Source organism: Ruditapes philippinarum, unplaced genomic scaffold (assembly GCF_026571515.1).
Source record: "Ruditapes philippinarum isolate M1 unplaced genomic scaffold, ASM2657151v2 ctg6176_1_1_1_1, whole genome shotgun sequence".
Lineage (NCBI taxonomy): Eukaryota > Metazoa > Mollusca > Bivalvia > Venerida > Veneridae > Ruditapes > Ruditapes philippinarum.
In genome coordinates this window covers 1-58138 of record NW_026860395.1, presented here as the reverse complement: position 1 = coordinate 58138, position 58138 = coordinate 1, and the positions used below count along the sequence as shown (strand labels likewise).

The 58138-nt window shown below is 32.4% G+C and overlaps 5 protein-coding genes and 1 long non-coding RNA gene across 11 annotated transcripts; 2 read left to right on the top strand and 4 right to left on the bottom strand.

Annotated features, from left to right (window-relative positions):
• Positions 1 to 11828: 11828 nt before the first annotated feature.
• On the bottom strand, positions 11829 to 28210 carry LOC132759917 (thrombospondin-2-like). Of its 5 annotated transcripts, none has more exons than XM_060751796.1 (9): positions 28128 to 28210; positions 19536 to 19626; positions 18751 to 18842; positions 18482 to 18550; positions 18076 to 18202; positions 16910 to 17059; positions 14428 to 14464; positions 12418 to 12594; positions 11829 to 12014 (listed from the first exon to the last, which is right to left on the bottom strand). In XM_060751796.1, exons 2-8 carry the CDS (start codon positions 19615 to 19617, stop codon positions 12480 to 12482), a joined length of 672 nt encoding a protein of 223 aa, XP_060607779.1. In that variant the 5' UTR covers positions 19618 to 19626; positions 28128 to 28210; the 3' UTR covers positions 11829 to 12014; positions 12418 to 12479. The 5 variants fall into 5 exon arrangements, with proteins under 5 accessions (XP_060607779.1, XP_060607777.1, XP_060607778.1 ...); XM_060751798.1 differs by lacking the exon at positions 11829 to 12014 and adding an exon at positions 12729 to 12756 and having other exon boundaries at positions 12454 to 12594; XM_060751794.1 differs by lacking the exon at positions 14428 to 14464.
• LOC132759923 (uncharacterized) lies at positions 21750 to 24071 on the top strand. The gene is made up of 2 exons (XM_060751801.1): positions 21750 to 22047; positions 22326 to 24071. The coding sequence occupies exon 2, from the start codon at positions 22602 to 22604 to the stop codon at positions 23340 to 23342; it is 741 nt and encodes a 246-aa protein (XP_060607784.1). The 5' UTR covers positions 21750 to 22047; positions 22326 to 22601; the 3' UTR covers positions 23343 to 24071.
• On the top strand, positions 24495 to 26916 carry LOC132759922 (uncharacterized). The gene is made up of 2 exons (XM_060751800.1): positions 24495 to 26536; positions 26815 to 26916. Exon 1 carries the CDS (start codon positions 24652 to 24654, stop codon positions 26164 to 26166), a length of 1515 nt encoding a protein of 504 aa, XP_060607783.1. The 5' UTR covers positions 24495 to 24651; the 3' UTR covers positions 26167 to 26536; positions 26815 to 26916.
• Positions 28211 to 28466: 256 nt separating the features above from the next.
• LOC132759921 (uncharacterized) lies at positions 28467 to 29698 on the bottom strand. The gene is made up of 3 exons (XR_009629787.1): positions 29503 to 29698; positions 29029 to 29070; positions 28467 to 28556 (listed from the first exon to the last, which is right to left on the bottom strand). It is a non-coding gene; the product is annotated as an uncharacterized LOC132759921 (long non-coding RNA).
• A 2568-nt stretch (positions 29699 to 32266) lies between these two features.
• LOC132759916 (sodium-dependent glucose transporter 1A-like) lies at positions 32267 to 39099 on the bottom strand. Of its 2 annotated transcripts, none has more exons than XM_060751792.1 (6): positions 38942 to 39099; positions 37819 to 37943; positions 36260 to 36389; positions 34244 to 34399; positions 33681 to 33833; positions 32267 to 33426 (listed from the first exon to the last, which is right to left on the bottom strand). In XM_060751792.1, the coding sequence occupies exons 1-6, from the start codon at positions 38994 to 38996 to the stop codon at positions 32501 to 32503; spliced, it is 1545 nt and encodes a 514-aa protein (XP_060607775.1). In that variant the 5' UTR covers positions 38997 to 39099; the 3' UTR covers positions 32267 to 32500. The 2 variants fall into 2 exon arrangements, with proteins under 2 accessions (XP_060607775.1, XP_060607776.1); XM_060751793.1 differs by having other exon boundaries at positions 37819 to 37940.
• Positions 39100 to 54249: 15150 nt separating this feature from the next.
• On the bottom strand, positions 54250 to 57637 carry LOC132759918 (uncharacterized). Its single transcript, XM_060751799.1, has 4 exons — positions 57511 to 57637; positions 56757 to 56922; positions 55037 to 55255; positions 54250 to 54504 (listed from the first exon to the last, which is right to left on the bottom strand). Exons 1-4 carry the CDS (start codon positions 57580 to 57582, stop codon positions 54278 to 54280), a joined length of 684 nt encoding a protein of 227 aa, XP_060607782.1. The 5' UTR covers positions 57583 to 57637; the 3' UTR covers positions 54250 to 54277.
• Positions 57638 to 58138: the final 501 nt, after the last annotated feature.

Genomic DNA, 58138 nt, shown 5'->3' with positions numbered 1-58138 from the left:
CGATTTTAAAATGTATTACACCAATAGCAAACGTTGGATCTTAGCTTTGTCACAGTATATTCTTCAACACATCTTTTGACTCCACAAAGTATTCAAATGAACAGTTAAACCTACCACATGTCAGACCATTTTACATACGATTTATACAGTGAGAAAACAACCAGTTATCTTTATTCCTAAAACTACTGATAAGAAAAGCCTCTCGTCTGCTAGTTCTGAAAGTGTTTATCGGTGTATTAAATATTTACAACACATTGAAAAGCTTACTTAACCTGTAGGTATATCAACATATAATATAGCTATATGCTTTCTATTGGCCGCCACAATCATAAGTTCATTAAATGAAGTTATTATAAAATACATCATAATCATAAATAAATTCTAAACTCACCAGTTCGTGGAATTGAATGTACCAATAATAGCATTATCTTCTTCAAACACGCATACTGTCAAACTCTCTCTCTCTGCTGTAACTTCTGCAAAATATAATAAACACAATGTGCAAAGTGATATGAATAAAATGTGAGATTAAGTAAACAGAGAGCTAGATTAACGGATTTTTCTGAAAACAATTCTCAAAGGTTCCAAATCACGAAAACTGATGACATTTCAAATCAGACCACACTCATTACTTAATTAAAAAATCATCTATGACATACACTCTCTAAAACACTAATTTAAACCAAATGCAACTCAAAATAATACTGACCAACTATCAATAATCCATATTTCCAATAAATTAGGAACACTTTGAACTTTTTACAAACAAACTTCCGGTTCCGGTTATGGTGGCAACACATGGTTTTCAAAGTCGATTAAAAAAATTGTCATTTCTACCCAAACCCCCTCTTCCCACATTATTGTACCCAGTCCCTCAACTCAACTAGAAATGGTGGTATACTAAGAAAACATTCTGAATTGAAATTCTGCAAATTTTAAAGACTTTTTTGAGAACTGAAATCTGACCAAGATGCCCTTCAATAAACCTGCACAGAACACAAGAAATAAACAGAGAGATACTGACAATATGTCTGTATTAAGTGAATCAGAGCATACTTATAGTCATAGGGCAAGCTGTGCATCATGTCATGAAATGCTTCAAAATGATGATGATGGAGTTCAGTGTGACTTGTGTGATTAATGGTTTTGTATTGATGAAAGGTGTTCTGGAATGACCGAATCATTTAATGACCAATTGCATGATTTAGGACTTGTTGAAAATTTCCTTTGGTATTGTACAGGCTATATATAGAGAAGCTATTCCAAGCGTGAAGAAAGTACTCAGTGCTATCACAAAGTTAACTGTCAAAAATGAAAAATTGGAGTCACGAGTAAATGTATTAGAGGAGAAAATGGAAACTGTAAGTAACTTACATTTAGATTACCGCATGGGTGAAGCAGTGAGAGATTACCATGAACGCGATAAAAGGAAAGGTAATTTGATTGTATATAATCTATCTGAACCATCTGGTGAAAATACTCGGGAGAAACGTGATGATGATAAATTGAAAGTTCAAGAAATGTGTGTTACATTAAATATTGAAAATGCTAATGTTGAAAATGTTGAGCGTTTAGGCAGGGAGCGTGAGAACCTAGAGGAATATCCTCGGCCATTGAAGGTATCATTTACAAATGATGGGGCTAAGTTGAATATTTTAAAAAACAGTGCAAAACTCAAGGAAAAAACTAACTTTGCAAAGGTGACTGTAACACCAGATTATACTTTCAGACAAAGACAGATGAATAAAGAACTGAAACAAGAAGTAGCGAGAAGAAGAGTTATGGACAGGTCGTTCAAATACAAGAAAATGAAAGCTGAATTAGCAAGTAAAGTAGCTTATAATTCTGGTCCTAGATTTCAGGAACCTGATGATGTTGAAATTTGTCACCGTCTCAGCGGGAAAGTAGAATTCCAAGATTTAGCCAAAGATTTGCAAACAATTAGAATAATAACTGCAAGTCCTAAGAAAAATGAACAGCTAGGTAGCTCGCATATTCAAACTAGGGGTAAAACAAATTCAAAAGGTGCACAAGGATACAGTGCTTCTAAAAAATGGCCCCCCCTTTAGGAAAGAGCTTGGGTGGGAAGCCGCCCAGGCTGTAGACTGTGAAATAAATGACACTATAGTTAAAAGTTACAGTTCTGTTAATGTTTCCAGTTCATTAAGTTTAGAAGTTCCGTGTTTTGAAACCTCCTCAAGGAATGAGGATGTACATAGCACTCCTGTTGAAGTTGATTGTATGAAACAGTAAGTCAAATGTAGATTTTGTTAATGTTGATTCTATTTGAAATATTTCGTGAAAGTGACTCTGAATCTACTGAATCGATTTTTGAAAGTAGTAGCACTGAAATTTATAGTGATAGTGACACTGAAGAATCTAGTTCTAGTCAATCTGCTAATACTAGTAGTACTGATATTTATAATGAAAGTGACGGAGACTATGTCGGTAGTGATGTAAATTCCGTATCTAGTCAATCAAGTGCAAGTAGTGATCAGTCTAGTTCAAAACACTAGTATAAACTCTGTCGAAAATTCAATTTCAATTGAAAATCAGAATGGCTTGAAATGTCTTTACACAAATGCAGACTCTATATCAAATAAATGGTCAGAACTTGAAGCATTAGTTTATTTACATCAACCGGATATTGTAGGATTGACAGAAGCTTTTAAAAAGGATCTAGAGAATCCAAACCTTTCAAGTTATGTTTCACAAGGATATCATGTATTCTGTAATCCAAAATTTCAAAATGTTGCAAGTAGAGGAACTTTGTTGTTTGTGAGAGACTATTTAGAAGTAACTGAATATAAAAAAAACTAAAGGAGAATTCTGCTAAAGAGGCTATTTGGTGTGAAATTAAAATAACAATTTTAGAGAAGCTTCTCGTAGGATTAGTGTATAGATCTCCTAACTCGAGTGCGGAAAAATAATGTAGCTATAAATGAAATGATTAGTGCATTGAATAATGAAACACAGTCGAGAGTAGTTGTTATGGGTGATTTCAACTATCGTGATATAGACTGGAAGGATTGGATTTCAAGTGCGCCAGAAAAATCATGTAAGTCATGACTTTATAGAAGCTGTACGTGATAGTTATCTTCATCAAAACATAGAATTTTATACAAGATAACAGAAACGGCCAAAGACCAAGTACTTTAGATCTTGTTTTCTCATCAGAAGAACTTTTAGTGAACAATATTGAACACTTCAGTCCCCTGGGTAAAAGTGACCATATAGTGATTACCTTTGGTATTGACTGTAATTCCAGCAATGAGGCATACATGAAAGAGTCATTTACTTATGATCGAGGAAACTATGATGAAATGAAAACTGACTTGAGTAATGTTGATTGGATAAGTGAATTTCAAGGTAAAGAAGTGAATGAAAATTGCATATTTTTCAAAGATAAAATAACAGAATCAATGAAAAAACACATTCCTGTTAAGAAAATCAGATCATCAAATAGGGGTTATAAACCAATTCGGATGACTAGAGAAACTCTTAAAGCGGTGAAAAAGAAACATAGGGCATGGAACAAATATAGACAAACAAATGAACATGTTCACTTTCAATATTTTTGTCGTCAACGTAATATAGCTACCCGTGAATGTCGTAAAGCCAGAAATAAGTTTGAAACAAAAATTGCAGAGGATATAAATCCGAAAGCATTTTACAAATATGTGAATTCTCGCAAAAAAGTCCAAACTGGAAAAGCAGACTTAAAGAGAGATGATGGTTCGATTACGGAAAATGACTTGGAAAAAACTGAAGAACTAAACAGGTTTTTTAAGACTGTATTTACTATTGAAGATTTGAACAATATTCCATATATAAATGATAGAAGTTCTGGTAAAAGTATCTTGGAAGTACAGTTCAATGAGCAAATTACCATGAAATTACTTGAAAATCTTAACGTAACTAAATCATGTGGACCTGATTTCTTACACCCTAGAGTCCTGAAAGAAGTTAAGAATGCCATTGACTCTTTTATTTCATCAATCTTTTGAAGAAGAAGAAACACCGATTGACTGGAAAACGGCAAATGTGAAAGCGTTGTTTAAGAAAGGGGAGAGAAACCAGGCAGGAACTATCGACCAGTAAGTTTGACTTGTGTCCCCTGTAAGCTTATGGAAAAGGTGGTAAGGGATCAATTAGTGAAACATATGACTGAAAACAATCTATTTTCAAATTCACAATATGGATTCAGAACACTGCGATCTTGTGCTATACAATTACTGGAAGTTATGGAAAAATGGACGTAATGGATAGACGATAGTCAAAATTTTGATTGTATTTATTATGATTTTCAAAAGGCGTTTGACACTGTTCCCATATGTTAGATTATTGAAGAAACTTGAAAGTTATGGAATTAATGGTAAATTTATTAAAATGGATTGATGCTTTTCTCAGGGATAGAAGACAAAGGGTTGTAATTGGTAGTGAAAAATCTCAAGGGAATTTAAGCCCACCATTTGGTTTTCCAAGGGAAGTGTCTTGGGACCTACACTTTTTTTGATTTACTTTAAATTTGAAATAGAAAATGCCATTAAAGGGAACTTTGCTTTTTATTTCGATGATACAAAATTTTAAAACAATTTACCCGAATGATGACCCAGAAAATAGAAAAAATTCTCTGCCCAATTTGACAAATTAATTTTGGAAAAAAAAGGGGTGGTTATTTAATTTAATGCAAACAAGTCCACTAAAATTACACTAGGAAATAAATAATGTCAATAATACCCCCATCTTAAAGTAAACAACCCCCAAAAAATAATTTTCAAACATAACCCGTAAAAGCCCTTTTTTACTTTTGAGTAAAAAAAAAATTTTAGACAGAAAATTAAGATTGCATAAAAAAAGGAAAAAAAATTAAACAGGACTAAGAGAAACTTTTCGCATTTCAAAAGTGAAATTTTTGGGGGAAATTATTTAAAACCCAAAGTTAGGCCTCATTAGAATAGGGAAAACTTTATTTAAAAACCTCTTATAAAGAAAGACATAAAATCCCCTTTAAAAAATCAGTACAAAGACTTTCAACAAACTATTGGTCAACTAAGAAATCTGCCCAAAATGAAACGACTTAAAAAAACTAAAAATTGAAAAGCATTCGCAGGGAACATTTTTGGGTTGTGCTTGTGGTATTTTAGTTTAAATTTTTTTGGCACTTTCAATTGGGGGGTTTCCCAATTTTCCCATTTGGAAAAGTTAATCCCCCTTGGGATTTTCCTGTTTTTAAATTTTCCTTTGACGTCCTATTTAAACCCCGGGTTTCAAAACCTCAGACCCCTTTTAAAAAATTCCTTTTTTTTATTTTCCCCCAATTTTTTTTCCGTTTGGGGCACACCATCTTTTATTTGGGGGACCATACCCCCTTTTCATGGAATGGAAACAAACCGTGCCCACATTGAAGGTTCCATGATAACCCGCCATATGAACACATCTGCGGATGTTTCAAAATTCTAAATTTTTACCAGTTCATGTTAAATGTTGAATTCTGCTTAAGCCGGTGCTAGGGGGCGTGGACGGTAACTTGCATTTTCCAGTACCGTCCATGAACAGGCTCAATCAAAACCGAGCCTGCAACATTTTCAATATTGTCGTGTTGGGCATTCTTTAGGGATTCTGTATTTATCTATTTTAGAGGTGACATGATTGAAGTTTTTTAAATTGTTACATCATAAGGAGGATATTAACTATGAAGTGTTTTTTTAATTAAATAACAATGCAAATACAAGAGGTCATGGGTATAAACTGAAAGTGAAATCATGTAGAACTGAGATTAGAAAGCATTTCTTTTCTCTACGGGTTATCTCGGACTGGAACAATTTACCAGAAGTGGTTGTGAATGCTCCTTCACTTAATAGCTTTAAAAACAGGTTGGACAAATTCATGGGAGAAACACAGTATACCACCATACCGGATCAGAACTGGGTACAAAACCATGGGGGGGTTATAGAAGACGATGATGACGTCTTGCGACCTCAACTCCAGTAAAGTAAAGTAAAGCCGCTTAAACATAGACAAAACTACTGATATTGCGGGAAACCAAGGGAAACAACTCAAACAACAAAAAATATATCAAGACACCTGAATTATCAACACTGTTACACATCATGAAATCCAAAGAATTCCAAAAAATATGAAAAACAAGATCAACAAGGAAAGGCGGCGTTCAATGAACGCAACCCCCATATGACCCAGCAACAAGAACCAACGGCAAGGAGCCCAGGCGGACCCCAAACATAAAAAGGACAGGGCAACGACACGTTAATCATTAAATTATAAATAATTTGTAACTGATTAGGAATTCAAAGAAAATAATAATAGGCCTACAAAGGGGAAGGGGACAGAAGACCGGGGAAGGGGGGGGTGAATCAAAGAAATAAAAACTAGAGGCAATGGGGAAGATACTTACCGTAGACGAGAAAACAACAAGGGACACAAGCAAGTGTCACCAAAACAGTATGAAACAACATAGACAAACATCTGAGGAACACAGTGGGGCGCCGCCTTGGAACGGTCAGCAGCATAATAATGACTGCTGGGGAGTTTAAAACCGGTTAATGGTGCACCAAACCTCGCTCTTACCCCACCATGTTCCTATAAACGAGACAGTGTAAATAAAATGAATCCCCGCCAAGTGAAATTCTAACAGCTGTCATGGTTACAAAAGGCTAAATAAGTAAAACACATAAAATGATCATGTAGAAACATATAAAAGTAAACCCAATGACCATAACAAAAGTACTCAATGTCCTAAAGGAAGACAGAGCAACAAGAAAATCACCTACAAGGGCCCGACGAAGCAAGGCAGAAGACGAACATTAAGACAATTCAGTCCCAAAGGGCTTTACGAACTATCCATCATAGAGTCTCCCACTTGGTCCGTCAGATGCAATCAAAAGAGGAAAGCGTAGTGTCCAACTGTAAACGGGTTGAACACTAAACATGCAGTATGTCTTAAAATAGTAGGGTCATAACCTCTTTTAATAAAACGTTTAATGATTTTAGTAAAAACAGCAGAAAAAATTACCATGACCCAAAATCTTACGAAGTTTGTAAACCACATCGCCATAAAAACCAGGCTGGCTAATCCCTTGTCGCAGAAGAGTTTTTAAATCACTATTGAATTTAGAAATTAAATCAAAGTTACGATTGTAAAATTTAATAAAATATTTCCGTAATTTATGATAACGGTAGCCCTGTTTTAGAAGCTTGCTGGTAATAAAAATATTCCGCTCGTTGAAATCCTTTACGTTGTTACAAGCTCTAGCGAATCTAATTAACTGAGAAACATAAACCCCGTAGGATGTTGCATGGGGTACGTCTCCATCCAAATGTGGATAATTAACTATACAAAAGTTAAAGTCATCTCTTTTATCATAAATTTTCGTGTGAATAGAATTGTTGTTGATAGTAATATGAAGATCCAAAAATGATGATTCCAAAACAGATTACATTAAGTTCAAATAATATTGGTAAGTTTTCTGTACCTACTTTAAGAAAATGATGAGATCAGCTTTCACATACAAAAATAGCGTCGAAAACTTTGTTTTGGTACGAACTACTTCCTTACTCAAAGTTAACGCGAATGAATACTAATGATATTTTTTACTGATTATATCCTGAAAACATGCAAATAATATACGATAGAAATAACACAATCAAAAATGAACTACTGACAATTCAAAATCTTATCACTTGTGTGTGACAAGAAAATCTGTGTAGAACTACTTTGCGTTGTTAGGTACCCGTTCTTATATTGAAATCCCGCAAATTGTGTTAGAACTGTATTCACTGCTAACGCAGCGAATACAAAAACTCTACCAATTGACTTCCAGAATTCCTTGTGGTTAATTGTGGCATTATTTAGCATCACATTTTGATTAGATATCAAATGACTTCTTTTACTACTCTGAACTATTCGGTCAAATAATTTACGTTTGTTAACAAATTCATTTAAAGGCATGTTTTGGAGAATTTTTGACGCTTATGCCATATCTTTTCTGATGTTCACATATCATTCCATAATTCTTTTAATTCCAAATTCAGTTATGGGTTTCTTGTGTTTATTTAAATGTTTGTTCACCTCGATGGTTAGTTTGTAAGGTTACTACTCAAATTACATGTGTATATACATCTAGGGCAAAAATGTTCTGAGTTTAAGGAAAGCACACATATTTATTTAGGTAAACTTGCGGGGATTTTTACTAGTAATTTTAACACTATAATTGTTTATATGATCATTTACAATTTTTATAAATGTGACGTCATTTTCTTTTGTGTATTGGGTGTTCAGATATGTTTCTACTGATTTGATTAGCCCTTAGTCTTTAAGTTCTACTAAAGAAGAAAAAGAATAATTTATACAATACCTTTTAGTTGGGATGCAGTCTCAATTAATTTATTTACAAACCCAAAATTTTCAATCATACAGGGTATAGCCCACTGCAGTTACGTTTCATCATCACTATATATTTCAAATTGTTATTGTGGTAGAATTATTAACGAAATACATAAATATACACACACAAATTTTCTAAAAATATACAATTCAAACGTTTATTGCAATTAAGTAAGTTCATGATTACAGCAAAACATAAATGATAGAAAAATACAAAAAATATGTACGAAAAAATATAAAGAAATATGTTTAATATGTTTCATTTCAATAAGCATAATCAAAGTATAATGAGCATAGAATTCTTAACATCAAGAAAATCAGGAAAATATAAAATGAGCATCAGTTCGAGTTAGACGTAACAATATTGGAATTTGATAATTTCAATAACTATATTCTAATGTTTATCATTTCTTGAAATTTATCATTGTGTACATAGTGGAGTAAGAATAAAACAGTAATTGAAAAGCTTATCTTTGGCTTATCCTTAGAGTTATAGCCATTACGTCTATGCAAAATGACTAACAATGTAACTTTATTTTCAAATGATATTGTGTAAGTTTCAATTTATTCCACACAGACATTGCTGCATCAAATAAATGAGATAGATGACAACAAAAATCTCTACAACAATTGTGCTCAAATTTCAGATTTACATTTTAGCAATGTTATTACTTTCAAAGTCAATATAGACTGACTTTTCCCTTGAAAGTGAAATTTTCTCGATTATCTGAAATATATGTAGGTCATAATTCTAAAGTAAGATATACAGTCGGGAAAATCTTAATTAACAGCAACAGTCACAAAAGAATATATTGTAACGGAACGGTACCTTATACTACATATGATTACCTCCCTTTGTGTTCACCATTTGCATCAGAAAAAGACTGCAATATTTAAAAATTTAAATTTAGTTCAAATTTACATGTAAGTTTTTAAATATCAAATAGATAATGGTGATGAAAATCATCCAAATTGTTCATATTTTAAATTGTTTATTTATTACTCACAATAGTTTGTTAAAATAACGACGGTTGTATCAAGAAACGTTTCCTTGTTATTGGACAATCAAAACCATTGTTTTATTCACTGCAGAGTGATGTAATAAAAGTATACATGGAGCGTGTGCAGTTTGGTCCTGTAAGTTGTTCCGTTTGGACAATAGTGATTTATTTATTTTGTCTGTACCCGCGATGCACGATGGTACCATGGTGAAATCGCGATGGCGCGATACATCGAACAGTGGTATAAATGTGGTGTTTGAAAAGACAAATATGCTGACATTTGCGGCCTTCAGATGAATTAATTATATCCAAGATATTTTAAGTGTTTACTTTATTTAACAAAAACGTATTCTTATAATGATTGAAATTTAATACAACTAAATCGACGGATTTATTTGCTTCCTAACCTAAGAATTATTACCGGTACGGTAAACCATGGGAAACGAAAACTACAACCTTTTTTATTCTTACTTTTTATTTGGGTTTTTTAACATTTTTTATTTAATTATTTTTTTAATGAAACATATCTTATGCCTTGTGCTTGGAGATGCGTCACGATTTTTCAATTTGCTTCTACAATGAAATCAAACAACAGTTCAATTGTCATAGCTTTGAGTTCTTAGCACACTTACGGTGAGTTTTTTAACAAAAGGATTCCTTGTGGTATCTTATGGTATAAAAATATAATTATTCACCCATGGGTTATAGGCATCAAACTTATATTGTGTACAGCGGCAAATACTTTGAAAGTATTTTAGTATCTCGTTTACATCACCGCTTATGATATTGTGATACCATTTAGGCTGCGCATAACTATGTTTGCTTAGTTATGCATGTGGCGTTCATAAGATGTTTAATTGTTATAATTCTTGTTTCCTTGTAAATTCGATATATTACACGCTAAAATATATATTCTTATATATTCATGTATATACACCAGCTAATCATATATATATAATCACGAGCAGAAAATTATACTTAGACAAATCACACGAAAAATCGACAAGCCACAGTCGGGCCTCAAACCACGGTCTCTGAGTTGCCGCTCCAGTATGCTTACCACTACACCGCGCCGTTATCTTTGTTGAAAAAAATTAAAACGGTTTTTGACAATTTAGTCTAGGTATACCCAAATGTCGTCCGGTTTCTTTACATGTTTGTAATTTATGATACGAACATCTAAATCTGCATCTACATTTCTTTACATAAAATTGCTAATTAGAGAAATGGATTTTACATGGATTTGAAAATTTAACAGGAATGAAATTTTGAATTTCTCTCTTATCAATTAACCTTTGTTTAAATTTATTAATAAATAGGTTGATATCCCAAATATTTGACTAAGCCAAACAAAACTGAACCCGTAATTATGCAATATTTTTACCGAGGTCGCCATTTTTTTTCTAAATATAATCTTGTCTAGTAAACATTAAATAACAATTTCTAGGATGTCAATGTTTTGGCATGACAAAGTAATTTACACCAATATCTATTGATTTTTATCCTTCTGCACTCTTCCAGTGCAAATTTTTAAAATGATTTGTGCCTAGAAATTTTTAAAGCTGATAAAAATTTCGGAGACTATACTTCAATAAATCTCAGCTCGATAGGCAAGTATAGGTTTTACCGAAGAGGCAAATTATTTGAAATAATCAGTGTAAGAGTGTAAGGACTTTCCATAATTTCATTGATATAATATACATGTTGCTACCGTCAAAGATATTTTAGGTGTAAAAATAAGACTTAATTTATGCATTTACCAAACTGCCGTTGAATAACTTGTTTTTCATATGGACTGAGCGGTCCGCATTATCTAAATATAATTATTGAATTTTTCCCCTTAAAAGACATACTGCAATATAAACAAATTCAAAAAAAAATGAATTTAACTGAGACTGAAATTCGGTCGCAGTATCATCTCAGTTTGCTACATCGTCAGCGAAAGGATTGCATAATATATCTGGAATTTGGTCCGCGATGTACCTTTTTACGCATGAATGGACTTAATTCATTTATATACAAATTAAACATGATCGTTACCTTTACTTTTGGTATTACTTATTTGTACACATACATGGAGTTTAAATACATTGATAAAAGCTTACGGAATAAATTTCCTCTAACGTTATTTCTTTTTATAGTATTGAATAATGTTTTATGCTTAAGTCCATCAAATGTTTTTTATTCTATGTAAAGAACATTTATCATACCAGCTATCAATAACAGCTGGTACTGGACTTCACAATTCGGAGATCAAGATAACATCAATATTAACAATATAATAATTATCAATGTACATGCCTGAAAAGAAAAAAAATAAAGGAAGAAGAATAGGGCCGTTATAAAAATGAGGACCGCTTTATATTATCAAAGTTTATTCGAATTCAATCATTTGAGGAATCAGGCAAGACAAAATAATGAAAGAGTGTGATAAAATATATTTAATGTCAATTTTTATCTTTTACATCATCGACAAGGTAAACCGCCGTATTGTGGTGGAGGACAAGCGCAATTTGACCTGACTAAATATGGGCTTAAACAAGCACCAGCCACTGCAGCATTGTAGTTACAGTATGGAGTCATTTCACGATAGCACCAGCCTCCATTCACTGGCATAAAAAGATCCCTCGATTAATTTCAATGATATTGATCTAAGATTGAGTAATCAAGCATGTTATTTAGTACAAAGAAATTTACTTCAATCTGAAAAATAGTTGAAATAGATAGTGTAGAAACAACAAAGCTCAACTGAAGATCTTGAAGACTTTGTTTGATTGTTCATGTTCATGGATATAAGTTAATGGTAACAACTTTCAATACCCCTAGCATGTGTATAAAATAATGTTAGTCTTAACTGGGATTATTTGTCAATAAAAGATTTCAACAATTACGTAACCATAATTGTCAACTATATTACTCACAAAACATAATCTTTTGAGAATATGTGAAAATTACACTTAAACGTTTTATCAAAATTACAAATTTTTGATTCGGTAAATATTTTGATAATACCTGGAGGACAGTCCATTATTATATAGCATTGTTCTTGCTCGGTTGCATTTCCAACACACGTCTTATTCATGCTTATGTCGAGGCGATGATAACATTCCCTTTTCCGTGTCTTTGTGCCAAAACTGCATGTCTGAGAACAATAAGAATAAGACCCCCATTCTGTCCAACCAAAATGATCTGTAAAAATTAAAAACGAATATTACTATAAAGTTTTTTTTATTAATATGGGAACAACTCATATTTAGTATTGCTTTATTATAAATTATAAAATAAAATAAGTAAAATTGATAGACGAAATGTTGCGAACTTACAGTTAGTCTTGTTATATTGCTTCATATGCTGGAATATAAAGTAATTTCATCAACCGCATATCCCTTTTGGGGCTTCATATATATATAGAGAGAGAGAGGAGGAAGCTGGATTATCATAAATACTGGTCAGTGCAGATTTTTCAGTAATACATTTCATCTATTTCAGAGTGATAAAGTATAAAATATCATCCTAATAATTTAAAAGAACATCAAAATGGAAAATCGGGTACGAATAAAAACTTATTATTACCACAATCATATGTAATTTTTTATTTCATATTTGCTAAGCTTTTTCATCTGTATACTACAATGTATACTGGCTGACCTAACTTTTAGGCGCAATTGTTGGAAAATATCAGAAGAAATACAAAGAAACGGACATTACTATGTTAGCGCTTTCCTATGAGTGGAAGTTCCGTTGCCTGTAATGGCGATCACAGGTCAATTGTTGTTTCATAATATTGCAAGATAATGGTACGAAACATACTAGATTTTGACAAAGTGTAAATAAAAGGTCCGTATTTTGCGAACAACAACATTGTAATGTCCACAGGCAAATCTTACTATGTGCGAGGGAGGTTTCATTTTTGTGTCGCCTCTACGGAGTAGTGGTGACATATAGGGATCACTTCTCCGTCGTCTGTCTGTCCGTCTGTCCGTCTGTCTGTCCGTCTGTCCGTCACAAAACTTGTCCGGACTACTCCTCATAAACTACTGGTGCAATTGCATCCAAACTTTACAGGAATGATCAATACCAAGTTTAGTTGTGCATATTGTCAGCATTTTTCGGTTCAATGATTTTTGGCAGAGTTATGGCCCTTTAATAATTTTTAATTTTAAAGTTTGTCCGGACTACTTCTCTTATACCACTAAAGCAATTTCAATGAAACTTTACAGGATTGATCTGTAGCTCAAGTCCTTGCGCATATTGCAAGGGTTTTTCGGTTGAATGATTTTTGGCTGAGTTATGGCCCTTTGATAAAAAAGGTGTATTTTTCTGTGTGTTGCCAGATACACAAAAGCTTGTCCGGACTACTCCTCATAAACTACTATTGCAATTTCATCTAAACTTTACAGGAATGATCAGTACCAAGGGTAGTTGTGCATATTATCAGCATTTTCCGGTTGAATGATTTTTGTCAGAGTTATGGCCCTTTAATAATTTTTTATTTTTAAAGTTTGTCCGGACTACTTCTCTTATACCACTAAAGCAATTTCATTGAAACTTTACAGGATTGATCTGTAGCTCAAGTCCTTGCGCATATTGCACGGGTTTTCCGGTTGAATGATTTTTGGCCGAGTTATGGCCCTTTGATAAAAAGGTGTTTTTTCTGTGTGTTGCCAGATACGCAAAAGCTTGTTTGGACTACTCCTCATAAACTACTGGTGCAATTTTATCCAAACTTTACAGGAATTATCAGTACTAAGTCTAGTTGTGCACTGTCCTTCTGTCTGTCCGTCTGTCACAAACTTTGTCCCAACATGAAATTGGCCATCATGAGGCGACACATGTGATTACTGATCGCTCTTGTTTTAAATTATAAATAATTATTGCCGTTCCTATATACGGAGGTATATACAATTAACAAGATTTGTCCACCGTCTGCCTTTAGTCAATCAAAGCGAAAAAAATTAAATATCACATAATAACAAAATGGACGTCAAAAAACTTCAAAATACGATGTGGAAATGAACTCACCCTTCGGCCATGTTTATCAGGTTACCTATTGGTACAACTGAAAAATACCAATGTCAATCTACAAACTGAGTATCAGTCTTTAGGCTTTTGCAGGATAAACACAGTTGTAATAATTTTTGATGCATGCCATTTCTAAGTAGAGAATGTTGTCTCAATAAGAGTTAATTTTGTTTTCTTTCTAAAACTTGCATTAAATGAAACAAAACTCAATAAATGCTTTTTCCGGTTGAGTTTAATTCTATGAGAGTTTAATTGCATTATTCCTATAATATATTAGGTCATTTAAAGTCCGTTTCAAAAGAAACTTTGTAAAGCAGTTAACGTAGTAAAGAACGTAAAGAATAAGAACATTGACAGATGTACTGTTTTCAATTACGCAAGTAGCTACTTATTTTTGCCGATTGATGCACTAATTAAGCGCATTTAGTCCAAATAATTGTACTACACATTTAGTTATTGTGATATATTTCGTATGGCCCAATCTGGGCAATATCTCCCAGATTTTGAATCAGAACGAAAAATATCTTAGAATCTAGCTTCGAACGTCAAAATATTTTGACAAGAACGGAATGGTACGTATTTTTGTTGGCTCTCTATGTGTTGACTACATACAATAAATACATTAGGCAAGAAAATGAAATATCATTTCTTTATTCATGCTGTAGATCTTTCAGAACCATGTAACTAATTCCAATTTAATTCCAAGTTTTTTAGATTGATTCACGAAAACCAAAATTTTCAATTCACATGTTTTGTTATGGGGCTTACCACTTCGCCAAGAATCTTAAACGGAAGTTATAGAACAAGTATTTGCCTCTATATAAGCAATGTCTATTAAACTAACCCCCGAAAGACAAGCAGAGCTGATCCAACTTTGTCTTCTTTTCTTTGCTAAGTAGTTTGTTACAATACGTAAATTTGTCAAAGCTGAGAGGAAAGATAATAGAGTCCAGTGCAGAGGCCTTTTTACTTTAAACCTTTAGAAAAGATGAATATACATAAAAGGACGAAAAATATGCAGCAACTTAGATTTCAGTAACAACAATGTAATAAAAGATCCATGACCGGCATTTTCCAGAAAGACCTTGTCCGCCAAAATGCAACTCAATATAGGAAATGGACATTGTCTTCATATACATTGAAAATTTACAGAACTCTTTCAATTATCATGTAAATAACCTGTCATTAATTTACTTTTTTTCAGCACACAGATGTCAAACCATAGATCTAAATGAAAATGAATTTCAAGGGGACTGTGTCAATATTCACTATATTGAAACAAACAAAACCTGTCAATCACCATTAAAACATTATACTTCAAAGGTATAAAGCCAATCCTTCGATTTGTATTGTAAGAATTTTAGAAGAATACATTGGCAAGACAAAACTTTTACGACACACTGAGGCAAAATTACCGATCGGCACTCAAGAACCACACAAAGCAGTATCACATCGAACAGGAAACATATTTTAATCAAAGCCGGAATAAATAGTTAATATGGACCACATAAATCAGAGCGGCTTCAACATCAACAGCAAGAATACGAGGCGTGCCTCTACCAACAATTGCAAAAACTGCTAGATGGAAAGGGACAAAGACATTTGCAAAATTCAACAATGAAACAATAATTCAAGGAAAAACTGTACAAGAGGCAATACACACAAGTAGAAAATATTATGTATTTAACGGCATTATAAAACGTTACTTACTGTGCAAAGAACATTGACAACTCCGGCATCAAGTGAATCTAAAATGCTTTTAACAACACTGGTTTCTTTGCTTTACATAGAATAGGAATAATTTAATGTTTATTTAGATTAGAAAATATCAATTGTTTTCTTAGATTAAAGATATTAACAACAACATATATAATTCTTTGAATTTTACCTTTCATTAAAAAGAAAAATTGCGTACTTTTAAATGCACTAAGGAATCAACTTGATATGTGGTTTATAAAATAGAAAGATTAAACGAGAATTGCCAAAGGAAGTTCAAGTTAGATCGAAATTTTATCAACCGCAATCACTTTTGGAATAACATATCCACCCAATTACCCAGCCTGTCAAATCAAAATGTTTGATTCTTTATGCATTATCATGACTAGGTCATGTATTAAAACTTGACATGATCTGATGATGACTCTCAAGACTGAACAGTGTTGCTAATAAGCCAGCTTCCTCTCTCTGTCTCTCTGTGATCCCAAAAGTTAGTAAATTATTGTAATTAACAAATTTGCATAAAAGACAAAATGCATGAACGACTTCACATTCTGTGACTTATGACACATTTAATTCTGTTTGTTTGTTGTTTGTGTTTGTTTTTACTTGTTTTCTTTTCCACACGATATAAATCTTAGATTTTCCTTATCAAATATTTCATCATTATAAAATATAAGTTTACTTTCCTATGAAAGAGAAATATTTGTATTTTCACAAACAAATCATTTATAATATTTCTTTTTGAAATTGAATTAAATCATACCGCATGCCACGCATGACTTCGGACATTTTTCAACAACATAGGGATCGCTGCATGCGTCTGCATTAAACCTGCCTAGTGTTGCACATAGTTTTGGATCGTCATCTTCACATACTGCATTAGGTGATACTGGATTAAGTTGAAGAATCTGAGCTGAAAATGTATCAAAATCTTTTTTAGTTTCCTGACATATTAAAACATGTCAAATACACAGCTATACACTCTAAATATTTTTTTATATCAATTGTGACGACTATAAGCTATGAAGATTACAGGTAAGCTTACCTCAATAGTGACAATTTGAAAAAAAAGGTCTGGTTGGATTTTACGTACTTTAAAGACCTTACACTCTATTTCATAATAGATAGTGTCATTGTTGTCAATAATGAAATAAACAACAATGAAAACAATCCTTTAGTATTTCAAAATGATTCCAAACAAAGTAACAATCCTTGACAACAGACTTTATCATGTGACAGGCATTCTTTTGTATTTTAAAAGAGTTCACCATCATTAAGCTATGTTCTCAACGCCGATCAGATCAACTCGATCCTCCCGATCACATTAATTCCCCGATTAAGCCCAACCAAGCTGGATTAAATGCACATTTACGACCCCTACACGACCTCAAGTCGACCCTACACGATGTTTTACGGCTTCTTCTCGACGACAACCCGACCAACATCTCGACTTCTTCTCGATCACCCAAACATATACGCGAGTCATTCACGATTTCAACTAGACTGATCGCTTCTCGACCGCTTATCTACTCGATCGCTACTCGAATTTTTTTAAAAGTCAAAAAAATTCGGGTAGGAAGCCCGAGCCATGCCGACCAAGGTAGACCGCTCCGACCACTCCCGATCACGCATGCAGACCGAGCTAGACCGGTACCCGATCGCTGATCGTGCTTGATCGAGTTGATCTGATCGGTGGTGAGAACACAGCATTTAACTGCTCAGGTCGATCCAATCTCAATCTTTTTTTTTTTCAATATTTATTTCTTGTTTCCCTTAAGTATGTTTATACAATACAGTTGTTCTAAATTTAGACTATAAAGACTATAGCAATTAAAGTTTAAATTTTATTGATCTAGTTAAAACATTATAACTATAACAATGGAGGTTATTTGTTAACATAAGATATGTAGTATAAATTTTATATCTTACTACCTGACATATTTGCACTACATGCGTCTAAATTACAATAATCAGTCTTGCAACAAACCGAACAATTTTGCACTGCAGTTCTCTTGCCTATTATTTGTGAAGTGCTTATCCTTCTTAAACTGCAATCCTAGCAAAAAACTAATTATTTCAAATATGATATATATTGAAGATGTTGAACATTAAAAATGGGTTAACAAAACATGGAATGATGCTTATTGGTTTATTTTTCAATACAAAACATTTCTTTATTAGTCAATTGTAATTCCTGTTGCTTTATAAAAACCAATGACGAAAACTTCGACCCAATTCGGAACAAATTTTAGTTTCATAACGCAAATTAGAAATATAATAAGCAGTTAATATGATTATAATAATTGACAATATAGGACCAATACTCCCTGAATACCTGATGTCTCACACAGCCAAGACGGTATTTTGATTTTCCAAACGTTTCTATCTTTTCAGCTAGGCATATCTATAGAAAAAACATACACTCCTTAAATAGTTATGATGATAAAACACTTCAGTAAATATCAAAAATCACATTTGATCTTCAGAAGGTTTTAATTAAGAATTGTATTACATTTTTGTCCTGTGAAGTAGTAAAGGCGATAAAATTATTGTATTGTAACTGGTGAGATACTTTAAAACAAATAAAGTTGAAACAAATCTGACCTCTCCTTCAAGACATTCCTTGACAACTTTGCAATCATTTGGATTATCAACCAAACCACACGATAAACATCTCAACGTATTATTGATGTTACCTGTTATAAAATTAAAGGTTATCTAGATTTTCTTCAATTGTCAATTATATTTTTATATCATGTTTTTGTTTTGCTTCAAACTTGATTATGACTGCTGCTAACAACAATCGCTTATTAAATGCTTCCATTCAGTTGGATACAAATCGAACATTAAAACATAGTTCTAAAATCTTGAATACAATAAAATGAGGGGTTAGAAATTGTAGAGCGAAAGTACAAGTATTTTATATTTCTATAAAAAAATGTGTCATGAAAAACAATCCTTACCCAACATCTTTAAAACTGATTTAAGAAATAAATTATTGTTCTGAGGTATGTGCCCTTTATTTTTACATAGTATTCATAATATATATATTATTCACGATATACAGTATTCATGATATAGATCTAAATTATTCATGATATATATTATTCATGATATATAGTATTCACGATATATAGTAATTAATGATATATATTATATGTAATATATAGTATTCATGAGATATAGTATTCATGAGATATAGTATTCATGATATATAGTATTCATGATATATAGTATTCATGATAAATAGTATTCATGATATATAGTATTCATGAGATATAATATTAATGATATATAAAATTCATGAGATATAGTATTCATGAGATGTAGTATTCATGAGATGTAGTATTCATGATATCTGTGTTTAATATTGATAGTTCTATATGTACCTGAACGGCATTCATTCAAATTACAAAAGTTTTCACGGCAGAGGGAGCTGCAAAATGAGAGTCTTGTGTTTCCAACTGGCATTGGCACAGCCTACACAATCAGATCAAGAAAAATTGTCTCATTATGAAACAGATAACATGATATATTTTTATATTTAGTTTTATTGCAAAACAAGTGGAAAAAACACCAATTCACAGAGCTACGTCTTATTTAATGAAATTGTGGCTTTGAAGCTGGCTGTAAGAACGTCAGTAAAATTCATTTCTAATTGGGAAATAATATAAAGACTACCATGTTAAAATGCTGTTCCGTTAAGGAACTACGGACAACTACAAGTAGGTTTATCGCACAACATAACGGACAGCACTTTGAAGATGAAGGTAAAACGATCGATTAATAGTTTAATACCAAAAACATGTTATTTGCCAAAGATCAATATCGTTGAGAATCTGTAAATACAAATAAAAAAAATCAACAGAGAAGAATAGGGAGAATAAAACGTAGAAATGGCTAATTAAAGTAACTTAACTAATTACAATAGCATATAGTTATACATGTATATAGAATAACTTAACTTTTATAGTAAACACTTAAAGGTAGCTTTCGTCAGGTTTTAAGAGCGTCATTAGCTTTCGTCAGGTCTTAAGAGCGTCATTAGCTTTCGTTAGGTCTTAAGAGCGTCATTAGCTTTCGTTAGATCTTAAGAGCGTCATTAGCTTTCGTTAGGTCTTAAGAGCGTCATTAGCTTTCGTCAGGTCTTAAGAGCGTCATTAGCTTTCGTCAGGTCTTAAGAGCGTCATTAGCTTTCGTTAGATCTTAAGAGCGTCATTAGCTTTCGTCAGGTCTTAACAGCGTCATTAGCTTTCGTTAGATCTTAAGAGCGTCATTAGCTTTCGTTAGGTCTTAAGAGCGTCATTAGCTTTCGTTAGGTCTTAAGAGAGTCATTAGCTTTCGTTAGGTCTTAAGAGCGTCATTAGCTTTCGTCAGGTCTTAACAGCGTCATTAGCTTTCGTTAGGTCTTAAGAGCGTCATTAGCTTTCGTTAGGTCTTAACAGCGTCATTAGCTTTCGTTAGGTCTTAAGAGCGTCATTAGCTTTCGTTAGGTCTTAAGAGCGTCATTAGCTTTCGTTAGGTCTTAAGAGAGTCATTAGCTTTCGTTAGGTCTTAAGAGCGTCATTAGCTTTCGTCAGGTCTTAACAGCGTCATTAGCTTTCGTTAGGTCTTAAGAGCGTCATTAGCTTTCGTTAGGTCTTAACAGCGTCATTAGCTTTCGTTAGGTCTTAAGAGCGTCATTAGCTTTCGTTAGGTCTTAAGAGCGTCATTAGCTTTCGTCAGGTCTTAAGAGCGTCATTAGCTTTCGTTAGATCTTAAGAGCGTCATTAGCTTTCGTCAGGTCTTAAGAGCGTCATTAGCTTTCGTTAGGTCTTAAGAGCGTCATTAGCTTTCGTCAGGTCTTAAGAGCGTCATTAGCTTTCGTTATGTCTTAAGAGCGTCATTAGCTTTCGTTAGGTCTTAAGAGCGTCATTAGCTTTCGTTAGGTCTTAAAAGCGCCATCATTTTGGCCGACTTAATTTTGCACTATACTAAAGATCCCTTGTCGGTAAATTTATATAATAAAAATAATAAAGAAGTTATAGAACAAATGATTTAGTTGACAAACATTGTAACGAAGCGTATACGACGTGAAGGCCATGTGGGAAAGACATATCTTCATAAACTTCGGAAATTTAAAGATCACCATCAAGACTTAAATGGTATATGATAAAATATTACATAGTCTAAAAGGTTTCTTTAAATAGGCTTGTTATAGGTCGCGTAAGAGCACTGAGATAAACAAAAATGTCTTGTTATAAAACCACCCACGAAGTGCCTGAGAAGTAGCAGATGTGTTATCATAAACATTTATATGAGAGACTTAAGGTACTAGATGCCTACGGCAGGACTTTCTTTCTGAGGATTTTCATTTTCAATGAGGATACCCCGTTTAAGAAGGACAAAAATTTTGAATTAAGAATTTTTTTAAATAAATATATACCTACCTACCCACCCACCCACCTACCTATCTATCTACCTATCCAATTCTTACTTTTAGCACAAATATTAAGAATTTTATTTAGATAATTATTATGTGAATATATTAAAATGTCCAACAGATACCGGTTTTTACTGACTGAAACATATTTGTCGTTTTCGTTCTATATAATATAACTGTAAGAATTATAGTTCTTAATTGTAAATTTATTTATTATAATCACATAATTTTCATAGTTTGATTTTTTCGATAGTTTTACTATTAAAAACATTGTTTGACTCTTTCAATTTAACATAGCTTCACTATTTCCGCCAAACGTAACGTCTTATTTTGTTTCCCGTAAAGAGACGTCATTAAATTGTTTACGGTGACGTCATTAACCGTTACTTTGATATGTTGTTTTGCCTTGGGCGGAAGTGCTTAAATTGTTGATGTGTTTTGTTTATTGATGTTTTCCAATGGAAAGTAGATCATAATCGGTAAGCTAGTTATTTATTATGTATGAATTTTAATAGTAAATTCAATATTGTTTAAATGATGATGAACTTTACAATATTTGCCGTGAATTAAATTATAAACGGAATTATTTGCGGAAATATAAAATAACATTATTATTTGCATAGATTTAAGTCTATTATTGTAAAGGTAATATCGTATATTTATGATTTGTATTAACATTATTATTTTTGACAATTTATTTTATTTTATTTAAATGCGTTGTAATCAGTATTTAGTTTGTTTATTTTATTAATTTCAGAGAATCGCATTGTTGTATCACATTGATATATTATTCCATGAATGAGAATAAAGAAAAGTGTTGAAATCTGCGCATTCTTGACTATTTTTAACGGAAAACATTTACAATTCTCGATTTACAATTCTCGATTTTTACAATTCTCGATTTTACTGTGACGAAAATGCCGTCAACAAATAGTGCGGAAACTTGTATAATCAGGAGTTTGTCAGTTTGAAGAGATCAAGAAGTGCAAATGGCGCTCAACTGACGAAACTTTACAATGAACTTGAAAAGAGCATGATGTCCTACAATAATATAGAAGAGGTAAAACTACTGAACAGTAAGTTATGTGAACGCTTTGAACATTTCAAATCAGTGCATTTACAATGTTTAGATTTGTGCGCGCAACCGGAAGTTGTTGCAGACTTGGAAGCGAACTTTGAGAGCTGTTTAAAGAACTTTGAAGAATTCAGGGAAAGATTTTCTCAGTGGATCGCGGGAGCTATTGGACCGCAAGATGGAGAAAATATTCCTATAGAAAATGACGCAGAGTCAAATGTCAGCCATGGAAGTTCACGTACTTCAGTCTCGTCGCGCCGGAAATTACAAAGTGCTAAAGCAAAGCGTTTAATAGCAGAACACAAATTAAAACAACTTAAAAAGAAACAAGAACTTGAACGAGCTCGCCGGGATCTTGAAATGAAACAACAATTGTTAGATCAGCAGTCGGAATTAGAAGAAGCAGAAATAGAAGAAATGGTGTGGTTAGAAACAACACAGGAAGAAACCGGGGTCATATCTAACAATCAAAATGCTCAGCCTGACGTACAAAATAATATGACTAATCATATTCAGGTGAACAACCGTACAGATTCTGTGAGAAATATAACTTTGACACAGCCCAGACCGGAAATAAACAGATCGTGTATACCGGAAGTTGACAGTGAGAGATCAAACATTGACAGATCATTTCAAAGATTGGCGTCAGCACTTCATGAAGGATTCAACTTACCGAAGCCAGAAACTATTGACATTTGATGGGAAGCCTGAAGGATACTGCAAATTTATCAAAAACTTTGAAACAAACATTGAAAGCAGAATAAGTGACAATAATTTAAAGCTAAGTTATCTCATTCAGTATTGTACAGGTAAGGCAAAATCTAGTATAGAAGATTGTGTTTTGTTAGAACCGGAAGAAGGTTATAAACGTGCTAGTCAATATTATTGTCTAGATTTGGCAGACCACATTTAATTGCAAGGTCTTACATTGATAACTTGGTAAATGGTGCTCAGATTAAAGCGTCCGATGTTGAAGGGCTATCTAAATTATCTTTAGAGATGCAGAAATGTGAAATTACACTTTCTCAGTTAGGATTTTCCTCAGATATTGATAATACAGAAAATTTAAGATGCATTGTTAGGCGGCTCCCAACACATATAAGGGTAAAATGGGTAGAAGTAGCACATTATATAAATGAGTCAGGTAGAGTGCCGCGCTTTTCAGATTTGTCTAAATTTGTAGACGAAAAATCACGTATCGCTAACTCCATGTATAGCTATGATATTTGTAAAAACAATGATTTTATCAAGAAAGAAACCAGAAACAGTTCTGGCAAATATTACAGTAATGATAGACCAAAGGTTACTACTCTAAATACACATACTGAAGAAAACGGTCATGAAAGTAGTAAATGCATTTGTTGTTCAGGTAACTGTGCAGAGTTATCACTGTGTAACAAGTTCAAGTCAATGAGTCTCAATGATCGTTATAAAACTGGTAAGATCACTTAAATTGTGTTACAATTGTTTAAAAGGTAAACATTTTACAAACAAGTGTAGAAAACCAAAAATATGTAATGTTACTAATTGTAATGTCAAACACCACATTTTGTTACATAGTTGGGTAAAACCCGATAATGGCCACACAGCAGTGCAGTCGTCGTGTAACTGTGCAGCAACAGAAGGTTCTACTGTAAAAAATTGTCTGGGTATTATTCCTGTAATAGTTAGGGGTGGGGACGGTAGTTCTTGCCAGACATATGCCCTGCTAGATGATGGGGCTGATAAAACCTTATGTGATGAAAGATTGTTACGGAGCCTGAATATAACCGGTAAGCCCGTCACATTCCGGATGTCTACGGCAAACTCACGTGAAGGTTATTATACATGGTCAGGAGGCCGACTTAGATATTCAACCTATCGATGGAAATGAAAGTATTACCCTAAGAAAAGTCTGGTCAGTAAAGTCATTACCGATATCAACTCGATCTGCAGCTAATATGCAGATATCCGAAACTTACCGTACTTATCCGGTATAAATATTCCAGATATAGACACTATTGACGTTATGATGTTAATAGGGACGGATTCACCTATTGCACATATACCGCTAGAAGTGAAATTCGGAAATAGCGATGAACCGTACGCGATACGCACTCGTCTTGGATGGGCTATACGCGGTCCAGTCCCAACTATGAAAGAATCCAACGATATTAATATAAATTTCTTTGAGTCACGTGACATGTTGTTACAGCAACAAATTGATCGTTTGTGGACAGCTGACTTTAATGATAAATCACAACAAGTGAAGAGTTGCATGTCTGTAGAAGATAAAAATGCTATGAAATCCATGGAATCAACTTTAACTCGTGAGGATGGTCATTACAAGATTGGCCTCCCTTGGCGTGATGGAAATTCGTCATTCGTAAATAATATACCGCTTGCTCAAGCCAGATTACAGCAGTTGAAGCGCAAGTTGTCAAGTGACAATAATTTGCATGATATGTACAGAACTACTGTAAATGGTTACATTGCAAATGGCTATTCATCGGATGTAGATTACATGGTACCAGAGAAAACGCGTGTTTGGTATACGCCGCATCATCCAGTAACAAATGTGCATAACGCTTCTGAAACAGACAAATTAAATGTTTGGTTACATGGACCAACATTTCTTAGTAAAGGTAGGGAACACTGGCCTAAGTATTCAAGTAATTTTATCCCGGAAGTGAGTGAAGATGATGTTGAAGTAAAGAGATATGGATGTATTTTTTCTTGTTTAACATCAAGGGCCGTCCATTTAGAAGTTACTCATAGTTTGAGTACAGATTCGTTTATCGCCGCATCACAACGATTTATTAGCCGGAGAGGTCTACCAAAAAAAATATATAGTGACAACGGAACCAATCTAGTAAGTGGAGATTGTGAATTGCGAAAGTCCATACGAGAGTGGAATCAATCCGAAATTGGACAATTTATGTTGCAGCGGGAAATCGAATGGAACTTTAACCCTCCGTCAGCTAGTCACATGGGCGGTATATGGGAACGGATGATACGATCGACACGTGCAATTTTGAGATCGTTAGTCAAAGAGCAGCTTCTGACAGATGAACACATTCTTACTGTTGTAACAGAGGTTGAAAAAATACTTAATGATAGACCCATTACCCGAGTAAGCGATGACCCAAAAGACCCCCCAGTTTTAACTCCAAGCATGATTTTATTACTAAAGTCCAATACATGTATTCCACGTGGCATTTTTAGAAAAGAAGATACATATGCAAAGAGAAGGTGGAGACAGGCTCAGTATCTTGCTGATATATTCTGGAAACGATGGATTCGGGAATATATACCTACTCTACAATCTCGACAAAAATGGCTGAGACCACAAAGAGATATCCGTGAGGGCGATATTGTACTCGTGGCTCAGGAAAACATACCAAGGGGGCAGTGGCCGTTGGGCAGGGTTGAATCTATAAATGTGGGTCGGGACGGGCATACACGAAGCTGTGTGGTCAAAACTAGTATGTCACAATTCTTAAGACCAATAACTAAACTTTGCCTACTAGAATGTTCTATTTAAGTAAAGGTATACATTACAATAAGCTATTGTTTGTATAAGATGAAATCGTAACGTTTCATGGTGGGGAGTGTAAGAATTATAGTTCTTAATTGTAAATTTATTTATTATAATCACATAATTTTCATAGTTTGATTTTTTCGATAGTTTTACTATTAAAAACATTGTTTGACTCTTTCAATTTAACATAGCTTCACTATTTCCGCCAAACGTAACGTCTTATTTTGTTTCCCGTAAAGAGACGTCATTAAATTGTTTACGGTGACGTCATTAACCGTTACTTTGATATGTTGTTTTGCCTTGGGCGGAAGTGCTTAAATTGTTGATGTGTTTTGTTTATTGATGTTTTCCAATGGAAAGTAGATCATAATCGGTAAGCTAGTTATTTATTATGTATGAATTTTAATAGTAAATTCAATATTGTTTAAATGATGATGAACTTTACAATATTTGCCGTGAATTAAATTATAAACGGAATTATTTGCGGAAATATAAAATAACATTATTATTTGCATAGATTTAAGTCTATTATTGTAAAGGTAATATCGTATATTTATGATTTGTATTAACATTATTATTTTTGACAATTTATTTTATTTTATTCAAATGCGTTGTAATCAGTATTTAGTTTGTTTATTTTATTAATTTCAGAGAATCGCATTGTTGTATCACATTGATATATTATTCCATGAATGAGAATAAAGAAAAGTGTTGAAATCTGCGCATTCTTGACTATTTTTAACGGAAAACATTGGTAAATATATACCTACCTACCCACCCACCCACCTACCTATCTATCTACCTATCCAATTCTTACTTTTAGCACAAATATTAAGAATTTTATTTAGATAATTATTATGTGAATATATTAAAATGTCCAACAGATACCGGTTTTTACTGACTGAAACATATTTGTCGTTTTCGTTCTATATAATATAACTGATATCAATTTTGACATAATTGTCGATATTTTTCAAACAAGATTATTATGTTAATTTTATGTCAATTGTCATTTAAACATATATTAACTTAAATGCTGAAAACATATCAGTCATTTTATTCCACAGACCTGCTTGCCATAAACGCCCATCATTGGGAAAGCATTCAGTAAAGAGTAATTCATTTTAGAGAGATTGTTTGGCATCAACCACTCAAAAGGTCACATGCATATGGTCAGATCTTTTTACTTTAGGAAAGATTATTACAAGAAGTATGTCAGTTATTATTCTATTGATATATTCAATTGTTTCTAAATATTTATGAATAATTGTAATTAATTATTAATTGAAATTAATAATAAAAAAAACATTCTACCGTTTTTATAAGGCGGGGGATCGTCAAATCAGAGGATCAAAATGTTTAATCATAATTGTCTTTTATCTGTTGACTTTATGAAGACAACCGCCAGCATATGTAATTGCAAACAGTTTAGTCCATAAAACTATGGTGAATTACTCGTCAAATTCACCATGCTTAGAGCGACCATAAATGCAATATTGACATTTACTAGAAATGCTAACGCGTTGTCCAAGCATTTTGTACGCCAGTTTATGCTATTACTCGAGAGAAAAAATAATTATTTTATTGTCATCTATTGGTATTTAGAATACATGCAATGAAAAGCAAATATATACATGTATAAATTACTTTTAATTTAATTTATTAGAGCAAAATGTCCTCCGAAACATCTCTTTCGGAGGTTTTTTGTAACTGGAGTATCATAAACACGTCGGTATTTTTTTTAAAACAGAAGTCTTAAATAATTCCATACAGCCAAATGCAACTGACATATACTAAAATAAAAAACTTTTTTTGGTAGATTCTATTTTGGCTAAATGAACGTACATTCTAAAATAGAAACTATGACAGAGCTAATATAGATGCAAAGTGTTTATATTTGTTAAGCATATTTGCGATCAAATACCATTTGATATAATTATGCAAAGCAATACATTATAGTTTACCAAGCCCCTTGTAGAGCCAAACGTGTGTTTTACTTCACCAGTATGAAATACATCGGCTCTTCCATATCATGCCTGTGTACAAATGAGCAGAACTTGTATAGACGACATGACAACAAAATCAGGCTAAAATACATAACATATACGTGTCGTGCCTTTAACAAAGATACCTTTGGAATACCATACCAGGACCGTTCAAGTATCATAAAGCACATAAACATTAATCCTGTATGTATTTCCCATTGGATAAGTCATCTTATCAAATGTTTGGGTTGTATTTTCTTTTAATTTTAAACTTTTATTTTAAGCTATTTTTATTTCAGGTAATATACGACAAAGTAAATACCTCTGCAGTGGGACATTGTGTCACATTTAGACATGTTTCATTTTTCGACACATCTTTACATGAGTAACATAGGAGTCCGTTGTTACCTGTGTAAAAATGTCGTTAAATTGTAGAATAATATATTATATGACTGAAAATGACTAACAATAACGAGGCTTATACTGCCAATTATAGTGATTATAAAATATTTATAGAACTAAAGCAACGCGCTATGGAGGTTAAGCTTACAATCATCCGTTTTATATGTACAATTTTTTTTTCATTGTGTTTTAGCACAAATTACATGCAAAGATGAAAATAAAATTAAAGACCTATTAAAATTTCGCCTTTGATCCATTTTCTTACTGAATTTCCTTTTTTATCAAAAACTTAATTATGATTAACAATTGGAGAAAATAATTAAATATCATTGCAAATTAATCGGATAACTAAACGTACTTTTCCTTTATTACACTAAGACGTTTATGGTTTGTAAATTTATTTCGACTTTCAGGCGAGCACAAAATATTGACAGGTGATATATTGATAATTGATTACAGATTAGAGTTTCAAACTTACCTTTGATTAAAAAGATGACCATGCAACACAGTGTATTTATCCCTATAGAAAATGCTAATTAATATAACGATACAAATAAATGGTTAACATAAATATGACCTAGATTGAGATAAATTCCGTAGGATTTAAGTACGGTATTAATATAGCAGCAAAGCTGTTTGCACTGTCAAGAACTATGTTAAAAATATTATACACAATTGCCTTGAAAAGTGGTTAAACCTCTCAGACAATGTAAAACCATATTATTAATGTTCAACATTAAACAACATTTATTTCTGCAAATCATTTATGCAAACGTCAAAAGTTTTGAATACAAGGATGCCAATTATTCGTTTATTTGTTTCGTTTTCTGCATTATTATTTATTATTATTATTATTATTATTATTATTATTATTATTATTATTATTATTATTATTATTATTATTATTATTATTTTGCACTTTTGCAATTAAAAATAAGGTAAAACAACTTACATCCCATTTCCAAAACAGCATAAAACAATGAAAATTAAGTCATATCACTGATAAGAAAGTAGCTTATCGAGGCTTTCTTCAAAGTGGGGTTCGTATTACATGAAAAAGAACTCCTTAAATAGTTGATAATACGAGCATAGATGAGCATTTGACATCCGTACATGTTGAACTGCACATAAGGGGTCAAGAATGAAGTACAAAACCAGCAGAGTACATGTAGGTGTATAATTACATTCGAAACATTCACGGCAAGGTCCACAAAACTGTTAGATAACGTGTCATTCAACGTATAGACATTAAGTATATTTTTCTTTTAAAGTTCATTTTCTGCACCCCAGCTCTCATGATATCAAGTCCATTTTGTAATACTGATCAGTCCTATTCCACTAGAGTATACCTTAAGACCTCGTAACCTTTATAAGTCTTAATGACAAAATGCGTGTGTTTAAGTTCAATTGACATTAACATTTGAACGGAAGCGTCCGATTAGCTTAAAATTTAGAGCTTGAACAGTTTATTGGGCGACCCGATTTCGATTCCCGGACGGTGCAGGTCACTTTCGTTGTGATCGATCATAAACCTTTTTCTACGGTCATTCAAACTGTATCAGCTCTGTGTGGTGGCTGATTTCTGCCATTCCGTGCATTCGACTGTTCGCGCCTCACAAGTCGACGGCAAAGACCCGAAGATAATTAGATAATTTGTTCACTTATCGTGTCTGTTTTTGACTTTTGAGGGCGTCGACACGAAGACACGGTACATTCTAGGCGAAATTACGTATGTAAACTGGTAAGAACACGAGACATTATTCTGTAGAATTACCGTGTCGGCGGGTAGAAATCTTCGTATCGGCGCCCTATATTTGTCTTGTCATGTGTCTTCGCATTTTGCCATTTTCGCCTTTTATTTTACAAATTGTCCTATATAATTAGATATCTTGTTTACATCTTACAAGTAGGTATACAAACATAGGCATACAATAAAATCGCTGAAATAAGATTTGCTAAAATTATATAACTGCAAAAAAACGCGAAATTTTCCGTACGAGAAAATAGCCGGATATACGCTTCATTTATTTCATATTGATTCAGCTTATGTTCATCACCAACAACACTAAATTTTACATAACCAGTCATGATGTACAAAAATAGAATCCCGGACAATTGCCCTCTCGGACGTTTGCACATTTTTGCACTGATGTGACAATGCCTTAAGTGGCTACAAATAGGCTAAAAACAGCAGTATTTTGGTTAGAGATTTTGGTTAGAGAAACATGCACTTCATTCACAAAACCTGAACTACCTATTCATTCATTAAATCGTCATCATTGTAGGAAATGTTTAATAATTCGCACCCCGCCATTTTAACTTAATATTCTTGAATTTTCGCTTGACGGGGTCGCGAGGCGGAAACACAAATGGCACAAATTGGCCACCATAAAAATAGTCTGAAAGTCTTTAATTGTACCTAAATATGCCTTTAATTAACTGCTTGAATCTTAAATTCAACAGGACTGTAAATTTTCTTCCAATGGAAACTCCAAAGGAGTTATTCCTTATTAATCATTTATTAATTTGTGTACAAATACCAATTATGGAAGCACAAAGACATACACAGAATCAGACATTGCATAAGTGTCTAAGATGCAATGTTATATTGCTTATAATCCTCTTCAAAATCCAAATAATGTAAGAAAATGCCCAATATATTACAATTATCATACATGTAAGACAGAAAAACAAAATCGGTAAAAAGTTTTTACTAAAAACTAAACATTTATTTTGTTACATTTATATCCAAAATTAAATCTTCTCTGCATTTGGCGTTTGTAGCATAATGGAAGGAAGGGATTCATAGCCATATGGAACGAATTTTCTTTTTTAATTAATGTAAGTAAATGTACTGTAAAAGAATATCCACATAATATATTACTTTACAAAGTTATTTCTTCTGTTTTATTTTCTACTGTCTTATTTTATTGAGTATAGAAATAAACTGCATAATTCTGCATATAATGACATATATTATCTAATATAAGTAGTCTACACATATAAAACATTCATAATTATACAACGAGAACAGTGTATAGCCGTGTAAGCACGTCATGTCTCAATCTATTTATTTTCACCGACATTAGAAAGTTTTATGTTGTATCTGCGTTACGCATCTAACAATGTAATGAGGTAACTTGAATGTTTCAAATGAAAATTGAGAAACTGTTTAAAACAATAATTAATATTTTGTTACAGTGACGTATAGTTCTAAATATTTTAAGGAACCTAAACTTATTGTTACGCTGTTATGTTTGCATTTTTGTTATACAGATCATTTTAAACGTTATTTTCCTTGATTATATCGCATGCAAAGGTTAGAAGAACCCAAAGAAAAATAACAAAAAAAAATAGATTTATTAAAAAGACAAATAAAACACATCATAATTACAATAGGGACCCCTGGTTAGTTATGTTTTACTAATTTTAAATAGCTTTGAAACTATTTAAACAGTGTACACCTTAGCCTAAATCCAATCATACTGATGCTCCTTACAAAACTATGAATAATGTCAATATAATTACAATTAATGACATTTCATTGATTAGATATCCCATAGAAATAACAAGTAATAGCGACCTTTTCGCCAAAGACCTGAACCGGGCGTTTACTTGAAACAAGCCGTGGCACGTCCCTGACAAATATTTATTCCAATATTCATATTTTTTTATTAATATAAAAGAGAATGACATTATAAAGAAAGGATTTCAAATAAGTCACTTTTGTGATTTTATTTGAAATATATACATGCATATGCAAGTAGTTTATACGTCTAACTAACAACTCTAATAAACATTTGAAACAGGGTGATCCCTCGGAAGCATTAAAAATAACATTGTTACATGAATATTGCAGACGTGGTTTGATTGAGTCTGTAGTAAAACATAGAAACTGTTTTATTCAATAATCATATAGTCCTATTCTTTGATAAGTCATTTTTAATCCACTACTGTTGCATTTTTTGAAGGGGTACCATTTCCGTCCCATCGTCCGCATCTACCGTTTTAGAATCTTCCTTTTGTTTAAAGAAGTTCACCAGTGTCAATACAGCAAAGAGCAATATTAAAGAGAAACAGCTTTTCCCTAGCAGGAGATAAACAAACCAAAGGGGTGTCATTTTCTCCATGAGGTATCCTAACACTACTGGATTAATAATCAGTCCGATAGAGCCAGCTATAACAAAGAATGATGAGATTTTCCCTGTTACCTGAAGTATGCTTTCCTCTGTCCATGAGTACACACTTGGAAAAATGAGGGACATAGAAAAACCAGCAATGCATATAGACACCCATAGTATGATTGTAATTGATGTCAAACATGCTATTAGTACGCCTACGAAAGCAAGTATCAGAAAAGAGCTGTATGACAATAGAAGATTGACGGGCTTAAACATTTTCACGATGAATATTGCCAGGAATCTACCAACTGCAAAAGCCATCCAGAAGACACTTGTCGCATAGCTACTTGTGGCTTTTGTCCAGCCGAAGTAACGGATACAGAAAGTGGCAAGGAAACTTGAAAACGTGTCTTCCACGGCACAATAAACCATCATAAAGAGGCATATCAAAAATAATATAAGAATTCGCGCTCTTTTCGACATGATGATTTGTATCCGTTGTTCAGCCACTTCTTTTTCGTCAGGTTGCTCTGATGTTACTTCTTGGGTTGGAGTTTGGAAAGTTTTTAATATTTCACGAACGTATATGACGAAAAATGGAATGGAGCTTGTAATTATTACGACAGATGAAATAATGTAGGCGAGGTAAATATAAGTCTCTGCAAACTCCGTAGTTTGACATTTATTTCCAGTAGCATTATTTGACACGTATTCCGTTAAAGTCAAGTTTGCATCTGATTGGTTGACCTTAGACTCTGAAATAAATAATAAATATGTATAGAAAATAGACAATGTTAATTAACAAGGTTTTAAACTGTTTTATATTAACTTCTTGATATTGTTTCGTTTCAACTTGAACACATCAACAACAGTGACTACAAGTCCGATGCATAATTTGCGTTACCTTTAAAGATTTCACAGAAATAAAATTTAAATACTTATGAAAGAGTCTGATATAAAAATCAATTAAAAATATGCATGTAATGACGATAAACAAAATAAGGAATACCTGTCAAGTTAAGATAATGGCAAGATCGTTCAGCTAAAAATGGTTCGGTTGCCAATGGCGAAACTATTCCACCCATGGAGAAACAAAAATGAAGTCCTTGCATGTAAGGACCAGCCTTTTCACCCCAAAAAGACATCACGTAGGCATTTGCACCTTTAAAGATACAATACATGCATACATATTCTTGATAAAAAAATGTCAGGCACAGGAACATATAATTTACTATGTTTTGCTACGAAGCGCTAAATGAAAAGAAACCTACCTGTTAAATAAGTTCATATTTTCGGTAGAATGTAAATCAATGGTAGGTACTAGAATGTATCTCAATTCAGCAGAATTAACAAACGCGATGAGCGAAGTAAGAAAAGCTTGAAACACTTGAGAATTTATAGTTTTCAACCTTGTGTACTCAAAGTGGTCAACTCGAAACAATTCGGTGCTTTTTCTAAATCTTTATATAAGTTATGTTTAAAGCCTTTGTTCAATGTAAATAAGGAAACAGAAAATCTTAACATACTAAGTGTACTGTAATAACAGATAATGAAATAACTTCAATAACTTACCTGTGTCGAGTGCACCTGCACCAAGTCCCGAGACGAATCTTACTACAAGCATCAATGTGAACCATCTACACCAAGGTAGAGATACTGTAGTAACAGCCAGAATCAAAGTAGCTAGTGCAATCACGAGTGGTTTGCTAAAGTGGTCGAACAATAACCCTGCAATATAAATTAACTGCACTCGGTTAGATAAGTCGATGGGTTCAATAAATTTAATTTAATCTATGTTTCATTTCACCCCGCAAATGTAAATAAATTATATCACAAATAATCTTTAAAAAGCAGGTAGATTGTTATTTATGTTATTCTTTATTATTCTGTCATTCATATAGGTTCATTTGTTTGCATTTGTACAATATGTTTCTCTTGTTTTTCCATTTGTTGTTGTTGTTGATGACTTTTGTTGTTGTTGTTGTCGTTGATGATGATGATGACGACGATGATGATGATGATGCAGCTGGAAACACATTATTAGACAATCTTCAAGACGAGTATATGATATATTACATAATACCTCAAGCTATGTACTTGTTCAAATATATATCGTGATATTTTACGAAAGACCCGTGGTGACATTTAATCTTTCGCATTCACAGCTTCACAAAAGATCGTGCTTTCAGCTACGCGAACTTTCGATTTTAATATCTTTAAAATCAGGTATCGTAATACTGTGTCATATCTTTACAAAGAGATCAGACCAAATCACGATAAAATATATCTACGGTATATTACGAAATGCGGATTGACTTATCAACGTATGTTTACATAGATTTTATAGTGCTGAATGTGAATCGTAGCGTGTGTCATGGAGTGCTCTGTTTTTTTTTTTTTTTTTGTTTTTTTTTTTTTTTTTTTGTTGTTGTTGTTGTTGTTGTTTTTGTTGTTTTTTTTTCTTTCTGTGATATCTTTTCTCTGTATGTTTTACTATAACGTTGCTGAAAATTGTAGACCAAAACTGAATACATGTAAATATCTAGTGCAAAGGAATGTTCAAATTGTTGACCACTGTCGGTAGGCCGCGGAAAATACTTGATGTCAGGGACAAGTGTTGAGTCATTCAGAAATGGATTGATAAGAGGAAAATAGTGAACAATAAGATAAACAGATACATTTGATCACGCAAGCGACTTGCTTATGTTATCTGTAGTTAGAAACTTATCGCCCTGTGTGTTATATAACTTCCTTTTCCAGGAATGTCTTTATTGTCCTCATACGGAGAAATCGTTTAATTTTAAATAACTTAAAGTACTAATAATTTTGGTCTATCAAATGATCATTTACTATCATTTTGTTTTGTGGTGTATTATCAATATTTATCTTAATTTAGATATCAATAAGTGGGAAAAATAAATAAGATCATTAATAAATGGATTAAAACGATTAAGATAATTGGTGTGCGCATTTGCACAATTTTTGTCATTATCAAACATATATTATCTAGATACTTAGTGGACGTATAATGTAAACAATATATCAGATAACGCATATTTATATCTGATTCATTAATAGCGATTTAAAAGATATTTAGGTCAATTTTGTGGCGATTCGGCACTTTTCGTCACTTTCCGTCACTTTCCGTGCCTCATGAATATTAAATGACCATCTATTTGACAAGGGTCTTATTTATGCTTTCCGTATAAAAAAAATGTTGAATATTGCATGGTAGCCAGTTTTATGGACATTATAATTAAAGAGTCTAGGAAAGCTTAAAAGCATCCTCAAAGAGTCATGTTCTTTATAACAACAAATGAAACTATACATCTAATACGTAAAATAAGTATGAAAAATTAATAAATGAAGAATAAACACCGTCAAAATACAAATGTAGCATAATTCATTTACTAAATATAGGGAATGACCGAGTGTGTAAAGACATTTCAAATTTAGAATTCAGCTTAAGAAAATACGTGTTTATGTAATATAGAAAAAGAAGTACATCACGAGATACTATTGTTTACGGAAAACACAAAATTGGCCGAGTTAATACGAGTTGTTAAAATTTTAGCACTCCTTTTTTACCTCCACCTAGAGAGCCAGTCATGTATCCGAAAGAATAGATGGTGAACAACCATGACGCTGTATCCAACGTTTCTTGGACAACCAGCTGTAAATCCGGAAACGACGGTCCTATTTGACCGGTCATCCATCCCTGAAATAAAAATGATTATGATAATATATCATTTAATTTATTCTAGTTTATACAAAATTCATTTAAGTTTGATTGTGTAGGAAGCATTTAGTTTAATATGTGCTAATGGTGTATTGATCAATGCCGCTCACGGGATGGGACCGATGCTATCGTTCCTTAGATTATCAGTCAGGTGCGTTAACCACTTGGTATTGCCAATACGCATTAATTCAATTATTTTCATTAAATCGGGGTGAGTAAATTAAGATTATGCTATTTATTTCCAGTGTTTGTTTCTTTTTTTATTTTATTTTCATCAACTGAAAGGATTTTTATTCATTATCAGTGACGTACGTACAAAAATGAGGATCTCAAGTGATTGCGACTTCGAATTTTGCAAGGTCTAAACTAAAATATAATTTTGGCCCAGTATGTTGTATTATTATTATTATTATTATTATTATTATTATTATTATTGGCATGGTTCAACAAGTATTCTCAGTTTGTGACAATGATGAAAAACCACAGGGTTTTTGTGTATTGTTTTTTTTATTTATCACCTGGCTGTTTTTTCATATCTATTTATCAAACACTTCTATGTCATATTTTATGTAACTACAAATATGCATATCTATATAGTAACTTTGACCTATATAGTATATGTAAAACAAATAAATACTTGTATTCTTGCCAAGTAAATAGAAACTCAGAAACTTTCGAAACCGAAACATGTTACGTGTTTAAAATTGAGACGTCAACAGATATAAATAGCTGTATTTTGAAAGAAGAAAAAACAAAAGACATTCCTAAGCATTATCAATGATCAGTGACGCAATAAGATAGTCCGATAGATTTCATGAGTTAATTAACATCGGGTCTCAATATCAATCAAGCACAAATCAAATGTTTATATGAGACAAAATGATACCCCCTTTAATGTTTGTGTGTTTTGGTTTGTTGTTGTTGTTGTTGTTGTTTGTTGTTGTTGTTTTTTTGTGGTTTTGTTGCTGTTGTTGCTGCTGCTGTTGTTGTTTTTTTGTTTTTTATTGTCGTTTAGGGTTTTTAGGGAAAAGAGTGGTGCAGCTGCTGTTGTTGTTGCCGTTCAGGTTTTTCAGGAGGTTGGAGGGAGAGAATGGTTGTTGTTGTTGTTGGTGGTGGTGTTGGTGTTTTATTTTTTATTGTTCATTTTAGGGGCGTCATAATTCTTTGTGGTTGTTAGACTCGATTGTCCTATTCAAGGGTGATATTGATTCTCGCAAGATACAAATTGAAGTGCTAGCTAAACGAATGTCGATACAAATTAAAACTAGTATAATAATGTAACATTCATTTCGGTTGTTGTTGTTTTATGTATTTTCATTGCTTTTAAACATACTCAAATCTTTGACTTTGACAAAAAGGTAGTGAAAATAATATAAAGAGAAAAAAACAATCAGGAAAAATTGCTTACCAGTCCAAAAAAGGTCCAAAAAAGCAACAAAGTTCTTATGATTTTTATCCTGAAATCTTTGTCGGTTTTGAATTTTGTTAAAGACCTCAACATACGAGTTCCACTTTCAACGACATTCGCATCTGCTGGGTAATAAATGAAATAAAAATAGTACATATCTTCACACGACTTATGAGTAGACTAATATTCGATTATTAAAGCTATATGACTGCAGAAAAGCCAAAATATTTCTCAATGTACCAAGATTTTAAGCAAGATAAAACGATTCAAGAATCATGTAATAATTTCCATGTTGTAAGCAATTTTGCAGTATTTATCATCATATTTCTACTGCATGACTAACACTTTAAGAGCTTTTTATGCATATTTTACCTCTTTTTGTTTTGTTTTTTATGGATTGCAAGTGCCATTTTCAATGTGCAAATTACTTTCTTTATTCACTTCACAATATTTTACTTTTAAAAAACATTTTAGAATATTTTCATGAAAATTAGCATGAATTTGGAGGCATGTTGTTTAAATGTTCATACACGAATTCAATATTTACATAATCAATTTCTATTGAAAAATGATTCAAGTATAAATCATATTATGTAATTTGATAAAACGACATTTTGCAGAAAAATAAAAAAAAATTGGATAACAATAATCAAAGTAAGAAAATGGAAAGTGTATCGCAATTCGTAAAACCTCGCTCAGCATTTGTAAGTACAATGTACAACATAAAAATACCTAGTTTACTAAGATAACAAAGTCCTGAAAACAATCTAATGTTACAGAAATATATTTTACGTTTCTTATTATGAAATATAATAAAGTAAAAAAAGAAATAACTTTATCTAAAAAGTAGATCCAATGTAAGAATATGATATAAAGGGTCGCCTACTTATTTATTTATTTATTTATTTATTTATTTATTTATTTATTTATTTATTTATTTATTTATCATAATTTGAAGTGTTAAGTATAACAAAAAGTATCGCATTTAAAATCACAAGAAAAACGTGCACATGTACATACCCGGTACTTTAACTATGAATAAACGATCGTGACTAAATATAAATAAATAATAAATAGATAAAACATTTTTTTCTATTGTTTATATGTCCATAACATACAATACCTAGTTCCGTGCCCGCTAGTTCATTTAAATTTTGACTTTCCTCTTCGTTATCCATATTTAAAACTGAGATAATAATATATCTTTGTTTACCTTTAGTTGATTTTAACGTAATGAACTGTGCCTTCTTTTTTATCAAATTGTTTACGCAATTTACGCCTGTTATCAGTTTATTTCAGAGTGATCTCCCTTTCTTTATACTTTAACCATCCGGGCCATTTCATGGAATCAATATTAATAGTTCATTTATATATACATATAACATTATTATATAAAATACGGAAAAACAAAAGTAAACGCCGTATTAAACTGGACTGGTTTAAATCACTTTAGTTAGTTACTTTTTCTTTTTATATATATTTTTTCTTTCAAAACACAAATTCTACACTTATCGAATATGATAAAGAAAGGAAAAAGTTTCACAGTTAATTCTGAAATGTGACTTCAGTTACCGCCCCTGATTTTTCATAAGTCGAGCGTCGTACCAATACATAAGAATATAGTGACTTGAATAATATATTAATAGCAATAATAATTCTAATAAATAGACATGACAATTTAATTACTATAAGTGACTCATGACTGATATAGACTGTTTAAAATGGTTATAACAATGGACACTTATAAATCATAAGACACTTGACACTACTACTGCTTTTAGGCGATTGAATATATACATAAAGTGATCGTTGTTTGATAAAAATAATTTTAATGCTCATTATTAGTGACCTTTTATCATTCGCTTTAAATTTAAACCTTTTTATCATCATCATCTTTTACGTCAGTCACATCAACAACGTCATCATCAACAACGGTCATCATCAGCTGGATCATCCATCAAATATCACCATCTTATTAATAAGTTCATCATCCGCGTTTCATGATCATCAATGAATCATCATCAACATCGTCATCAACAACAAACAAACATTACGTCGTCGTCATCATCATCATCTACATGCATCTATTCATCAACGTCATCATCATCTGATCATCATCAATATCACCATCCTAATAATTGGTTCATCATCAGCGTCATGATTATCATAATCATCACCGTTACGATCATCATCATCATCATTATCATCATCATTATCACCATCATAATCAGCGTCATTATCATCACCATCGACATCAGCGTCCAGCTTCGTCATCATGGTCTTCAAAGACATCATCATCATCATTTTCAGTACGATTGTTATTTTGATAACAATAATGTTAGCAATTGTTATTTCTATTTTCTGTTTATATATGTGTAGAAGGCCATATTGGAAATAAGTTGTATGTTTATTATGTACTCTTAATATGTCACCTTCTCAAAATAAAGTTATTATTATTATTATTATTATTATTATTATTATTATTATTATTATTATGTTAAATGCATAGAGGATATTTGTTTGTTATGCATGTAAGATTTAAACATATTTCACTGAGTGAACACCATATGCAATATTTTCACGAGTGGCATAGCCACGAGTGAAAATAGAATAGCTGGTGTTCACGAATGATATATTTCAATCTTATATGTAAAGCAAATAAATTTTCTTATAATTTGATGATTTTTAAGGGATTTTAAGTATGTTTACTGATTTTGCCGCGTAACGTCGCGCATTCTCCTTAAAGACATCATCACAACATGGCGTCACATCATCAATTTTGAAATATAGTTCTGTTAGATTCTCAAATTTTGTTGCATTTTTACATGATATATGATGACATCGGCTTTCTTTTCCTAAAAAAGCAAAATTTACGCATGACGGCATTTATTTTTACCGGTTATTCCATTTAGCTATGGTATTATTTTCATCCGCATTCAGATATAGTCGCCTACAGTGAAAATTATTTTTTTTTAAATTTCAATAGTGGTTTATCAAAATGCAATCATCTGATATATTTATATATTACAATAAAACACTGGAAAGCATGATATAAAGAAGTGTAAAAATATACATAATTAAGAACATAAAATGATCTTTTTCTGACAAGCTTATGAGAAAAAATTGAGTGAGGATTGTATACGTCATCCGAATTCAATATAAACTGCGACCTAAAAGATACTTTAAAGGTCAAATTATGTAGAAAATGAACGCTGGAACTATTTTGTTATAATTACTATGTATATACATGTTTGTATCTTCACACAAATAAACAGCCAAGTGAATAGTCATTTATATGCAGCTGATACTGACTTAAATTATTTAAAAAGTCAAAAAAATGTCAATTTGTTCTCAAGCAAAAGTCTAGTTTTTTAAGTTCAGATATTTTAACACTGTGCATGTTCATGTATATTAATGGCCAGATTTAGTTAAGGTGTCTCACATTCTATTATCAGCGAACTGTTTAGAATTGTATATAGCCTCGGATTCCCAGTCCTCCCGAGGCTGGCCTTTTAAAATCGGCCAGCTAATGCCTGGAATCATGCACGGAGCTACAGCTGTCTTACTTTGGAAGTTACCATATGCCTTTTACAGTGCACGTGACCAAATAACAAAAAAACTCTGGAAACAAAGTGATCCCTCGGAAGCATTAATCACAACAAAATTAGATAAAAATTGCAGACTCGGTTTGATTGAGTCTGTACATGAGGGATAATGAATAAGTGCAATATTCCTCACGCCCGCTAGCACCGGCGTTACTCAATTCTCAACACTTAATAGCTTTGGCATCAATGATCCTGAAGGACCAGAAAAATATAACAATACAGTGAGTTGGCCAATAACGGATCACTAGTGAAACTTTTAGTGTTTATGAACGAATGATTTTTAAATTCTTAAATAAATGTATGTAGATTTGAAGTATTTTTATTCCTCTTTTACGGTATACTTCTTGTGAATTTGTATTTTGAATGCATCATGGTGCATTTACTCTTTTCAAAACATCTAGTAAACATGCCAATAACGGGTCAAATCAGCCATTAGCGGATCACGTGACATACGAATGGGGGATTGTCTCAAAACACGAAATTTTCTGTCAAATTCGTCCTAAACAAAGAAAATATTGCACAAATATATGTCACCCCTGAATATCAGAGTGTAAAGGGTACCACTAAGTAAAGAATTCAAGAGGCAACTGAACGATTGTGGTTAACATAGTAATGTTATGATTGTTATAATGGTGAACTCAATGATTTGTGTAGGCAACAACCACAAGACAAGACATTAAATGCATATTTTTTTTCAGGATTATAGGGGACAAAGCAGCTCATGAAAACACCTTCTATGTAAAACTTGATTAAAGTAACTGCAACCCTAATGTGTTGTTGTTGTTGTTGTTGTTGTTGTTGTTGTTGTTGTTGTTGTTGCTGCTGCTGTGAAACAAAAGCTAAAAGTGCAATATCTAGAAATTTTCATGTTCTATGTGGTCAGTATGATTTGGATATATTTTATAAGAAAATCAAACAAAATTTTTAACATATACTGCTTTACTCCTCCTTACAAAAATCTGCAATAAAAAACGAACAAAATCATAACAAAATACATGTACTAGTGTAAAACAATTCTGACTATCATTCATAAAAGGCAATTTAATAATAATTCTGATTGTGCAGACAAATGGATATGAACTTCTATGTCACAATTAATTGTTATAAAACACTAGCAACAGCTTAAAAATATGTAATTTAAGTAAAAAAGAATTCTTTATTGTTATATGTAACAGACAAAAACTGTAACTGAAAAATTGTATTTTTGTTGGGTTTAACGGCACATCAACACAATTTTAGGTCATAGGGCTGGACTTCTGTGTACATTTTTTTCTTTTCCTTTAGCCTTTGGAAGCATCATTATCTGAAACAATAAAACAAATAAACATTGAGCTAGCATGGATTCATTAAATATAATTTTATTATTTAATACTTTGACCCATTTTGCATTGAAATGTCTTTGTTAGCATATGAAACAAGAGCTGTCAGAGGAGAAAAGCTCCACTCGACTAATCAATTACTGGACACATTTTTATATTTAAAGGAAGACAAGACTATGGACAAAATTATCATATAAATGTATTTCTGTATCAACATCAAGAATCCACGTATAAGTTCAATATTTGAGCGACATATGACATGCAAGTGACCATGTCAGACAATTCCTATACTCTAATGGAAAAGACAACAATTTTGAAATCTAAAATTAATCCCTTCAATAAAAGGAATGATAAGAGCTAAACTTATGTGAAGTTTTAAAAGAAAATCATAGTTCAAAGAGGAAGTAACTCCTCACATATTCTGTAGGAATAATTCTGTAAAAGGTCTTTCACAAATCATGTTGGCGCATATATATTTGAAGTTTTGAAGTGGCTACATTAAGAAATAAAGAAGTTGCAGTAAGAAATAATATTTTTAATGAAAAAATCTTAATCCAAGGGGAGATAATTACGGAAATAGTTTTGCCAGAGTTATCAACCTTGTCACATTAGATGTGGTCGATGATAAGGAACATTAATTATGATTTGAAGTTTAAAGTTGATGCTTAAAGGAAAAAAATGTATATGTAAAAATTAATCATTTTACTGTAAAATTACTGCACAAAAATCTTAAACTGAAATCAGGACACAGACGCTGGGTGTGGACAAGTCTCAATATATATATATATATATATATATATATATTATATATATATATATATATATATAATATATATATATATATATTATATATATATATATATATATATATATATATATATATATATATATATATATATATATATATATATATATATATATGTCATATAGATAACTGAATATGTAAAATATGTTCTTTGTATATGATTTTTTTAATAACAATGATTTATGATGATATATATATAAGTCTGGAAAAAAACTGGATACCTACGTACATGTAACCTGTAACAGTGTTTAACTGTTGCAGCTGTTTATACTGCATAAAATACCTTTTTTGGCATGGACTGCATAATTCAGTTGTAATATTAACATAAATCATTTAAACTTTATATTATTTATTTATTTATTTGGTCTACAAACTAAAATTTTCTAAAAAAAAATATTTTTTATAACAGGTTGTATAACTTTGAGGCGGTCCCTTCCTATAAAATTGCATGACCCGCTTTTGGACAAATCGGTGCAATTCGTTTGAATAGCGCTATCAAAATTATTCCTGAAGTATTTTGTAAACGGTTGATGTTGCAGGTAGTTAACATATTGGGCATCAAATATCTACCAGCTTTGATCCAATATCTTTCGAATTTTTATGATAAATAAGGCAACAATTTCAAATATGCGTTGTCAACGGTGCTAAATTTCACGAGAAACGGAAACGCTTGGTTAAGCATCTGAGTGAATCTGATATGAATTACACGGATGTTTACATTTTTTCCGCTGTCAAGTAGCTAACATCCTAATGCACATGCATGTAAGGTAAAAACATTTTTAAGCTCAAAACTGTTGAAGAATATTTTGTTAAATTACTGACTGATCCGTTATTGGCTATGATCCGCTATTGGCTAACTCACTGTACTGAAGTGAAGTACGGGGCAACTTTTTACAGCTGCCACACGACACTTGACACCTGCTGTTGTGACGTATAAAATCTGGAAACAAAGTGATCCCTCGGAAGCATTAATGACAACAAAACTTACGGTGTCCTTATCGTGCCATTTAGAATGTCGTCCGTCGCGTCTAAGGGTAGACACACGACAATGCGAAGTGACATCGCGACAATGCGAAGCGACGCTCGACAACGCGAAGCGATATGCGACAATGCGAAGCGACGCTCGACAGTGTCAAACGATATGTCGCACTGTCGCCTAGAAATGTCGCGGTAAAAAAGGGCGACATTTAAGAAATGTCGCTTCGCGTTGTCGAGTGTCGCTTCGCATTGTCGAGCGTCGCTTCGCGTTGTCGCAATGTCACTTCGCGTTGTCGCGATGTCACTTCGCGTTGTCGCATTGTCACTTCGCATTGTCGAGTGTCGAGGTTGGTAGAAGTGCATACCACGACACTCGACAATGCGAAACGACAACGCGACAATGCGATACGACGCTCGACAATGCGAAGTGACACTCGACATCGCGAAGCGACATTTTTTAAAATGTCGAGTAAATGTCGCGTTATTTTTATGATTTTTACACCGCGACGCTCACATTGCGAAGCGACACTCGACAATGCGAAGCGACACTCGACAACGCGAAGCGATACTCGACAACGCGAAGCGACACTCGACAATGCGAAGCGACATTTGGAATAATATCGTATCGCATTGTCGTGCGTCTACCGGTGCTTGGTCAGAATTTACTAACTCACCGACAAACGGTGCGATCATGGAAGGGGTCGCACTAAACTGCTGACGAATTAGCTGACGATATAGATATATAGGAAACTGCTGACCAGTTAAATAAAGAAGGATTATCGGAAAATGCTGACCAGTTACACAAAGAAGAGAAACATTGAAGGTGTGAAGTTATATAAACACGCCGTAGGGGTTAATAAAAAGATGGGAAATTACTTTTATTCTATTAATATACTATATCCACAAACCCCAAATCAAAATACTGGATCGCAATCTCACTTGAACAATATTGCAGGAACTAATAACTATATAGCTCCCCCAGTCTATCCTTACTCTCCGACGTACACGAATCTAAGTCCAGTTTCGCCATTGCATTCCCAGCAGAATAATCAGGGGGATGTCCTTCAAAATATTTTATTTTCGGCTCGAGAAAATGGACACTAAACTGGGTCAACTGAATTCCATTCAATCATCAGTGGACGCTATAACGGTACGGCTTAATAGTATGGATCAAAAGATCGAACAGATTGAAAATAGTCAGAAATTTATAAGTGACCAATATGACACGTTATCTTCTTGTACAAACACAAACAGAGATGATATTGCTAAGTTAAAGCACGATTTTCACGTGTTAGAGAATGACAATTTACAGATGAAATTGAGTAATGATTCAATGGTTGAGGACATGATTGACATTAAATGTAGATCCATGAGTTTAAATATGTTGTTTTTTGGCATTCCAGAAGGCGCGAAATCAGCTACAGCTTCACAGAACTACATGGACAGTGATGATAGCACACTGGAGAGACCGAGTCCCCTTATATCAGAAATCGTTTCAGGACAGGTATCAAACACAGACAGTAATGACCTAGTTACTGACCATTCAACATTCAATAATAGCACACCTTTTCTACCAAATAAACGGTTACTGAGAACTGTATTAATAAAGTGTATGACTTTTGCTCGCAAGTTTTGAATATATCTGGACCGGAAACCAAAATAGCTGTAGATGTAGCCCATAGGATCGGAGCTTTTACACCTGGAAAAATTCGACCTATTGTTGTCCGGTTTAAAGACAAAAGAATCTAAATTCATGCTTAAACAACAACTTAGAAAAGTAAATCTGCGCAATTCTCCCTTTAATGTTTCAGATCAGTTCCCACAAGAGGTCATGGACAGACGACGCGCTCTAATACCGGAAATGATCAAGGCACGAGGAGCGGGAAAAAGGGCGGTAACTTGTACGAGACAAGCTGTTCATCGACAACAAGCTGTTCAAGCCAGGAACCAGCATCAACACAAAAGGATCAAGCTAGGGTCACGGAGAAAAGTGTGATTTGAACATTGTTTCCTGGAATGTAGAAGGATTGAAAAACTGTTTGAATGATGAAGACTTTTTGAATTTTGTGACAAATTTTGATGTTTATTTTTTCTCTGAAACTTGGCAGCGTAATAAAGACACTTATTGTATTGATGGGTATAATCAGTAGAAGTTCCTAGAAGGGAAAGCTTAAAGTCTAAGAGGGGGTCATGGCGGTATTTGTTTGTTTTATAAAGAAATATATAAGGATGGAATAAGTATTAGTGAAATAGATTACTCAGGTATAATATGGGTTAAATTTTGCAAGCATTTTTTTCGATTATTACAAGATATGTATGTTTGTTTTCTTTATATACCACCCAGTAACTCTATATATTATTATATTTGCATGAAATTGGATTTTTGAGAGTCACTTGAATTAAACATTCGAAATATAACGGAATTAGGTACCGTGTCGATAATTGGCGATTTGAATTCAAGATGCGGAAAAAGGTCTGATATTTTACAAAACTGTACAGATTTTGATAGATTTATACATGTGTTAGATGAAAATGAATATTGTATTAATGAATCTAATTTTCCTCATAGATTTTCTATGGATGAAACTGTCAATACCTCGGGTATAAAATTATTAGATATATGTAGAAGTAGCTCACATTAAAATTGTAAATGGGCGTTGTGGTGACGATGCTGGATTGGTGGTTTTACAATATGAGTTCGAATGGAAATAGTTTGATTGATTACGTTATATGCTCTTACGAGTTATTTCCTTTTATTTCTGAATTTATTGTCCACGATGTTTATACATGCTCAACACATGCGCCTATACAGATAAGTTTGATGTATTTTGTGAAAATTTTTATGTAATAATGTTATAGTGCAAATGTTTGTAAAAACTTCGTTTTAAAGAAGAAAGTTGATAGATTAAAGAATATTATGTCAAGGGAAATGCCCGTAATTGGTAATATTGTCGATAGTATTATTTCGTCAGATATTGACCTAAAGATAGTGGAATAAGTGACTTGTCAAGTATTCTTTATGATAAAGCCTTTTCTAATTTTGTTCAAAAAGCATATTTTATAGAGATGCAGATAGAAAAGAGTGAAAGGAAATTTCAAAGCCCGTGGTTTAATGAAGACTGTGAAAATGCTCGACGCGAATTGAGGTTAGCTAATAGAAAAATATAGATATGATAAAATCATCTGAAAATGTTAACTTATTGATTATCAACAGAAAAGATATAAACAATCTAAGCGAAAAGCAATATCAAAGTACAAGCAAAATCAAAAACACAAAATGCACGAGCTATCGAAAAAACAACCACAAAAAATTTTGGTCTGAAATAAAGAAGCTAAAAATCTTATAATAAAAACAGTAGTACGTTAAGTAAAGATGATTTTTTTAAATCATTTTAAAGAATTATTTACGAGTAGTGATATTTTTAATGATGAAAATGTAGAGGCGAATTTAAGTGATGATAACTTTAACTCTAATGTTGTTTATGAGCTGGATAAGGATTTTAGTGTAGAAGAAGTTGATCATGCTATATCTTCACTTAAAAGAGGTAAAAGTGCTGGTGAAGATTTACTTATACCTGAAATATTTTTAGAATGTAAGCAATTTTTAGCACCAGTGATTTGTAAATTGTTTAAATTATATGTATTCAATTGTATATATCCTATTAGTTGGACTAAAGGAATTATTGTGCCAGTACCTAAAAAGGGAGACTTAAATGATGTAAATAATTATAGAGGGATAACACTTTACAAGCGTTTTTTGCTAAAATTTTCTCAATTTTATTTAGATAATAGATTAAGGAAATGGGCTGATAGTAATAATTTATTGACAGATGTTCAATTTGGATTCCGTAAAGGAAGAAGTACAATAGATTGTATTTTTGTTTTAAATTCTATCATAAACAAAATATTACACAATGAAAAAAAGAAACTGTTTTAGCTTTTATTGATTTTAAAAAGGCGTTTGATGTTGTTTACAGGGACGGTGTTTGGTATAAACTTATAACAAATGGAGCTTCTTCAAAAATAGTCAACATGTTACGAATTATGTATGACAACGTTAGATCATGTATAAGGGTGAATGGTTCTTTGACAGATGATTTCCAAACTTTTATGGGCGTGAAACAAGGAGAGCCATTGTCTCCTCTTATGTTTTTATTTTTCATAAATGATATGTATAATTGTATGTTGACTCAATCTGATGATATTTTCAGTCTAGATGAAATACAGATGTTTATGTTATTATTTGCTGACGACACTGTTTTTTTTTCATATACTGTTGAAGGTCTACAAAATTTGTTAAATAACATGAACATGTATTGTAAAGCATGGAATATTACTGTTAATACTGATAAAACTGTAGTCATGGTTTGTAAATCTGGAAACAGAACTCAAGATTATGATATATTCTATGATGGTGAAAAACTAGAAGTTGTGAGAACTTTTACATACTTAGGTGTGACGCTTTCTTCTAATGGTCGTTTTTATCAAGCACAAAAATCGCTTGCTAATCAAGCTTTAAAAGCTTTGTTTTCTTTAAATGCATTATTTGATAAGTTAATTTTGAGATACCAGATAAATTAAAATTATTTGATACCATGATATTACCTATATTAAATTATGGATCAGAAATATGGGGGCTACATAAAGCCCCTGACATTGAAAGAGTACATTTGAAATTTTTGAAACAGTTTGTTAGGTGTAAGGCAACAAACTGTAAATACAACAGTGTATGGAGAATTAGGAAGATTTCCATTAATTGTATATAGAAAGATAAGGATATTGAAATTTTGGTACAGAATTCTTAAGAATAACGACACACTTACTTATAGAATTTATAGTATGAGAAATAATAATGATGTTTTATTAAACAAGTGGTCCAGTGATGTACGAGATTTGTTGAATGAGTTAGGTTTTCCGTTTTTATGGAATAATCAAAATATTACAAATGATCAACTAAATATTTTAATAGCACGAATAAAGGATCAATACTTACAACAATGGCAAAGTGAAATCAACAGTTTACCTAAATTAGAAACTTATTGCATATTTAAAAAATGAACATGTTGCGGAAAAATATTTGTTGTGTGTTAGTAATTTAAATTATCGTACTACTTTATGTCGATTTAGATGTTCTGCTCACAAATTACTGATAGAGGAAGGTAGACACAGGAATATTCCAAGATCTGAACGAATCTGTTTACGTTGTAACATGAATGTTGTTGAAAATGAGTATCATTTTCTATTAGTGTGTCCCTTTTATAGAGAAATAAGATATCGTTGCCTTCCTAATTATTACTGTTCTTGGCCTAGTATCCAGAAATTTAGAAATATTATGACATCTTGCCAAAAAAGTATTATAAATAAACTGGCAAAGTATTTATACCTAGCTACATGTAAACGAGATACGTATAATCAATAAATCTGACTGTTTAAATACATATTGAATAATTACTATTTCTTTACACTTTTCTCAAAAATATTTTTGTGTGTGTGTGTGTTTGTTTGGGTTATTCTCATTGTTACCAAATGTATTTTATTTTTGTTGTTTGTTTGTTTGTTTGTTTTCTTGTCATATTACATGCACATTATATCATATGTATGGCAATGAACATATTGTATGTTTATGCTGAATAAACTCTTGAAACTTGAAACTTTTAATTATATTTTTAATTTTTGCATTTATATGACTATGTTTATAAACTAAATTAATATATACATTTAAAGTACCATAATATCATACATTTTAACACGGATTTACATTACTACATGTAATATAAATCCGTGATTTTAAAAGGATAAATTAAACAGCTTTTTATACCTCTAAAGATATGCAAAAATTTGAATTAATGTTTTATAAAGAATTATGATGTTATGAGTTTTATCAAAATCTCTTGTTAGTGATATTTCAATAGAAAAATCTTGTAACGGAAAAAAAAATGTATTTTCAAAAGCAATAATTGCAATTTGAATTAATATTAAATAAGTCAGCAGTGTTTTAACTTAATTAAATGTCGACAAAATTTTATACAATATATTGAATTTCGTACATTATAAAATGAATTAAAATTTCACGACAAAATATATTTTTTTCTATATTTCTAACTGGTCAGCAGTTTCCCTATATATCTAACTGGTCAGCACATTCTACTACATGTGTATATGTTTAACTGGTCAGCATTTTCTCGCCTGAATGTAAAGAGCGTTAAATTTGCTAACCATATAGAATAAGAAGAGTTTTACGGCTTAAATCAATTTGAAATAACATTAAATTGGTCAGCAGTGTTTTTACTTAATTAAATGTCGACATAATTTTATAAAATAAATTGAATTTGCATACATAATAAAAATGAATTACAATTTCACGGCAAAATATATTTTTCTCTATATATCTAACTGGTCAGCAGTTTCCCTATATATGTTTTACGGCTTAAATCAATTTGAAATAACATTAAATTGGTCAGCAGTGTTTTTACTTAATTAAATGTCGACATAATTTTATAAAATAAATTGAATTTGCATACATAATAAAAATGAATTACAATTTCACGGCAAAATATATTTTTCTCTATATATCTAACTGGTCAGCAGATTCTACTATATATGTTTAACTGGTCAGCATTTTCTCGCCTGAATGTAAAGAGCGTTAAATTTGCTGACCATATAGAATAAGAGAGTTTTACGGCTTAAATCAATTTGAATTAACATTAAATTGGTCAGCAGTGTTTTTACTTAATTAAATGTCGACAAAATTTTATACAATATCTTGAATTTCGTACATTATAAAATGAATTAAAATTTCACGACAAAATATATTTTTCTCTATATATCTAACTGGTCAGCAGTTTCCCTATATATCTAACTGGTCAGCAGATTCTACTATATGTTTAACTGGTCAGCATTTTCTCGCCTGAATGTAAAGAGCGTTAAATTTGCTGACCATATATAATAAGAGAGTTTTACGGCTTAAATCAATTTGAATTAACATTAAATTGGTCAGCAGTGTTTTTACTTAATGAAATGTCGACATTATTTTATTAAATATATTAAATTTGCATAATGAGTAACAATTTCGTAGCATTTAAATATATTTTTCTCTATATATCTAACTGGTCAGCAGATTCTACAATATGGTCAGCATTTTAATAACATATTTTTGACTGTTTATTGTATTTTGTCATAGATAAATCAAGAATGACACGTCGCGTGTGAAATCGATTTTAATATGACCTTGGGGCATATCGATCTCGATAAATTATCAGTTTAATGGATATCTGTGGAAACATGTTGTTTATAAATGTAATAAAAGCTTATTAACTATAACAATTAGCACATTATTAATTTTTGTTCAATATTACTTATACAATTATACGAACAACAAATAAGGAAACAGAAATCACTTTATTTCATATTTGCACTAAATACGACATAATAATTATATTTTGTTAAAATATACATTACGTATATGTACATGTATATATTTTAACCTATGATGCATAGTTTTATAAACGTACTTGAAACAAATTATGATTTTTCGTACATCATATTTTGACTACATTTTTAAAATTTTAACCAATGTATAACACATAAAGAAAATTCATTCAGGTACTTAAATAAAATATTATATCAAAATAAATTGAGAAATATACAATATATATCAATTGAATTTTTTATAATTAATATGTATCATTTGTAATATTGACATCTTGAAAAAACATTTTTATCAAGTATTTCTCGACCTCGCCTGTAATATCACCAACGGCAATTTGACACCTTCAATGTTTCCCTTCTTTGTGTAACTGGTCAGCAGTTTTCGATAATCCTTCTTTGTTTAACTGGTCAGCAGTTTCCTTATATATTCTATATCGTCAGCTAATTCGTCAGCAGTTTAGTGCGACCCCTTCCATGATCGCACCGTTTGTCGGTGAGTTAGTAAATTCTGACCAAGCACCGGTAGACGCACGACAATGCGATACGATATTATTCCAAATGTCGCTTCGCATTGTCGAGTGTCGCTTCGCGTTGTCGAGTATCGCTTCGCGTTGTCGAGTGTCGCTTCGCATTGTCGAGTGTCGCTTCGCAATGTTGAGCGTCGCGGTGTAAAAATCATAAAAATAACGCGACATTTACTCGACATTTTAAAAATGTCGCTTCGCGATGTCGAGTGTCACTTCGCATTGTCGAGCGTCGTATCGCATTGTCGCGTTGTCGTTTCGCATTGTCGAGTGTCGTGGTATGCACTTCTACCAACCTCGACACTCGACAATGCGAAGTGACAATGCGACAACGCGAAGTGACATCGCGACAACGCGAAGTGACATCGCGACAACGCGAAGCGACGCTCGACAATGCGAAGCGACACTCGACAACGCGAAGCGACATCTCTGAAATGTCGCCCTTTTTTACCGCGACATTTCTAGGCGACAGTGCGACATATCGTTTGACACTGTCGAGCGTCGCTTCGCATTGTCGCATATCGCTTCGCGTTGTCGAGCGTCGCTTCGCATTGTCGCGATGTCACTTCGCATTGTCGTGTGTCTACCCTTAGACGCGACGGACGACATTCTAAATGGCACGATAAGGACACCGTAAAAACTAGATGAAAATTGCAGACTGATTGAGTCTGTACGTGAGGTATAATGAATTAGTGCAACATCCCTCACGCCCAAGACGCAAACATGTATTACATAGGGCTTACGTGGATGTTTAACACCTAGTTATAGGACATCTTAAGTGTATTTAACTTACTTTTCCCATGTTATAGTCCAAATGCCACTGTGCATGGACAGAAACGACCTTGATACGGGAATTATGGCACAAACATAAACACATGTACCGACATAAATATAAAATAAACAAATATCAGCTCCCAATAAATAGTAGCTTTGTAAATAAAGTACATGCTCGCCCATATGTTTTTTTTTTCCGGCGGCGAGAGTAAACAAACCACACACATGAACACGCGCACAGAAACGCGCGCAGGCACGGACGAACGCACACAATCTATGATTGCCATAAGTCTGTCAAGTTTATTTGACAAAAGTACTTAACGAAATCCTCTTTTGTCAAAGGTTCCTCCGATGATATACCAATATTTGTATTGATATAACATTGATATAATTTTGTATATTAATGAAGCATATATTAATATGTATATTAAAATGTGACGTAAAGGTACAACATATATTGCAGTGTTTCATTTATTTAAATGCTATGACAAAACTACGGAATTACGATGCAAGTTAAATAAGATTTACCTAGTCCGAGTAGATGTATATTTTGTAAAGATACTTCTTGTTGTACTTAAATTTTTAGAAGTGAATGTACGTATAATCGTGATCGGGTTAGAGAAGAAAGACTGATTTTTGCATTAATACTCAATTCTCGGTGTATTCTAAATAATGTATTAGTCAATCCATAATAAAATTTAATATTGTTGACAGTGTATATGCATGCGGTTTTCGTCTCCTGTTGTTGTGTTTTTATTGTTGTTTTTACTTTGTTAATGTTTTTTTTTTTTTTTTGTTTAGCAGGCATACTTTATGCCGGAGTCTGCTATTTTATTTTTATTTACTTATACATTTGATCGAATTTATCTTCCTCACGTGTTTTTTCTTGTGTCTTTATCGACGCTTAGTACATGTATCTGCATAATATATGAAGATGTCAAATTAATCCGTTTTTCTCATGATTAAAGTTTTATAGAAATGAAAAATACAATTATAACTTCTTATTATTGTTTTATTCATTATTCATTATCGTTGACAAACGTAATAGAAATGTCTACCACAATTGCATGTTGTCCACTTGTGGCCATATTTCACCATAGCTACGCAGTCCTGTACCACATGCCCGCAAACATTTTCCAAATCTTCACCCCAGTCGGCCTCAGACCTGTCCACGTGGGAACGATTAACCCAAGAGAATAAATTGGAAGCTTTGGAACCGCTAGCACCTATCCAGAATGATCTATGTATATTCCCTGAAAAGATTTATAAATTTAAGTCAAATTATTAATTTATGTTACACGCTCTTTTTACATCATTAACGGTCTTAATATTGTCTCCGAAAATAAATGGCATTTTTTGTGTGTGTTGTTCATTTGCTGAGGTAGTCACTTGAAACAGTAGTATTAAAATATTTTAAATTTCATTTATTTTTTATCATTTTAGTTTATTCATTCATTCTTTGATCCGTCCGCCAGTTCATCAAATCTTTTTTACTATTAAACAGGTAGTGTTATTTTGTTGTTCATTTGTATTAATTAGGGGTTTCATATTGCATTTTTTCTCTTTTTCGTGAAAGGGGTTATCATTTTTGATAAAATATCCATGCACACGCACACGCTCATGCGCACATAGTTTCTAACAATATCAATTACTGATTTATTTTTAAATAAAAAAAAAATCTAACCAAATAGTAATAAATAAAATAAAACTCAAAATTCTGTATCTGGTACTGGTATTAATGTAAACATAAAAATAGCAAAAAAACGAGTAAATAATCAAATTTACGACGAGCTAGTTCGCCCCTCAGTATTAAAGACTTTTCGTATGTATCTAAGACAACGAGGTCTGCTCCCTCGTGTTGACACGCCATGCGAGCGTCGGTGAAATTCAGCTGGTGCCTTACAAAGTGAACACACAGGTGAACAGTGCTTGTGTACAAATGTACGTAATTGTTGGATATGTTGCAATGAAACTGTTGTGCCTTTGTTGTTTGCACAGTATAACCTGTAAAATAAACGAGATAAAATCATTATTAAAGATTCAATTCATTTGCTAACATTAGTGGAATTATATTATTTCAAGGTGTCACAAGTGACGCTTTTGGCGCGTGATATCGATAACCTTAATAATAAAAGAAATTAAGTATAAATATGAAACAATGCATAACATTTTTTTATTTAGTTTTAACTTTATTCATTTTCATTATATGTATAGTAACTGATAAATAGAAAGTTTTTTAATGTTTACTGTCATCATTTTCTAGATCACACACCGAAAGCCTTACGTCACGTGGTTTTACTTTTGTAAATTTATTTCTATATAATTTCTATATTTCGAGGGTCTTGCAAGACGTTGCTTCACAAGTGGGTTCCCAAAATCCTTTCGAAATACTTCACTGCAGGTAAAATTAATCTGCTGAGGTTAAAAATCATAAATAAAGTAAAAAATATGGAAAATCTATATCATAATCATAACATAGAAATTTACTAAGAATTAAATTGAAAATCATTTTTGTGCGAATCTAAGGAAAGTGCGTTTGGGGTCATTTTGCACATAAAAATGGTTGCTTTGGAAAAACAGGATGAGAGAATAGTCTGAAAATTTGCACACAAGTTATTGGTTCATACCTTCATCAAATAATAGATAAATCTTAAAAATAAATTATTACTAGTCCCGTCATGTACAAAATCAAAGCACAGAAGGTGCTGAATTTGTTTGGGTCTCAGAATGTCAGAAAGGTGAAGGTTGTGAGATTATAAAACAATTTGTTTTTGTATAGTGCCACCAATGCTATTTCCAGTGTTATAACTGTAGTAAATTGGTTATAAGGCTAATTGCAACACTAATTTTCAATTCAATGTTTATTTGGCTTAAACAATTAAAAAAAATTGCCGTATCTGAGATTTGAACTCCAGACCTCTCGCGTCCTAACAGAGCGTGTAACCGAAGTTTTAAGACAACTGCTTGAAGAAAACCACATTATATCCTAAATAAGGATTTGTAACCCTTATTAATTTCACGGTAAACCTGTTGTTTAACACTGATGTAAATAATCATGGCGCTTAACATAAGCATGTTTATCTGTAAAGAATAACACAATATTAGAAAACTTCGACCAATCGGGAACTATTTTTTCTTCCCCGAGAATGGCTTGAAAATTAATGCGCCTGTCATTTGACAATCTTTACGCAGTGATTTTCCCTTAATTTTTCAGCGTTTGTGTACTTATAAAGGGAAGTAACCGCTTCGAGGAGTTTTGATTACTTTCGGTATTTGCAAATAAGCACATCAGGGTCTGAAATTTCGCTACCATTATTTGTTTGGTCTGACGACCCAAACAAATAAAATCTCAGTTGAATCTTTTTTAACAGTTTACGACATACAGTCATGTGTAAATCGATAGGTTTACTTGATGGTATAAACAAGAGAAAAGATCAAAATACGGGAGAGCCACCTTTGACCATCTTATAACATTATCTATTAGTTTCAGATATATAAAACGAACCTTTAGTTGTTAGATCTGACGTATGAGTTATGTGCCCTTGTATTGTATGCTGGTTAACAGTTGTAACATGTGTTGGAACTTCACAATGATCATTACAATAATCCGTGCCACAACACAACGATGTACATCTTGGGTCACTTGGCAAATGTGTTAATACGTCACACATCTGTTTTAAAGAGCTCGAAATTATGTTGAATTTCTTTATATCAAATATTCCTGATTTGACAACATAATTTTATCAACTGAGGAAAGGAAGAATGACATAAAATCTTGATTACATTGTAGAATTGAAATGTTACAGAAAGGTAAAATTATCAAAATTATCAGATACCTTCAGATGTTATCAGATACCTTTAGATGCTGTACAATAATATTATATTTTTACAGTTTTTTTTTTGTAATTTTTAAATATTTTTGGTTGGTGTTTACGTCACTCCAACATGGTATATATCATATTGCAACTTTTCAGCTTTACTGGTGGAGGAAGACCTCAGGTACCCTTCCGTGTATTATTTTAGAACGAACGAGCACCTGTGTAGAACCGCCGACGTTCCTTAAGCTAGCTGGATAGCTTACTCACATAGACAAATCCAAAGTCCCTGTCGGGATACGAGCCTTTAATGGTGAGGACCAAGTGGTTTGATGGTAAATAATCATACATTGTACTGTTTTGCATGATATTGCAGTGGACATAGCATAATATTGTATCGCTTTGTATCGTAAACATGTATTATATACAATGTATGTAATTTACTTGTTTTGACCCGCATTGACTTTTGTAGATAGTCTGTGGTAGGTTGGCGTATTGCACTGGGGAGGTCAACATACACAGCTAAAATATGTCAAAAAGTCTCATGAAAACATCGTTCACAAAGATTAATTGAGAGCATTTCTTTTTCATCAATAAAATAAATGATCAGTTGTAAGCTAATGCTTACAGACACTCAGTATTTTCAGTCTCTGTCGTATTTTTGTTTCCCAATTAGAAGTTTTTTAACAGTTTTATTCTCAAGATTGTTTATTTTATCATTCATTGAAACGTAGCGTCTATCTGCATAAACAAAATGGTTCCTCAACGCTTTTAAGAAAAATTAAAACGTCTTAATGTACAGACTCAATCAAACCGAGTCTGCAATTTTCATGTAATTTTGTTGTGATTAATGCCTCCGAGAGATCACATTGTTTCCAGATGTTAAAAAGTTACAGTCGCTTAAACGTCGCTCTCTTTGTGAGCTGTTTTTATAGTTTATTCATTTTTATAGCATCGGTAAATATGACAAATATCAAAAGAAATTAGAAATATAAAAACGTTCCTTTTGATAATCCTTTGCTATTGTTAAATATATAAATAGGTAGAAAGTAAATAAGGCACGAGCTAATCG

Excerpts from the sequence above, each read along its gene's own strand:
- LOC132759917 (XM_060751794.1), bottom strand. The coding sequence starts at position 19,617 with ATGCCAGTTGGAAACACAAGACTCTCATTTTGCAGCTCCCTCTGCCGT. Across the intron at positions 18,843-19,535 it reads TTTGAATGAATGCCGTTCAG|GTAACATCAATAATACGTTG; the intron begins GTACATATAGAA and ends ATTTTATAACAG. Across the intron at positions 18,551-18,750 it reads AGGAATGTCTTGAAGGAGAG|ATATGCCTAGCTGAAAAGAT; the intron begins GTCAGATTTGTT and ends TTTTTTCTATAG.
- LOC132759923 (XM_060751801.1), top strand. The coding sequence starts at position 22,602 with ATGATGTCCTACAATAATATAGAAGAGGTAAAACTACTGAACAGTAAG.
- LOC132759922 (XM_060751800.1), top strand. The coding sequence starts at position 24,652 with ATGATGTTAATAGGGACGGATTCACCTATTGCACATATACCGCTAGAA.
- LOC132759916 (XM_060751792.1), bottom strand. The coding sequence starts at position 38,996 with ATGGATAACGAAGAGGAAAGTCAAAATTTAAATGAACTAGCGGGCACG. Across the intron at positions 37,944-38,941 it reads ACTAGCGGGCACGGAACTAG|CAGATGCGAATGTCGTTGAA; the intron begins GTATTGTATGTT and ends TTTATTACCCAG. Across the intron at positions 33,427-33,680 it reads CCATTATCTTAACTTGACAG|AGTCTAAGGTCAACCAATCA; the intron begins GTATTCCTTATT and ends TATTTATTTCAG.
- LOC132759918 (XM_060751799.1), bottom strand. The coding sequence starts at position 57,582 with ATGTTGACCTCCCCAGTGCAATACGCCAACCTACCACAGACTATCTAC. Across the intron at positions 55,256-56,756 it reads GTCAGATCTAACAACTAAAG|GTTATACTGTGCAAACAACA; the intron begins GTTCGTTTTATA and ends TTTATTTTACAG. Across the intron at positions 54,505-55,036 it reads GAGGGGCGAACTAGCTCGTC|GGAATATACATAGATCATTC; the intron begins GTAAATTTGATT and ends AAATCTTTTCAG.